A 72,089-nucleotide genomic window follows, 5' to 3' on the forward strand; every position below is an offset into this window, starting at 1 on the left:
GTGTCACATGATGTGATCAGAGGAGTTGCTAAAGGCAGTCTAATTAGAATAGACTGGAAGGGGCAGGAGGCTCCATGTCATAAGGTCATGGGAACCAGGCTTTCTTAGAATGCCAGAATGGCAGGCTACCAAGCCTTTGAACTGTGGGTGCTTATCTTGGTGGATTTCCTGCCAAACAATTACACATGCTATTGGGGAGTGCCAGACTGGAAGTCCAAATAAGGAGCTCCCTCTGTCAGTCATGGCTGGGCAGCTGACAGCCATGGGGCTTGCACATGATCCACTCCGATTGGCCAGCCCTTGGAAAGTGGGATAGTATATAGGTGATAGCAGCCCACTGCTCTATTGACATTCCACTTATGGACAATAAGATACTGGGCAGGATGGAGTGTGTAATTAATAACCCAGTTACAGCTACTGATAAGATCTAGAATAGGAGTCTCCCAGTAGTTAAATGGTGAAGTATAATATCTGCTGATCTGTTGATTATTAAATAACACTGTAGTGCCGAGTTGATCTGTTATTCTGCATTATTAAGCAACTAATAAACCATGTTAATTTGGCACAGCTGGTGTTAACTTCCATTGCCACCACAACAAAAAAGACTTGTGATACCAATACGGAATAATGTTATATTTGTTTAAATATAACAAATATTAAACCTTAGCAATTTTAGCCAATTAACTGGATTCAAACTGCTTTGGGCAGGTGAGGACAAACCTAACTGTGAGGGAATATTCCTTCCAATCTTCTGGACATGTCAGTCACCACAGACTGTAACTCACCACACAAGGATGTGGGATTACCCGTTCCTCCTTGCTGTAGAGCCAGGTGTGTGGTTCCAACCTCTGCAGCCTGGTCCCGCCGTACAGACGTTCACCATGATGAGCAAGTTGGTCCCACAAGGACACTCCCCAGATCCCCACCAGACATTCAGCACTGATGGTTCCTTAGTGAGTGCCCTTTACCAAAATGCCTCAGTCTCCTGTTTTTTACCCCATGCTTCCTCTCCTGTCTGAATTCCATGCCAGCCAAAGCAAGACAACCCCAACCCCAACCCCCGCAAAGGCCAATCGAATCAACCCAAGCAATATGGAGTAGGCAAAACGAAAGGGATTCTGAAATCAGAATGCCCCCCCCCAAATTCCTACTCAGCCCCAACTGGTGACTAGCAAATCCCATACTGAAAAGGAAGGGAGGATGGGTGCCACAAGGCAAAAAAGGCAAGTCTCAAGAGAGGAGCGTGCTTTTAAACCCTGCTCATCCCTTTATCCTATTGGTAGATAGACCCCACCTGACCCCACTCAAATCCTTCAGGAATATTCCCAAGTCTTCTAAAGAGTGGGGGGAGGTGACAAACATGCCCCCGCTCCAGGTGGGAATGCCATTGCCTATTTAAAATAAACAGTTACCAGCAAGATTTATGGCAAAACACAGACATTGCCACCACATCCAGAAAGAAGACAGATGAGACTGAACATTGGAATAATGTTATATTTATTAAATTTATTATAATTTTGAGAACCTGCAGACCAAATCAACCAAATGAACCAGGAAGGGAGGCTTTGGAACTCCCTTACTAGGGAAGCAAGAATGGCCCCCTCCTTGCAGTCCTTCCGTCGGCAAGCAAATACATTTTTATTTCAACAAGCCTTTGGAACTGAAAGCTGTTAAGGACAGGTGTTGAAGGGTGCTGCATTGCTGTTGCATAACTGTATTATTTTAAACTGAGTTTGAATCATTTTAACTGTATGTATGAATGGTTTTAATACTGTAAATTGTTTAATTTGATTTTAATCTAGACTTGTGTATGTTTTTAATTATATGTGTGCTTTTATCTGGAAGCCGCCGTGAGTTCCAGTTTTGAAAAAAGGGCGGGGTAAAAATAATGTTAATAAATAAATAATAGATAAACCATATTTAAACCATGCTAGGTGAGATTTAACTATCTCTGGTAGGAAAAGATCCCTCTATTCCTCTGGGTACATAATTCAGCCTAAGGTTGCAGCTCCCCAGCTAAAGATGGGGAAGCAAATCCTCCCTCCTTGCTAGGCAAGCCTTGGGTGAGCACCCAACCTGTATATCTGGGCCCTACTGTACTGGCTTTTACCCAAATGTATAAGTCAGGTCACAAGGGCACCCTCTAGTTCACCCCAGGCATGAAACACTGGCAGCTCCCCAAAGGGTGCCCTTAATCCAAGAATGCCTTAGTATACCTCTCGTTTACCTTCCTCACCTACCTGAACTCTACACCAGCAGGCAATCTAACCACACTGCTCCAAAAGCCAATTGAATCAAACTCACAGTAGTATGAAGTAGGCCAAACAGGAAGGATGCGAAAGAGAAAATTCAACCGAAAAATTCCTACTCCACCCCCAAACAGCAACAGACAAAGTGCATGCTACATAGGCATAAAAAAAAAAAACCAAAGGAGAAGAGTTGGGGGTGGAGCTGGCTTTTAAGTTATGCTCTCCCCCTTCTTGATCGGGCCTCCAACCCATGTTGAAATCCATATTTAAAACAAAAAACCCAGCAATAATTAAAAACTGCAGAGATAAAATACACTAATTTGGGAAGTCTTGGGAGAAAAGGAACATTTCAACAAATGTTGAAATGATGTTGGGGCTTGCTTCATTTCTAATGGAAGAGAAGCATGGGTTTGTATTGTTCATATGTTTATCTTCCTTGTAGTCTTTGAGTCAAAGGTGGGCTATAAATATCTTAATGATTTTTAAACAACAACACTGACAGAGTTTTCTATAATTAAAATGGGCAGATTAGGAGACCTAAGGTTAACAGTGCAGTGAGTCATGCAAAAAGATAAGAAAAACATCATTTGAAATTTCCTTCTTCTATGGCATTGGACTTCAGCTGGTGGGTATGGAGTGGACTGACTACAAGATTGCAGCCTGATCTAAGGCGGACTGCAGTAGCATCACTACCACTGTACCAACAAAAAAAAGTGGAAGACATGCCTCTCTGAAATGCATTTTTGAGTTAAAAGTGGATCCCAAATCTGAGAAGATTAAAGACTACTATTCTATGCCACTCTTAAAGGTACTACAGGCCTGTCTTTTTCTCTCTTTTTTGGCATCTCACTTTATCTTCTCTATAAAGAGTGGAAAACCTATAGATAAAAATGAATAGGAAGAGAACCATGTATACCACCTTTTAGCCCATTGGAGGAAAGGTGGGATATAATTGTATAAATAAACCTTTGCCCTCCAGATGTCGCTGAACTATAACTCTCCTCAGTTCTAGCAAGCATGGCCAATGCTCTGGGATGATGAGAGCTGTAGTCCTGCAACAACTTGAAGGCAAATGTTTTCCCACACCTGTTCTATTGTTTACATTGTAGTATTATTCAGGGAGAAGAGTATCCAAACTGTATTAAGAACTAAATTTCAATTACCATTACTTTTCCTGACAAATGGATAGGAGGAGGCAGTGGTGAAGGGGGTGGTCATAGTCATGGTCATATTCCCCAGATATCACACATTCAAGGGTGCCATAGCCATGTGACCAATTCAAATTCTGCAGTGTTTTTCATATTCCTGGATAGTGGGACTTGGGAGGTTATGTTGCACAGGTGATATCCTGAAGCATGAGCTGGTAATGTTAATCCCACTCTATCTATAAAGGTTAGCAAGTATTCACGTTAATTCATGTTTTATATTTAGGCCTATGAAAGACAGAGAATAGATTTGTTAAAAAACCAGTGAGTACAATTTAACAAATGTCAAGTGGAAGCAGTTTTCCAATCTTGATGATAGCAACTGTATTGGTAAACAGAACAGTTTACCTTTAGTCAAGGATCCATATTACAGAGAGATTTTTGTGAGGGAATATCCCCAGCTTCTGGAGGAGGTTTTATCTGTTTTTAAAAGGTGTGACTGGTCATAGTGGTTATATAAAGGTGTGAGTGGTTATATAACATGATCTCATTCTTGTAGGCTTTCCGCCATGGATTAAAGCCAAGTAAAAGACTGAAAACTCCTGCATATGTGCTTGGGAGTATGCTACTGGCACTTTCTGTCAAGGACACATGGACAGGCCCATTGATTGCAACAATAAGGAAATTGAAGCATAACCACTGATTTTTCAGTGGAACATAAAGATGCTTAGCATAGGCTGGATTCAGATCTTTATTGTATGAATTCTTTTTTTTTCTTCCTCAGTGTTGCTTTATTTTTGTGAGAATTATGTTTCTTTCCCATCAATAGGTCAACCGTTGACCAATTATTTATTAGTCTACTGTTCTGCAATAGCACAACTACACCCATCAATTTTTCCGCTTACATTTAACCATACATTTGTTTGTTTGTTTGTGGCAGAATACACTTTTTCAGGAAAGGAAATGGAAAACCAGACCACTGTGGTGCATTTCCTTCTCATGGGATTTTCATACATTCTTCCGGTCCAAATTTGCCTCTTCCTGGTGTTTCTATTCATTTATGCAATAACTCTTCAATTTTGTCTTAGATATACATTTTGAGACACAAATTCCCTTAAATAATGTGTTTATAATGTTATTAGCACCAATACATGCATTTTATGTACATTTTCCCATAGTACACACCTTTTTGTACACATTTTGCTGAAGGAAAATTCAAAGAATTAATTTCGAAAGATAGCTGCATTTTGGTTCAGGAAGTGTGAATTACAGTTGGTAAGTTTACATTATAATGTGAAGCAAATCACACTTCTCCCCCATCCCTGTTCACACATAATTTCTTTCACACGTCCTCACAACCATGAAGCTGTTTTTATGTACATATTTTAAGTAAATGCATATCACTCATACTTGCTAGCAGTAATAAATACTATTTGTTTTCTACTCACACAGATGTTAGCTTTGTTGAGTATCTCAGTATGGATGATCAAAATGTACTAACAGAGTTTATACTCTTGGGAGTCTCCAGTGAGCCTCAGCTACAGGTGGTTTTCTTTTTGGTGTTTCTCATAATTTATGACATGACATTATTAAGAAATTCTGCAATCATACTTGTAATCAGGACTGAGGCCAGCCTGCAAACACCCATGTTGTTCTTTCCCAGCCATCTAGCCTTTCTTGACATTTGCTATTCATCCGTCACTGCCCCCAAGATGTTGGAAAACTTCATTTCCTTAGCAGGATGGCTTGTACAGATCTTCTTCCTCCTACAGTAAGTTGTATTGAGTTGTTCTCAGCAATGTCTTACAACCCACATATATGTGAATATTTACATTCTACAACCAACATGAAGAAAGAACTCTGCAGACAAGTAATGGTGGAGCCTGGGGAATGAGTTTCATGTGCTGTGCTCTATACAATGCCTTTATTGAACTTGACCGTCTGTAGATGTAATACCATGAGCCACTAGAGCTGTGAACTTTCATCAGTTTTGAGCTTGTCTTGCAGTGAAAATTTCACCAGTTATATGTTTCTTCTTGCCTCTGTTTTGGTCTTTGGCTTATCCCCCTTCTTCCCTATTTTGATCTCCTACATTTATATCATTTCAAGCATCCTGAAGATTTGCTCAGCAAACGGCAGGAGCGAGGCCTTCTCTACATGCAACTCCCACCTGATTATGGTTTGGTTGTTTTATCTTTCAGCTGCTTTCCAGTACATGAAACCAAGCTCAACATTTCTTATGGTTCTGGACATTGTTGTTTCAATCCAGTACAGTATCATGATGCCCATGTGAAACCCCATCATACACATTTTAAAACAAATAATTGCAAATTGTTATTGGAAAAAGTTTGGAAAATCTAAATAAAAAATGGACATCTGTAAGTATCCAAACAGATAACAGATGCTACTGGAGGTCACTGATTCATAGGGTCGCCATACGTTGTAATCAACTTGAAGGCATATAATAATAATAATGTATCCAAAAAAAAGATACAAAGGGAAATCCACACAGAGAAATATGACCAGTCACTGCTGAAGATGTTTGAGCATGTTTCTGAATGTTGCTCAGTGTGTCATGCATGGTGTCGAAAAACTTAAAAGAAACAGTTGACAAATGTGTTTTCAGCTGAATTTAAGAAAACATTTGCTCCATTGTGCTTATTTCCAGAAACCTTATATTGCTGATTCAAAAGCTGACAATGTGAGCCTTGGTCTTCAATTAAAATGACAAAACCACCATTTTGAATATACCCACAGATGTTTGATATTCTTTTCCATCAGCAGTTCAGATAAATGTAAGACGGTTGCATCCACTGCTAGGCATGCTCAGAGCAGACACATTGAAGGGAATGAACTAATTTAGGTCCATTTATTTCAATGGGTCCATTTTGTGTAGAACTGAATTGAATGCAACCTATTGGGCTGTGTCAAAAACTCATACTCAGAGAAGATCTTTCTGAAATCAATAGTCATGTCTTATAATAGTCATGTCTGTTGATTTCAGTCTGTGTGCCGTGAGTGTGATTTAGTTGGATTCAGCCCTGAATTTTGAAAGTGTGGATATATCATTTTCAATTCTATATCTGAGCCTAAACAAGGTACTCCCTCTCCTATGTTTTATACTCAAGTTACAAGCTTCTTATATATTGTCAGGAAAGAGTTCAGTATATGCTATTAAAATAGAATCATTACTAATAGTTCAAGATTATTTTTTTTAAAAAATCATCAGTGAGAGGTGATAGCACAGGATGTTTTCTGAATGGAAATTCTGTCTGCATTGGCGGAGGGTTTGAGACCAATGCAAATTTGATGAGACAGAAGTCCATTTCCTATGTCATTCATAGAATTCTTAATACATACATTTCCAATGCTGATGGAATCCTGAACAATTAGGTTACCAGCTCTTACTGAAGTGCATAGATATCCACATACATAGGCTTCCACTCAGACATCTCTGCTAAAAGTGTAGACATAGATAGTGAGGCAGAGTGGAAGTGGTAAAACACTGTCATTTTCAACATGTGGACCCACTTCATGTGAGTAATACATAGAAGGTCAGAGAAGGTCAGAGCTGGTTATTAAGTTGGAGTTTGGGATATTATTTATTTATTTATTTATTTATTATTTATTATTTGATTTATGTCCGACCCTTCCTCCCAGTAGGAGCCCAGGGTGGCACATAATGCAGGATAAGAGATGGGCTATCTGCTTTAAGAGACGTCTTGCTTTCCATATCCTCTGTTTGTATATAAACACTTACCCCAAACACCATTATCTCTCCTGTATGTATGTGTATATATATATATATATATATATATATATATATATATATATATAAAAGAACAAGAATTGTAGTTCTGAAATTTACTGCTGCTTAAAGTAGTGGTGTGAGCTGTGTCCCATTTTAAAAGAATGTGTCCCCCATATTAAATAAATATCAAAGTTAGTCCACAATCTTGCACACACACACCTGCTTATTTCATGCCTAGGAACATACCTAAAATAATATAAATCCACAAAAAATGCTGATGCCATGTTAGCCACAGTAAAATGCCATGTTAGCCTCAGTGAAATTCTATTGGAAAAAGAAGATCCCTACTGAATCAGACCAATGGTCTGTCTACTCCAGTGTTCTGTTTTCACAGTGACCAACTGGATGCTGATAGGATGTCCACAAAATGGAAATGGACTGACTTCAAGCCGATTCCTACTTATGGCGACCCTATGAATAGGGTTTTCATGGTAAGCAGTATTCAGAAATGGTTTACAATTGCCTTTCTCTGAGGCTGAGAGGCAGTGACTGGCCCAAGGTCACCCAGTGAGCTTCATGGCTATGTGGGGATTTGAACCCTGGTCTCCCAGGTCATAGTCCAACACTGTAACCACTATGCCACACTGGATCTCATTCTTCCTCTGATAGTGGATATAATATATATAGCCATCATGGCTAGCAGCTACAGATAACTTTATCCTCTGCGATTTATTTCTGATTTCTGATTTCTAATTTCTAATCCTCTTTTATATTTGTCCAAGTGTGTAGTATATATCTAGTGGTAGTAAATTCCACAGTTTGACTCACAGAGAACACCCTTTTGTCTTTCCTGATCTCCCATCATTCAGTGAAAACATTATTCTTGTTTCCATCATTGCCACACAATAAGCTCAGTTATGAGCTCTTAGTTGTGTTTGGTCATATTCACATTGAACTTCACACCATTTGTATTCTAGTAATCTTTCTGCAGAGACTTTAGTTCATTGGCTGTAAAATGACGAATCCTCCAGTTAACAAATGAAGGTTAGTTTCCTATTAACGTCAGACAATACCCAAGGCTTTTCATTCAAGTAATATTAATGCAAACTTAAAATGTGATATGTTTGGTCACAAACGATTCCTCTTGAGAACTCAGATACGAGAAATTTCACAGGAGGAGTTGCAGCAGGAAATTAATTGTTATTGTAAATATAATTTGCTGCTTAAGATATTATTCAGTCTTCTAGTCAAGCTCTTCAGGGATCACTTTAGAAGAAATCCCAAGACATCTATATGACTTTAAGAAGGTGAGTGATGATTTAAAATGGTTCAGGAGTAGGAAAAGAAGACAACGAAATGTCTTGTATCATACATGGTTACTGTTATAGAGTTAATATCCAAAGCTATATAAATGCTTGTGCATGCCAGTGACTAATAAATCCAACTTCTGCTCTCATTTTGTTGAAATTGGCAAAGGGGCAGCCACATGAATGGAGCATCTGTTGAAAGTCTGATGACCTTGTTGTTGTTGTTTCAATCACCAAAATCCAGAGATGGCTACACAGTTGTGTGCATTTATTGCATATCACTAGCTTGATTCAGAAGCCGGTGCTGTACATTCGGAAATCCAGTTTTAAAATAAACGAGCTGTCTTCCTGTTCTTTGTCAGATGTTGGGATATGAAGTAGGGCTGGTTTCCACATTTATTTCCCTACTAAACTGGTAAGTAAGAGAATTTCAATTTTTTTACACTTTCTGTTTCTACGCAGCTCTGTGTGCAGTTCTGTCTAGTCCCCATTCACTCAGTTTTGTTTCTGTTTTCCCTAATTTGGGAAGAAGGGTGGGATTTAAATTTAATTAATAAATCTATAAATAAATAGATTGATTGGGTGTTCACTGTCCCCAAGGCTTGCCTTGCATTTGTATCTGTAGCTTTTAGAAAAAAAACCCAATATTTTTCTGAGTCTCTGTATTCACTTTGCTCTGTGATTTGGGATTCCATTTTGTATAAAATGAAGCTCTGTCTCCCCTATTCACTCTCATGGTGAATCTAAGAACAATTATATTGCTTTCTCCCTTTTTGGCAGATGGACATGAAATTTACATCAGAAGGGAGTAGAAAAAGAGGAAGGCCAACCAAGAGATGGGTTGATTCCATAAAGGAAGCCACAGACCTGAACTTACAAGATCTGAACAGGGTGGTTCATGACAGATGCTATTGGAGGTCGCTGATTCATAGGGTCACCGTAAGTCATAGTCGACTTGAAGGCACATAAAAACAACTACATAAACTTTGCTAGCACAGGAGCTAATCTAGGATGAATTATGTCTGCCAAACTGCAGGGGCTTTTGTTGGGGGAAAATATTCATATTAGACCAATACTTTTACTAGATCAATTAAAATAGAAAAATCCATGTTTATCTCAAATTTTGGGGTGTGGGTCTGTGTTTTCCCCTGTTCTGCTCTTTCTTAATTAAATATATATAAGACGTGGGTGAGTGTTATGGATTCTTGTTTTTAATTATTAAAAAGCTGCTTTACACTGACATACTTTGTTTTCTAGTGCTTGTTCTGTTTGATTTCTGGAGGCAGGGGATGTCCTTCAAGAGACATTACAATATCAAGCTGAGAATATTAATTCCTGTAGAACATTGGAGAGATCATGCAGCTCTTCAGTGCTCTGTAGGAAGCATTCTGGACAGATTCATTTTGCCATGATCCATGAACTGTGTAATGGACTCAGACAAGGAGATGGTCTATTCTGTTCTTAGAGGTGGATTGGAGCATGAATAGATTTGTGATTTGTTGTTATGTGCCTTCAAGTTGATTATGACTTATGGCGACCCTATGAATCAGTGACCTCCAAGAGCATCTGTCATGAACCACCCTGTTCAGATCTTGTACGTTTGGGTCTGTGGCTTCCTTTATGGCATCAATCCATCTCTTCTTTGGCCTTCCTCTTTTTCTACTCCCTTCTGTTTTTCCCAGCATTATTGTCTTTTCTAGTGAATAATGTATTCTCATTATGTATGTGCAAAGCTCCTCCAGCACCACATTTCAAATGAGTTGATTTTTCTCTTATCCGCTTTTTTCACTGTCCAACTTTCACATCCATACATAGAGATCGGGAATACCATGGTCTGAATGATCCTGACTTCAGTGTTCAGTGATACATCTTTGCATTTGAGGACCTTTTCCAGTTCTCTCATAGCTGTCCTCCCCAGTCCTAGCTTTCTTCTGATTTCTTGATTATTGTCTCCATTTTGGTTAATGACTGTGCCGAGGTATTGATAATCCTTAACAAGTTCAATTCCTCATTGTCAACTTTAAAGTTACATAAGTCTTCTGTTGTCATTACTTTAGTCTTTTTGAGGTTCAGCTGTAGTCCTGCTTTTGTGCTTTCCTCTTTAACTTTCATCAGCATTTGTTCCAGATCATTACTAGCTTCTGCCAGTAGCATGATATCGTCTGCATATCTTAAATTATTGATAATTCTCCCTCCAGTTTTTAAACCTCCTTCATCTTGGTCCAATCCCGCTTTCCGTATGATATGTTCTGCGTACAGATTTAACAAAGAGGGTGATAAAATACACCCCATCTCACACCCTTTCTTATTGGGAACCAATCGGTTTCTCCATAGTCTGTCCTTACAGTAGCCTCTTGTCCAGAGTATAGGGTACGTATCAGGATAATTAGATGCTGTGGCACCCCCATTTCTTTTAAAGCATTCCATAGTTTTTCATGATCTACACAGTCAAAGGCTTTGCTGTAATCTATAAAGCACAGGGTGATTTTCTTCTGAAATTCCTTCGTCCGTTCCATTATTCAACTTATGTTTGCAAAATGATCTCTGGTACCTCTTCCCTTTCTAAATCCAGCTTGGATGTCTGGCATTTCTCACTCCATATATGGTAAGAACCTTTGTTGTAGAATCTTGAGCATTACTTTACTTGCATGGGATATTAAGGCAATAGTTCCATAATTACTGCATTCCCTGGGATCCCCTTTCTTTGGAATTGGAATATATATTGAACACTTCCACTCTGTGGGCCATTGTTTAGTTTTCCATATTTGTTGACAATTCAGTGTCAGTAGCTTGTAGCAACTCTATTGGTATGCCATCTGTTCCTGGTGATTTGTTTCTTCCAAGTATTTTAAGAGCAGCTTTTACCTCACATCCTAAAATTTCTGGTTCTTCATCATATGGTTCCTCCGTGAATGAATCTGTCATTCTGGCATCTCTTTTATAGAGTTCTTCAGTGTATTGCTTCCATCTTCCTTTTATTTCATCTCGGTCAGTCAGTGTGTACCGCTGTTGATTATTCAACATCCCTACTCATGGTTTAAATTTCCCTTTCATTTCTCTAATCTTTTGGACTAGGGCTCTTGTTCTTCCTTTTTGTTGTCCTCCTCTTCTTCTATACAATAAATATTGTAATAGTTCACTTTGTCCCTACGTCCTAGTCGTTGTATAGTTGCATTTAGTGTTCTGACTGTGTTTCTATCTCCTCTTGCTTTTCTCTTGCTTCTCTCTTTCTCTGTTAAGTCATTTTAAGAGTTTTGTCAGTCATCCATTTATTTATTTATTTATTAAATTTATTAGTCGCCCATCTGGCTGGCTGTCCAGCCACTCTGGGCAACGTACAAAATAGGCATACATTACATAGACATTAAAAATCTAAAAACGATAAACATAAAATCTAGCCCACCCCAAAAGCCTGCCTGAAGAGCCAGGTCTTCAAGGCCCGGCGGAAACCCATCATAGAAGTCTTTCTCTCATTGAGGTCTTTCTTTTTAACTAGAGGTATTGTCTTTTTGCATTCTTCCCTGATAATGTCTCTGACTTCACTCTATAGTTCTTCTGGTTCTATGTCAACTAAGTTGAAAGCCTCAAATCTGATCCTTATTTCATCTTTATATGCTTCTGGGATGCTATTTAAATTGTATTTTGGCATTATGATTGCTTTGTTCTTCTTTAGCTTTACTCTGATTTTCGATACAACCAGTTCATGACCTGTACCGCAGTCTGCTCCTGGTCTTGTTTTTGCAGAAAGTATGGAACTTCTCCATCATCTGCTACCAATTATATAATCAATTTGATTCCTATATTGACCATTTGGTGACATCCATGTATACAGTTGTCTTTTCGGTTGCTCAAAAAATGTGTTGGCAAGAAACAAATTATTGGCTTCACAGAATTCAATAAGTCTTTCTCATCTTTCGTTTCTGTCTCCTAAGCCCCATTTTCCCATAATTCCTAGTTCTTCTCTGTTCCCTACTTTTGCATTCCAGTCCCCCATGATTATTAGCACATCTTGTTTTGGTGTGTGATCATTTTCCTCCTGTACTTCTGCATAAAATCTCTCCAATTCTTCTTCTTCTGTGTTTGCCATTGAAGCATAGACTTGGATGATGGTTATGTTAATAGGTTTTCCATTTAATCTCATTGATATCACTCACTCAGACCTTGCGTTGTAGCTCCTAATTGCTTTTGCTACATCACTTCTCACTATTAAAGCAACCCCATTTCTTCTTGATTTCTCATTTCCTGCATAAAATATTTTGTAGTTGCCTGATTGAAAATGTCCCATTCACACCAACTGTTGTAATGTTGATACGTTCCATTTCTCGCTTGACAGTTTCTAACTTTCCCTGGTTCATGCTTCTCACACGCCATGTTCCTGTTGTGTTTGTCATGCAACTCTGGATTCTCCTTTCGTATCTGTGTGCATCATCTTCTGGGCTTCCTTTGACCCAGCTGCATCATTAGTCACAGCACTACTCGTACTTGTCCTTTGTTCTTCTACAGTAGCTCAGTGAGTGCCTTCTGAGCTGGGGGTCTCATCTTCCAGCACTATCTTTAGATTTCTTTAAAAAGAAAAAAATACTACCAAAATCCAGAGATGGCTGTACAATTGTGTTCATTTATTACATATCACTTGCTTGATTCAGCAGCCAGTACTGTAAATCCAGGTTTAAAATAAACAAACTGTTTTCCTGATCTTTATCAGGGACTGGGATACCAAGTATGGCCGGTTCCACATGTCTTTCCCTGCCAAACTGCCCTTCCCTAGAGAAAACCTGTCAGAACTTTGCCACAGCTACATCTGCTTCCAGGGAGAAGCATATTTATTTGGAGGCTGTGATGATCTTAGAGGTGACAGGTGGCAGTAATAAAGCTAATGCCGCCTGGAAGGTGAATGCCATCTTTCAGCCTCGACAGCCCTTCTTTACTGCACCTGCTCCTGCACCTGGAGAACTGTAGCTTGTTGAGGAGCTAGAAGGTTGAGCCAGACAGCCCCATGCTGGAGAGCAACTTTCAAAACTTTGCCACCACTTTTGCTGCTTCCAGGGGACAGCTTGTTTCATTAGCTCTTGTTTGTGTATGGTAGCTGTGATTATGGCAGAGCTTGGAAAAGTTACTTTTTTGAACTACATCTCCCATCAGCCCAATCCAGTGGCCATGCTGGCTGGGGCTGATGGGAGTTGTAGTTCAAAAAAGTAACTTTTCCAAGCTTTGGTTTATGGTGAGAGGACAAATGCAATTCATGAAAATGGAAGTGTACCACTTTAGCTAGACAGTTTTGTATACAGTTCTTGATATTCCCCCTTCATTTTTTAAATTATTTTTCTTGTTTTTTTGCTGCCCTGGGCTCCTTTAGTAGGAAGGACTGGATATAAATTAAATAAATAAATATAAGGCCTGCAGTGTATTTGTGCCTGTGCTTTTTCAAAAAAAGAAAATAAATGATCTATTTCTTAGTCTCTCTGTGCTCTTTGCTTTGATCTGTGATTTGGGATTCCAATCCGTTTTCATAAAATGAGGCTCTGTGTTTCCCATTCACTCTCATGAGGACTCAAGAACAGCTATAACTGTTTTTCCTACCCTTCAGCAGAAGCTCAAGAAATTTGCTGGCACAGGAGCTTATCCAAAGTAGATTACGGCTGCTCAGTGACAAATAAATCCAGTTTGTATTCATTTTCTTGTAATTTGGTCCCAGGCTATTGTCTGAAGGCACATGTGGCCAGCTCCCTGCTGAAGCTAAGTAGGGTCAGGTCTGGTCAGTGCCTGGATGGGAGACTGCCTGGGAACCATATGTAAACTGCCTTGCGTTTCAATCATGAAAAAGAAAGGCGGGGTAGAAATGTAATAAATAAATAAAATTGCAAAGGGGCCAATACATGACTGGAACGTTTTTGCAGACTTCTAGTCTATAAAACATAATCCAAGAATTTTGCTCTGGAAGACTGAAGTGGTGGCAGCCAAGAATTAAGGAAGACTGATTTTGTGTGAAGTGAGGCTGAGGAACCAGGAGAATCCTTGACAGAGACTGTGCAGAATGATACCTGTGGAGTGCAGAAGAGGAACACAGAAACATAAGAAGCTACCGTAAACTGAGTAAGACCATTGGTCCATCTAGCTCAATATTGTCTACACTGACTGGCAGTGGCTTTCCAAGGTTAGTCTCAGCCCTACCCAGAGATGCCTGGGATTAAACCTGGGATCTTCTGCTTGCAAGGCAGATGCTCTAACACTGAGCTACTGCCCTTCCCCAAGAACTCTGGAGTGATTTTTTTCAAGCAGAGCAGCAGACATTTTTAAACGTAATGATTTTTTTAAAATCCCCACTGATCTCTTTTAAGAAACAAACAAACAAAAACTATCCTGAGCTCCATAGGCACTACTGTCCAACTAGGGATGGTCAAGAATTTTGATTCAGTTCGCATTTCAAGCTGAAACCATCAAATTCACACTTTCCGAAACAATATGAGAACCAAAACACAGCCATCCTTTAAAATTGGCACTTATTCAACATGAGTGAAAATGCCATGACAAGAAATGGCTTGCAAAAATGTAAACATTAATTAAAACTGCCCACAAAAGTGTATTCATTAGAGGAAATTCACACTAAAATGCTGGAGAATTTTGATGAGGATTTTTTATGCAAAAATATTAATACTGATATTTTTAAAACACATTTTTCATAGTTTTTCTTTAAAAATTGTCATTTTCCTCAAAATATCAATACTGATATTAATATTTGGGGGAAAATATCAATATTAATATAAATATTTTGATGAAAATATTGATATTAATATTGATATTTTTCAGGGATGTTTTTTAGAAAAACTGCTTCACCCATGGAAAACTGCTAGAAAAAAATCCAATCAGCGAAGATGAAAAAAGTGAATAAATAGGGAATTTTGTATCAAATTCAAATGTTGCAATATTCAAGCACATCCCTAACACACACACACACATACAGATGCTAGGCACCTATGCCTTACACACATGCATGCACACACACACAATTGCTCGGCACTTGAAGAGGTGTACATTAATTAAAACTGCCCACAAAATGTGTTTATTAGAAGAAATTCACACTAAAATGCTGGAGAATTTACATGAGGATTTTTTACATAAAATATTGATATTAATATTGATATTTTTTTAAAAATACTTTTTTCATAGGTTTTTTAAAAAAATTGATATGTTCCTTGAAATATCAATATTGATATGGATATTTTGGGGGAAATTTCAATATTAATATGAATATTTTGAGGAAAATATTGATATTAATATTGATATTTTTCAGGTGAATTTACAAACAAAATCTGGTTCAGTCATGCAAAAGTGCTAGAAAAAAATCCAATCCACAAGGACAAAAAATGTGAATAAATAGGAAATCTGGTGTCAAATTCAAACGTTGCAAAATTCAAACATATCCCTAACACATACATGCTAGGCACCTATGACTTCCCCGCTTTGCACCCGGGACTTACCAGTTGCGGGGCGTGTTTGCGGCCTGGGTGAAGCCTGAGCCTCCATGCCTGGAGAGGGCAAGCGCGCCGGCTGGGGTGACGCAGTAACAGCGCGCTTCTAGAGGGGGCGGGGCATATGAGCTTATTTAGGCTCATGCCATCCGCCCCCTCTCCCTCTTCATAATTGTGGCAGCGGAGTACCTGCGCTACTGGAGTGGCCTGCGGCGACATTTTGAAGTGCGGGAGTCAGGAGACGACACCATTTTGAAGAGCGTTTGATGTGATCGGCTGCCGCGACTTGGCGGCTTGACAGCTCGCCCCCCCCTTTTCACTTGTTGTCTCGGAGGCGGCTGGGGAGGTGTTGGCAGCTTGGCGGTTTGACAGCTCGCCCAGCTGATTGGCGTCTTGCCGCGGCTTGGCGGTTTGGCAGATCGCCCCCCCTCTTCACTTACTGTCTTGGAGGCGGCTGGGGAGGCATTGGCGGCTTGGCGGTTTGGCAGCTCGCCCGGCTGATTGGTGGCTTGCCGCAGCTTGGCGGTTGTATGGATCGCCCCCCCTCACTTACTGTAGCGGCTTGGAGGCTTGACAGCTTTCCCAGCTGATCGGCGGCTTGTCGCGGCTTGGCGACTTGACGGCTCGTCCCCCCCTTTTTTCTTAAGAATTTGAGTGGCGGCGGGAGACGTTTTTGAGCGGCTGCGTGCAGCGGCTTGGCGGCTTCTGCAGCTTGACGGTTTGACAGCTTGCCCCCCCTTCTGTACAGTTTGAGCGGCTGCAGGAGGTTTTTGAACGGCTGTGATAGCAGCTGCTTGACGGCCTCCCGCAACTTGGTGGTTTAACAGTTCGCGGCCCCCCTCCCCTCTCTATCGGAGCTTCAGGGAGGAAAAGGGTGGGTACAACCCCCCCTCACCCATCCTGGGGCTTTGGTTTTCAAGGAGAGGGCACACAGTAAGGAGCCTTTGGTTACACATACACACATATATATAGTCTCTAAATAATAATAATAATAAAATAACAAAATAGTTATTTTGGTGGGAATTTCAGGTCTTTCACCTTCCCCTGGCCATGGCACCCAAAAAGGGGCAAGGTGGGCCTAAAGGAAAAGGGAGGGCCCCTAGAACGAATATGGGGCCTCCCCCCCAGGGGGTCGCTAAGGCGGGAGTTGACGAGCCACCATGGGCGGCTATCCTGACCCATCTTGCGGCTCTGGAGGGAGCCTCCTCTCACCAATCTCTACCTAGCCAACAGACTGCCCCTGCGGCAAGTACCCCCCAGGCAAAACGCACCAGGAGGCAGCCTACTAGGTCATTCTGTGCAGCTCCAACATTATCTGGGGTTAGTCAGTCCAACGTGGCTGGGGGATTGCTTTCACCTGTTTCTAACCAGCCGACATTGGAATTAATTCTAGCTCATCTGGATGCCCTTGAGGCGGGTCCCAGTGTGTCCATAAGAGAAGCTCCCATACAAGACCGGGGCGCTACTACTGCCGAACAGCCAGCTATGGAGGCGGTGTCGGCTGGAAAATCGGGTGAGTATGCTGTGGCAGGCTCCCCAGGAATGGCCCCTACGTGGGGCTGGCCCCCATGGGGATACCAATATTGGGGGCCTGGCCAGGTTTGGCCTTTCTCTCTTCCACATAACACGGAGACTGACACCCAGGCTTCTCTTCTGGCTGCCCAGACGGGTGACACACAGTCACTACCCCCCTCTTCATTAGAGGCTTGTGAACAGGTCTGGGCATCTTCTCGGGCCAGCGCTGGGGTTGAAACAACCATCTCCCCCCAACCCACAGTCTCTTCAGATGTGTCCGTGGTCCCTCAAGGCATTGGCGACCCACTTGGGCATATTAAAGAGGGTGCCATCCCTTTCAGCGAGACTTCTGCCCCTCTGGGTTTTCATTTGCTCCCAGCAACAAAGGATAAAATCTGGAACGGGGAGTACATTGATCTGTTTTCCCTATTATACAGAGAGCCAATCAAGAGAGACAGGGAAAAAGGTGAAGAGAAGGAGGTAGAGCGGCCCAAGAGGCGCCGGATTGAGCGCACTTGGGCTAACTGGCTCCCTGCCTACCTTACATATATAGGGGTGATCCTACAAAAACAGCCAAAGCGCAGTTTGGTCCTGATTAAATACCTGGACATTATATATAGGGCATATACAGAGTTCATGGGGTTTGCATGGCTCTCTTACGATGAGGCTTTTCGTATGAGAGTGGCATATGATGCCTCCTTGCCATGGGATAAGAAGGAGGCGGAGCTGTGGCTACAGTTCATGTCTCATTCAAAGTTGGTGGCTGGAGACAGGACCGATAGTGGCCACCTCATGGCTAGGCAGTTGACACAAGTTCCTTCCCGCGGGCCAGCGGGGCAGGGGGTTCAACCACGCCTGCTCTGCTGGGAGTTTAGCTCCCGTGGCTTCTGTAGTAGGAACCCTTGCCGATATAGGCATGAGTGTACACTCTGCAGGGGCCAACACATACCCGCTGCCTGCCCTAGGAACCGACCTTACCGAGGTGGCAATAGAGACTTCCAGGGGCAGTGGAGGCAAGGACCCCCTGGTGCAACTCAGGGAAAAGGGCCCCAGCCCAATTAAATTACCTGTTTTACAACACTTATTGAGTAGTTACCCTTTAGCTCAAGAAGCTCGTTGCCTCTTAGAGGGTTTTTCAAATGGTTTTCGGATCCCTTATTTAGGGCCCCGGACTGCCTTCCGGTTTAGGAACCTGAGGTCGGTCTTAGGCATGGAACAGGTTGTTCTGGACAAGATTAACAAAGAAAGGGAAGCGGGCAGAGTTTTGGGCCCCTTCACGTCCCCTCCTGTTCCGTCTCTTAGGGTTTCTCCACTGGGTATTGTACCCAAAAAGACGCCTGGTGAGTTCCGCCTCATCCATCACCTCTCCTATCTGCATGGGCATTCGGTTAATGACTTTATTCCACCTCACTTATGTTCGGTACGTTACACCTCTTTCGACTGTGCAGTGAGCATGGTGAGGAGGTGTGGTGTGGGTGCCTTCATGGGGAAGTGTGATATAAAGTCTGCATTCCGCCTCCTTCCCGTCCATCCAGGTGACTTTGATCTATCGGGTTTTGCTTTTGCTGATCATTATTATGTGGATCATGAATTGCCCATGGGCTGTTCGATCTCGTGCACAGTATTCGAGCTTTTTAGCTCTTTCCTGGAGTGGGCGGCAAGGAGGCGGTCTGGATCATGTTCTGTTGTCCACTATTTAGATAATTTTTTATTTGCTGGACGTGCACACACGGGGGAGTGCAAAGACCTTATGGATCAATTTATGGAGCTGTCTAGGGATCTTGGAGTCCCACTGGCAGGGGAAAAAATGGATTATCCGGCCCAGATTATCACATTCCTGGGGATCGAGATAGATACATTGGCCCAGGCCTGTAGGCTCCCACCGGCTAAATTACAGCTGCTACGTGAAAAGTTATCACATGTTTGGACTTCCAGGAGCGTAACACTGCGCACCCTCCAGGAGCCTGCGGGTTCATTGAACTTCGCCTGCAGGGTAGTGGCACCAGGGCGGGCTTTCCTCAGACGAATATATGACGCCATGTCAGGTTTGTCATGCCCTCATCATCACATTAGGCTCTCAGGAGCGCTAAAAGACGATCTGTTAGTCTGGGCTAAGTTCTTACAGGACTTCAATGGGATTTCTTTTTGGAGGCGGGACCGCCTCCTGGAGGCTGAACTTCAGGTGCACTCCGACGCCTCGGGGGCATTTGGTTTCGGTGTCATCCTTAATGACTCTTGGAGCCATGGCAGCTGGCCACAGACCTGGGTTCAGGAGGGCTGGACTAGAGACTTAACTCTCCTGGAATTCTTTCCCATCGTGGCGGCAGCGCATCTTTGGCTGGACAGGCTACGTGATTCCACAGTCCACTTCTGGTGTGACAACCTGTCCACGGTGCACGTTATTAACTCCTTGTCATCAAAGAACCCTAGAGTTATGCACCTAGTGCACGCCTTTGTTTTACAATGTCTCCACTTCAACATTCTGTTCCTGGCACGCCACGTACCGGGTATTGATAATAGTATTGCTGATGCTCTGTCACGGAACCAGATGGAGAGGTTTCGCCACCTGGCACCGTGGGCCAAGGCTCAGCCGGATGTGGTCCCGCCAGATCTATGGGAGATTGGCAGCTTGAGTCGGAGAGAGCGATAAGCCTGTCCATTGCACCCAGTACTATGGCCAGCTACCAGAGAGCAGGTAGGGAGCTATTTGCTTTCAGGGTAGAAAGGGGTTACGTACAGCAGTGGCCCATCCCAGTGGAACACCTCATAGAATTTTGTGTGGAAGGCAGGAGGAAGGGACTTGCCGTTAAGACTATTCGAGGTAAGATCTCGGGCCTATCCTTTTTGGCCAAGTCTCGAGGTTTGCGGGACTTTTCTGATGACTTCCGACTTCGTAAGATGTTGGAAGGCTGGGCAAGGGATCACTGCACCACTTCTGATCCTCGCTCCCCTATTCACCCAGAACTTTTGCTAGGGCTTTTGCCCCAATTTGAACGTTTATGTTCATCGCCTTTTGAGGCCCTGCTTTTTCATGCGGCCGCACTTACGCTGTTCTTCGGAGCTTTTCGGATCAGTGAGGTGCTGGTGGGGTCCAGGACTGACCTATCCTCCTGTGCCCTTTTGCTTTCTGACTTTAGTTGGAGGGAGGGACAGGCTACCCTCCAGCTGCGCTGGTCAAAGACTGATCAACGCAAGAGGGGATGTATGGTGGTTCTTTCCCCCTCACAGCGGCACGAAATTTGCCCTGTAACAGCATTGGCTAAGTTCTTAATAGTCCGTGGCCAACAGCCAGGATATTTATTTGTGCACAAGGATGGCCTCCCCCTTTCTAGATTTCAGTTTTGGGCAGTTACTAGGTTAGCCCTTGGGCATATGGGACTAGATCCCAACACGTTTGGGACACATTCTTTCCGTATTGGCGCAGCGTCCACGGCTGCCTGCTTGGGTTTTTCCCAAGGCCAGTTACAGTCCCTGGGCACATGGCGTTCCACAGCCTATAGGTCTTATGTTCGGCCTTTTCAAGGGGTTCCAAAAACCAGTTTGTGACTTGTTTCTGTCACTGTTATGAGTTTCCATTGTTTGTTTTGACAGGCCGCTGGAAGGGAGATGAAAGAGTGCGCATCCTCCTCTGCGGCCATAGTATGGTTTTTTGGGCAGGCCGCAGGGCGGCAAAGTCGCGTTTTGGCACACAGCTTGGACTTAGCCAGTGGGCTAACGTGCAATGGTTGGGCCGCCGTGGGATGCGTTGGGACGGGCTCCTGCCAGCTCTTTTCCAATCGGCAGTGGTCCAGGACGAGCCACAATTTTTGGTCATTCACCTGGGGGGGAATGACCTTGGTATGTTGAAGGGCAGAGCCCTTATTGAGCAGGCGTGTGCTGACTTCCGGGCCATCAAGCAGAGGTGGCCGGGGGTGCACTTGATTTGGTCCGATATTTTACCCCGTAGGCACTGGAATTATATGGGTGACCCTAGTGGGATAAATAGGACCTGCAAAAAAGTAAATAGGCAGCTCCGTCTTGCTCTATTGGACTCTGGTGGTTTTGTCATTCACCATCCAGAGATAAGGCGCAGTAAGGTTGAGCTATATCGGTCAGATGGCGTTCATATGACCGATGTAGGTAATGAGATCCTTTTAGAAGACCTGCAGAGGGGCTTGAAGGACATCTTGTCTGAATGTGGGGTAAAGGGTGACTAAACAGAGGTTTGTCCCCTTTCTGTGGCGAGGAAGTGCGGGAAAGGTTGAAGGTGAAGGGCAGCTAGGTGACACCTTTAGGCACCTTTGGAGGTGATAGGCGGTTCCGGAGGCCTGCAGCTCCGGGTTTTACGGCCCGAGGGCAGGATACGGGTCGCCTTTGGGGCCAACAGGTCTCATCCACCCGGAGTTTCAGGGCACCGGGGGGCGGTGACGCAGGTTGGCCTCCCTACACACAATTGGAGTGTGGTCAGGGCAAGGCGTTGACAAATTGCACCCCTTTGCCCGACAGGGGTTTGGGTCGCCCGAATAGCTGCAAGCAGGCTTTGCCTGACTCACCAGTTGAATCCCGCACTTATGTTTCCCTTTGCAGGTTCATTGTAATAATATGAATTTGGTTTAATAAAGTGGCCCGTTATTTAACCCATCATATTGTGTCTGCGTCTTATTTCACCCCTGGGTCTCAAACACACACACACACACACATGCTAGGCACTTGATGAGGTGCATCTCTTGCCCTCCTAATTGACTTTCAGGAGTTTTTTTTTAAAAAAATGGTTGAAAGATCCTGTTCATTGCAATTGGCTGAAAGAATGTGATTATTTTTAACAATTTTTATAATGTTCTTAACATTTTTAGAATGGTTTCAGTAATATTGTTGATGTTTTTGCCCCCCTGGGCTCTTTCTGGAGGAAGGGCAGGATAAAAATAACAGTGCTAGGCACTACACAAAAATTAAAAATGCAGACCCTACATTTATGTTTGTGTGTGCATGTGAGCACAAGCATGTATGTATAGAGAGGGGGAGGGAAACAAAAAAAATGGATTGTATCTTTACAGTACTGTTTTGTAGCCATATTGTGAAGAACAGAAAAAAATAATGGTGGAATACACAGACGCACAGACACATACTTTACAGGAGAGGAAAAGAGGCAAGAGGAGAGGAAAATGTGAGTGCAAAACATTAATAAATTACTCATCCATTTATGTTAATATTTTAAAATGTTACACAATGTTTTAAAATATTTATCAAGTAGGAAAGGAAAATAATAATTGATGGTATCACTACAGTAAAATTTTCATAGTTATACTGGAAATTAATATAAAAATGATTTACTCATATTTCATCTATATCAATATTTTAAGATTTTTCATTCTCATATTTGTTTCCTCCACTCACAGATCTTACAGGTGTTCAACATCTCACCATGGAAAATCAGACCATAATAACAGAATTTATACTCTTGGGACTTTCAAGTGATCCGCAAGTACAGATTTTTCTCTTTTTTTTGTTTCTGATAATATATGCTACCACATTGTTAGGAAACTCTGTCATCATATTTTTAATCAAGACTGAGCCTGGCCTTCATACTCCCATGTTCTTCTTTCTCAGCCATCTAGCCTTCGTTGACATTTGCTACTCATCTGTCACTGTCCCAAAGATGCTGGAAAACTTTGTAGCAAAACAGAAAACCATTTCTGTGGTGGGATGCTTTGCACAGATCTTTTTCTTTCTCCAGTTTGCTTGTGCTGAATTTTACCTGCTTTCAGCAATGGCATATGATCGATACGTTGCCATATGTGACCCACTGCATTATTCAACCATTATGAAGAAACGGATATGTAGACAACTGGTGGGGGGAACCTGGGTAATAGGACTCTTTGATGCAGTTCTCAACACATTGCCTTTAAAGAATTTGACCTTCTGTAGATTCAATACAATCCCCTTTTACACCTGTGAACTTCCTCCAGTTTTGAGCTTGTCTTGTAGTGAAAGTTTCACCAATTATATGCTGACTCTTGCCTCTGTTTTTCTCTTTGGTATAATCCCCTTCCTCCTCACCCTTATCTCTTATATTTATATCATTTCAAGTATCCTGAAGATTCATTCAGCTAAAGGCAAGAGCAAAGCCTTCTCTACTTGCAGCTCCCACCTCATTGTTGTGTGTTTATGTTATTTTTCTGTTTTTTCCCGATACATGAAGCCAAATTCTAAATCTTTCAAACACCTGGACAGTGTGCTCTCTATCCAATATAATATTATAACTCCTATGTTAAACCCCATCATATACAGTTTAAAAAACAAGGAAATAAAAAACATTTTTCAGAAAAGATTTAGAAATAGTAGGTAAAGCTACACAGCTATTTATGTGTATATATATTTATGTGTATATAGAATATATGGGTGTGCAAAGAATACAATATTTGTTTAGACCAAGGATAGCCCTGAATCTGATATTACAATTATCAAGCCCTCCTAGAAAGAAAATTTTAGAGCAAAATGTGCAAAATGTTTTTATTGGATTTTGGTGTTTTAAAAGTGGGAAGGGAAAGATTTATAGCTATATTTTGTTTATCCATATTAGTGAGTAAAGCTCGGAGCTTGGAAAAGTTACTTTTTTGAACTACAACTCCCATCAGCCCAATCCACTGGCCATGCTATATATAGCTATAAATCTTTCCCTTCCCACTTTTAAAACACCAAAATCCAATAAAAACATTTTGCACATTTTGCTCTAAATTAGCTAAAGGCTAATGAATGTTCAGGTTTTCTGAATTGTTGCCCAGATTCAGTCCTGAACTAGGCAGCCTCCAAATTAGCCTAAAACAGAAGCTACCAATTTTTGGACTAGAGGGCATGTTTCACCTTTTGAAAGAGGTGTACTAGTTTTAAAAAAATGGCTACTATGGGGGCTTGGCATAACACAAAATGGATCTCATGGGGGTATGTCATTACACAAAATTAGAGAGTAGTCATGGTGAAGCTTTTCCCATAATTGTGTTTCCATACAAGAAAAGGCTTGAGCTGTTAAAATTCTACTTGGCATAAGTTGCTAAAGGCACATAAAATCTCTTTTTCCCCAATGCCACCCTAAACCGAAGTCTAGGCTACCATCCTGCACCCATTAAGCCCCATTAAATACAAAGAGAATTACTTTGAAGTAGACATGTATACCATTGTACTATAAGTTAACTATACAGTGAATTCTTAATGAGTACCTGGTCTTCAGAGAGCCAGTGTGGTGTAGTGGTTAAGGTGTTGGACTACAACGTGGGAGACCAGGGTTCGAATCCCCACACAGCCATGAAGCTCCCTGGGTGACCTTGGGCCAATCACTGCCTCTCAGCCTCAGAGGAAGGCAATGGAAAAACCCCTCTGAATACCAGGAAACCCTATTCATAGGGTTGGCAAAAGTCAAAATCGATTTGAAGGCAGTCCATTTCATTTTTTTAACCTGGTCTTTAGATCTTGTAAACCCTTTTGCAATGTGTTTTTCACATTTGTCTTTGTTGGGGAGGGGAATTCTTTAAAATTTACACACACTTACTGTGTAGTAGTATTTGCAGAAAATAATTTCTAGTCACTACCTGATCTCAGGCAAACCCAGAACAGGAAAGATGCTGACTTTTCTTTTGCCTATCCTGTATTGTTCTTCTAATTTGGCTGATTGGTTTATCTGCATTCAGCTAATTTGTTCAGTTTGGATCTGGCTGATTTGTTGCCCAGCCAGGAAGTTTAATACTGTAAATAGGTTGAATTGGTCACGTTTGGCAGATATGTGCGGAAATTTCAAAGGTATGGTTTGGTGAGCACCCTTAGGCAACCTTTAAGATGAAAGGTAAGATCTGAGACTTGCCTTCCGGGTTGTGAGGCCTGTTGGCAGGATAAGGTTCACCTTTGGGGCTAACCTGTAACACCCACTCAGAGTTGTGTGGCCCTGGGGGGGGCAGGAAGGCCTCCCTAACCACCCCATGGTGATGGGGCCCGGAGAAGAGGATTGGGCTTGGACCAGCTCCTTTTCCATGGCAGGGTGCCCTCACCTGACTGGGTAAGAGTTTGGTTCTGCACTTTTCTCTGCCTATCATTTGTTATACAATTAATCATTGTATTGGCTTTATTTAAATAAATGTGGCCCTTGATTTACCCACACTTCATCTTGTCTCTCCTCTTCATTTTCTGTCTATGTCTGTAAAGATGCTGGAAAACTTCATAGCAAAGCAGAAAACCAAAGCAGAAAAGCTGGATGCTTTGTATAGATCTTTTTCTTTTTCCATTTTGCTTGTGCAGAATTTTTTTCTGCTTTCAGCAATGGCATATGATCAATGTGACCAACTACATTATTCACCCATTATGAAAAAAAACAATTGTGCAGGCAGCTGGTGGGGGAAACCTGGGTAACAGGTTTATTCGGTGCTGTGATTGGCTTTAAAGGATCTGACCTTCTGTAGATCCAATATGATAAGTCACTACACCTGTGAACTCCCTTCAGTTTTAAGACTACCTTGCAGTGGGTCTTTCACAAATTACATACTGATACTTGCCTCTAGTTTTCTCTTTGGTTTTACCTCCTTCCTCCTTACCCTTGTCTCTAACATTTATATCAATTCAACCATCTTGAAGATTCACTCAGCAGAAGGCAGGAGTAAAGCTTGTTTTATTTTCCAGCTTTTGTATGATATATGAAGTGAACTTCAAAATCTTTCAAATATCTGAACACTTTGGTCTCTATTCAGTACAGATAACTCCCACGCTAAACCCCATCATATACAGTTTAAAAAACAAAGACATAAAAACTACTCTTTGGAAAAGGTTTCAAAAATCTAAAGAGAACTAGATATCAATAGGCATACAAAGAGAGATGCAACAAAACACACACACAAACACACAGCCAGTCATTACTGAAGATGTCTGAGCATGTTTCTGAATTTGGCTCATTGTAATGTGCATGGTGTTGAAAGACCAAAAAGAAATATTGAACCAAAGAATTTTTCAACACCTTCAGCTAAGTTTAATAAAATGTCTGTTTCAGTATGTTTGCTTTCTACATTGTTGATTCGGCACTTGAGAATGTGTTCCTTAGTCTTCAATTAAAACTGGAAAAATGACTGTTTTGAATATTCTCATAGCCAATTGATAGTCATTTCCATGTTTTCCATCAGCAGTTCAGATTGATTTTATAGTGTTATATCTAGTAAGTCATACTCAGAGTGCAACACTGTCCCGTTCAATATGTGAACTTCCCCCTACATAACTAATACCAGAAAGGTGAGAGAGATTGTTTTGCTTGATTGCACAATTGATTAAGATGGGTTTAGGAATCTAATGCAGGATTGGGGATATGCTATCTGCTTTAAGAGTATTCTTACTTTCAATATTCTCTGCCTGTATGTTTGTAATAAATGCTTATTTCAAACATGACTAACTCTCCAGTGTTCTCTTATTTTGTGTGTGTATTAAGGTTCTCTTTCAAAAGGGTTTACTCCATTTCTTGAAGTGGCAGTAGTCCTGAAATCAGGGCCGGCCCCAGACATGCTGGGGCCCTTGGGCACAGGCCTGCCACAGGCCCCGACACTTCCTTTCCGTGCTTCATGGCAGGATTGTTGCTGTGGATCACACACCCCATCATTCCCTTGCTTAACCTTCAGCTCACAGCCTTTCTGCAGTGCCCGCCCGGCCTTGTCTCCCGTAGAGAGGGCGAAAAAAAAACCCCTAAAGTAACATGATGAAGAAATCCTCCTTCCGAACCACTTCTTCAGGCCCCGTCCGCACCTTCAGCAGCCGCTCCTATACGGCGGGCCCCATCACCGCCTCTCGAGTCAGCACCTCTTACACCTCCTCTGGCTATGGAGGCAGCAGGTTTGGAGGCGGCGGCAGCGCCAGCAGCTTCCGAGGGTCCTCCGTCGGCGGCGGCATGGGGGGCATCATGGCCGTCAGTGTGAACAAGAGCCTGCTGGCGCTGCTCAACTTGGAAATCGACCCCACCATCCAGCAAGTGAGGACCAAAGAAAAAGAGGAGATCAAGACTCTCAACAACAAGTTCGCCAACTTGATTGACAAGGTTCGCTTCCTAGAGCAGCAGAATAAAATGCTGGATACCAAATGGAGTCTCCTGCAGAATCAGAAAACCACCCAAAGCAACATGGACAGTATGTTTGAGGCCTACATCAACAACCTGCGCCGGCAGCTGGACGGCTTGGGGCAGGACAGAGCAAGGCTGGATGCTGAGTTGGCCAACATGCAAGGCCTTGTAGAAGAATTCAAGACTAAGTATAAAGATGAAATCAACCATCGTACTGAGAAGGAGAATGATTTTGTCCTTTTGAAGAAGGATGTGGATGAGGCCTACATGAACAAGATTGAGCTGGAGTCCCGTCTGGAATGCCTGACTGACGAGATCAACTTCCTGAGGCAGCTGTATGATGAGGAGCTGCGTGTAATGCAGTCTTAGATCAATGACACTTCTGTGGTCTTGTCCATGGATAACAACCGCAGCCTGGACTTGGATGGCATCATTGCCGAGGTCAAAGCACAGTATGAAGACATTGCTGCCAAGAGCTGGGCTGAAGCAGAGAGCATGTACTAGATCAAGGTGAGCCACCACCCCCTGCACACATGCACCTGGTTTACTACTGGGTGATGAGGGCTGGGCTGGGTTGGTGAGAGTCGCCACTCATTCTTCGTTTTACATTTAAATAGTACATTTTAATGTGTACTATTAATATTTATTGATGTATTTTGCTGCTATTTTGATTATTTTTGTTTGATTCCATTGTATTATTGTATTTATATATTCTCTGATTGTTTTATTATTATGTACACCGCCCAGAGAGCCCTTGGGCTTAGGGCGGTATATAAATTAAATAAATAAATAAATAAATAAATAAATAAACCTACCTTTCTCAGCTGTTCTGCAGTTGCACACACAGTACTGCCCTTAACAAAGATGGCAATTGAGGTTTCCTTAAGGGGCTGCAAATCGTGGAAAGGGAGCAGGGGGGGCCCTCAGGGGCCCCTGTAGCCCCAGGGACCCTCAGCCAGTGCCCCACCTGGCCGCCCTTTGGAACCGGTCCTACCTGAAATGAACATGTTAATGCTAGTTCTCCTACTACAATTCATCACACACATAGCTGCATATTTTATACCTGGGAATGTGATAGATGTGGCTGCACATCTGGGACTGCCTTTCAGTACATCAGAGTTACTACTGAATCATATAATACTAACATTGGTCCAAGAAAAAATGATCCTGTTGGAATATTAATGAGTAAACTTCTGACTTTCTCATGAATCTGCTTTCAAATCAATCCTTTCTCTTTCTGTAGGTAAAGATAAATCACACATTCCTGGATTAATTTTAGGTCCATTGATAAACAAGGATGCAAGAGAAGATAGATAGAAACAACTGTCATAAGGCATAAGACTATAATGTAGACCAATTAAAGATCTGGTAATTGATAAGGGATTGTTAGATCATACAGCTTGGATTCATCATCAGATGTATGATCTTCAGTTAGAAGATCACAGACATATTACAGGTTGTCTGTTTATCTAATTTGCATCATGCCAGCACATGGAGGCTGCTATCAAAAACAATTGATCAAGTCCTACCTTATTATCATCTTTGTACAGTAGGTCCCCGCTTTTTGGCGTCCCGTTTTTCAGCATTCTGTTAATATGGCGCCAGCAGGGTGATCAGCTTGGAGGGGGACTGGAGCTCCCCACACTCCAGCTGATCACGCCCGAAGAGGGGAAAATCAGCTGCAGCTCGCTACAGCCAATCTTCTCCTCTTCTGGCACAATCAGACTCCTGCTTGAGCTGATAGCGCCTGAGGAGGGGAAGATCAGCTGTAGCTTGCTACAGCTGATCTCCTCTTCTGGTACGGGGCAGTCAGACTCATGCACTCCAGCTGATCGCGCCCGAGAAGGGAAAGATCAGCTGCAGCTTGCTACAGCCGATCTTCTCCTCTTCCGGCATGGAGTGGTCATACTTGTACACTCCAGCTGATAGCACCCAAGGAGGGAAAGATCAGCTACAGCTTGCTACAGCCGATCTTCTCCTCTTCTGGCACGATCAGACTCCTGCTGGAGCTGATCGCACCCGAGGAGGGGAAGATCTGATCTTCTTCTCCTCTGGTGCGATCAGCGAGTTAGGTCCCAGACCACCGCACTACTGCTGATCTGCTTTTCGGCAGTTTTCACTTTCTGGCGGGGGTGTGGAACCTAACCTGCCGTATGAGTGGGGCCCTACTGTATCTGGTTTGCACAGGATATCTGGTATGTTCTGGTAAGGTTTTTCATATTTTATTATAATTCACTAATAGGCAAAAACCCTTATGTTTTAAGAATGTACCTATAGCCCACATATATTTCTATCAAACTTTAAAAAGCAGGGAAATTGGGCAGCTATAGTGAATGCACCAGGGGAGCAGGAGACCTGAACTCCTCTCTAAGATATTGGACTGCCCTACAAATTTGTCAAAATGCAAACACAATTTGGGCTGGTCTTTCACAGTCCAATCCACTTGCTGTGTAGCTTGGAAGAATTTGGTAATATGTGCCTCTGAGCATATGGTGAGTGGTGGCAAAACCTACCATCCCCAAAGATGGATAATTATATTTTGTATGTTTGTTAGTGTTCTTCTTACTTTGTTTCTTTCCTGTATTACTAATGTTTCCACAGAGAATCTAATCTAGAAAATTTTATTTCCGTTATTATTCATCCTAGAAATCTGTGGCAAATTTATTTTTTTATTAATTTCGAAGCCTTTCTATTGGTCAATGTCATATGATGGTGAAGACAGCCTTTTGTGTTTCAAATTGAAGATTATGTTCTATTTCTATTTTGGGTGCAGTAACAGTTGAATCTGAAACTGCAGTCTGATGTAAAATCAGACAGATTACAATATGTTGCTACTTCAGCAATGACTCAAGCTGTTCGGAAAAAAGAGTATGCATGTTTTCAGGCTGCTATGTTTAAATCACTTTGTATAAGGCAAGGTGGGCATGGTCAATTAAAAACAGAGAGCACACCTAAAATTTTGCTAGAATATCTTTCACCTCCCACTGTTTTATCTTGTGCAAACTGAGACACTCCTTATGTCCACTGGAGACTATTCTGCAGAATATTCAGTGCCATTATACCACAATTATTTTTGGAGTATTTGTAGTGTAAATGTTGCTGTACTTCACATATTCACAGAAATAGAAACAAAAGAAAATGATTTCCTATAGGGAATTTCACTAAAATTGCAAAGTAAATCAGACATATTTAAAGTGACCATCTGAACTATATCTACTGTCTTAAAAATGTTGCTTCCTCCCTGCTAAAACAAGATCAGCACAGCACATGTCTTCTTTCTATTATTTGGGCTGATTTCAGGTGTTGCCACCACTCACCATATGCTCGGAGGCACATGATACCAGTGAATAATATGCTATTTTGCAAGTTATTTAACAAGTCTTGCATGTATAATCATAACTGAAATTGTTTACAGTAAACAATTGCCTACAAAGATCCTGCTATGATTTTTGTTTTGTTCTAATCTCTTGACAGGCAGAGATAAATGGACTTTTGCTACTGCTGAAAGCTATAAACAGGAAGAAACAACCGTTTCCTGGCTTTGCAATGGGTTCTGGCTATTGCCTGGAGGTCAACAACTGCCTTGGTAGTCACAACCCTGACTTCAATTATTGACTACGAACCTGAAAGGGTGGGGTTAGAGCAGCCAGCTATGAGCTCATTTAACAGAAGTTGGGCGGCGGTGATATATTGGTGTTTATTTCTTGAATCAGACCACCTAGAAACTTTTTTTAAAAAAAATGAAAGCTGATAGTCTGAGATTGGGGTGACTCACCTGGTGACCCAGAGAGTGGAGAGCATGCAGGAATGCTAAGCAGTGAAAATATGCAGACATGTTTTTGTGTGTGTGTTCCTGTAACTGAAAATGGGAAAAGTTGTCATACTGTAGTTTGCTACAGGTGGCACTGTGAACTACAGTATGATGAGAAGCAATGATGAGAAGTAATGATGAGCAGTGAGGTGTGGAGTGAGTGACTGAGTTTGGTCTTTGTGTGGCAAGTGAATCAGTGAGTGAGGTATGTGGGTGAGGGAGATGGGCTGGTAAGCCAGGCAGACATGAAGCAAGTGAGCATGGTGTGCAGGCAAAGAGGCAGCTGACCAAGCAAGGATGATGAGCGACCTGTCTGGCTCTCACACAGTTGAGCAAGGCTTGATTATTTTTTTTGGGGGGGGGATGAAGTGAAGGAGATGCTTCACAAGCTGTGCAGGGTGGGTGGAGAAGAAAAGGAGCCTTGGCCACCTGTGGGGGAGGGGAGGGTAAGCAAGTGAGGAAAGCAATTAGGCGCACCATCCCCTAATGCACGCAAACACACATGCATGCACACACACAAACAATGGGCAAAGTATCAGCATCCTCAAGCTGAATATCAGGGGAAATTCACAAAACTGTATTGTGATTATCATCTTCCTAAAGATATCTCAGTGGTCTTTTTCCCAGTGGTACAATCACATACTAAAAAGGAGGCTTTCAAAGCTGGTCATTGACTTTGCTCAGAAAGGGAACGTGTCTACAAGGGGATCCAACTATTTACTGCCAGCCATCAAACAGATGGAAGCAATTGGCTCTAGTGCTTTCCAGTTGCCACATGCTGAAACAAAAAATAATTCTGAGGGTGGGAGAGTTTAGCAAGATTAACAACATAGTACAATGAATGTAAGTATTTAATTGCATCATTTTCCTAGCCTGGCTCTGAATTTAAAGATGTTTGTTAATAAACAATACTGAAGGTAGCCGTTTGATCTGAAACAGTGCTAAACGTAAGATTTAAGTAGTGAATGTTCTTTAAAATGTAGTACATTTTGTGGTTGTCAGCACTCACCATATGCTCAGAGGCACATGGTATGAAATTCTGCCAAGAGTCCTTTAAAAATAATAATTGTGTTTTGACAATCCCCTTTTAAAGGTGTTGTAATATGTGGCTTTATATGGTATTATATTTTGATATGATTTTCATGTACAGTGCCATCCAGCATGCAGCTAGAAAAAAAATATCTCACAACTGCTTTGACCAGATACCATAGTAACATGAGGATGGCTTTCACAGTGATTTTGACTCATTCAGTTAAACTCTGAAATCTAACAGGCTCATGTTCTGACAAAATGTATCAGCTCATCTTCAGATGTTCACGTACATCCATATTTAAGGATGATTTAAACCAGTCCAACTGGATCTGGATGAGATTTTTTATTTAAAGAAAAAGAAAAAAAGTGGCTATTTCTGACTGGCTTTGGATGACTCCCTGTACACGTTTCTTTTTTGGCTTGGGATGACTACCTGTAAACTTTCTTTGTACAGTGCACAGAGAAAGAGATTTGAACTTGAAGCCAGTGATATTTGCTGATTAACCAGCTCCTAGAGTAAAATTTGGATTATGGACAACTTCCAAAAACTGGAGGAAATATATAAGCAGACTAACCTAGCTAATGGCTATCTTTTAGCTAATAAATAATAAATAATACTGATATTCACCAACTAATGATGAATATAAAGATAAAATTGGTTTCTTTAAGGCTTGGTGGTTTTTGAGATGCAGTGATAAATGGCAAGAGTATTTAGGACATGAAGTCCAACTGACATGTTTAACAGCTCTGTACTTAAAGGGTGGAAAAAAATTAGAATGATCAAAAGGAAATGGTTAGCCATGACATTCAAAACATATTTTATGTTACTCACAGGGGAGAACTATATCCTTGTAAATTCCTGGCTGCTGAAGTAAGCAGTTGACACATTGCTGGTGGGTGGGTGGGAGGGAGGGGATATTAAGGGAGAGACAAAGTAAGGATCTGTCATCATAATTAACACAGTGTACCCGTCTAGGTCACCAGCATCAGATATATTGAAATGAAGAACCAGTCTGCTACTATGGAGTTTATACTGGTTGGTCTAACCAGCTCCCCACAACTGCAGACACTTCTCTTTTGGGTATTCACATTCATCTGTGCTATTGCTTTAGCTGGTAACACCATCCTCATCTATACCATATGCATTTGCAGGAAACTCCACACTCCCATGTACTTCCTGCTCATCAATCTGTCCTTAGCAAACATGTTCTCTATCTCAGTTACAATGCCTAAATTGCTACAGATTCTTTGGACCCATAGAAAATCCATCTCGTTTTACGGCTGCATCACACAGTTGTATCTCTTCATATGGGCTTTGGGAACAGAGATTTTTCTTCTTTCATTTATGGCTTTTGACCGCTATGCTGCTATTTGTCATCCTTTGCAGTATATGGTCATCATGAGGAAGGAAGTGTGTATTGGCATAGCCATTGGAGTGTGGCTTGCTGGGATGGGTAATTCTGCCATTCACGCTGGACTTGTGCTGCATCTGTCTTTCTGCAACTCAAACATCATCAATCATTTCTTCTGTGATCTCCCCCCAGTATTAAAGCTCTCATGCTCTGACACTAGCCTGAATGAAACTATGACTTTTATGGCAGATGTGTTCTTTGGGATAGGTAGCTGTGGGTTGACGCTAACATCATACTGTTTTATCCTGAGAGCTATCTTCCGAATCCGTTCCACTGAAGGGAAGAAGAAAGCTTTCTCCACATGTTCCTCCCATCTCATTGTTGTCAGCTTTTACTTCTCCTCAATCATCTACACATATATCAGGCCCACCTCAAATTACTCTATAGATAGAGACAAATATGTTTCTCTCCTTTATACAGTGGTACCCCCAGTTGTTAATCCAGTCGTATATACTCTGAGAAACAAAGAGGTAAAAGAGGCACTCAAGACAATTACTGGAAGTGGCAGGCTGCTCCCGAGACCTCAAGACTAAGCTGTAAATCCTTCTAGAGCAGCATTCTGAAAAAACATGTGAATACTAGCTAAAAAAAGTGTTGGTTCTTTTTAGTTATGCAAAGCAAAATGCTTCATATAATACCTCTTTGTAGTTGGGGTGAAGCTTCAGTACCTACTTACCTAGGAATTAGCTCCACTAAACTCATTGGTACTACAGTTGAAAAGACATACAGTAGGGCCCCGCTTTACAGCTCTTCATGTTACTGTGCTTCGCAATGCAGCGGTCTCAGTTAGACGCAATTAGACTAAAGCCCCACTCATATGGCACTTGTTCTGCTTTTACAGCGGTTTTTGGGCATTGTGCGCCATTCTATTCAATAAGTTCCACTTTACACCGGTTTTTGCTTTACAGAGGAGGTCTGGAATGTAACCCACCATATGAATTGGGCCCTACTGTATATAGGATTGCAATATCCTAGTGTAAGTAATAGCTTCATATTAATTAAAATGCAGACAGGGAATCCTGATAGAAATTATATATGTACAATGTATGCACAGTTGGGGATTCTGCCATTTGCACAGACATATGCAGAACAGCACAGAGGTCTGGGATAATGTTAGCAGACATAATCCCACTCTCTTTATCATGGAATTGTTTTCTTGGAATGTGTGAAACAGCTTAATATTTAATATGCTACCTGACTTCATGGCTTGGAACAGTGCTTAATACTTATGTGAATTTCAATATATACAGAATATGCTGCTAGATCTCTTTAAATTCTTCAGTTAGAAATACAGAAAAAGATTGATTACTGAGTTTGTAAATTGTAAGCCTTTAAAGGACACACACTGATGCAATGACAAAACAATTAAGTGATGCAATAAATGTGTATGGATTTAGGACTGGGGAGACAAGAACCACTGTATTTTTTTTTTAAAACCAATAAAATTATTATTATTATAATTAGTAGTAGTAGTAGTAGTATCAGCAATGAATTGAAAGTTTATCCTAATTTATATTTGTCTCATGAACCCAGGATGAATATCTAAGTGACGTGAGAGGAGATGGTTCAGACTCTTGTCCCCACTATCCTTATTCCCAAATATGGACAACTCCACATTGGCACTGAGCTCCAAACCAATCACCAATTCTATTCTTGCTCCTTTCATACATTAAAACTGTATCAGTTGATGTCTGGTGAAGTTATGAGCCTCACCTTCTCAAAGCCCATATATTTGGATAGGTGTCATATGTAGATTCTTAAGGAGTAAAATTTCTGTTAATTCCAATACTGATCTTTACCTCCTGAACTACTATGCAGATTGTGACATCAATATTCTTCAGACATTTTGATATGTACATTGAGATGAAATGCATATATAAATGTATACTGAAATATGAATCTTTCTGTTGTTGTTTTTAAACTGCTGATTAGTACAGAAATGGAATGGAATAAGTTTATGATGGAACACATTTTAAGTTAGAAGACTCCCCCCAGACCCCTGGGCATGTTGTCCAGCTCATAGCTGTGACCCCCCCCCCAGCCAAGGTTGTGGAATAATTCCCTCTTTGCTAGGTGAGCCTTGAATATGGATCCCCCATGTTGACTCTGGCCCTGCTGTACTTGTGTTCACCCAGATGTGCATGATAGTCCACAAAGGGGGTACCCTCAGTTCACCCCAGACCAAACGCCTGGTGGATCTCTGAAGGGTGCCCCTTACCCAATAATGTTTCAGTATACCTAATTGCAACTCCCAATTTCCTCACCTGCCCAAACTCAATGCCATGACAGGCAATCAGCCACGCCTCTCCCAAAGGCCAAACACATTAGACCCAACAGTATGAATTAGGAAAAACCTGAAGGACAACAAAGTGGTCCCATCTAAAAAAATCCTACTTGGTGCCAAACAGATGACCGGCATAGACCATACTGCATAGAGGGTGGGAAGGAGGGTTGGTCCAAAAAAAAATGCAAGAAGGACGTTTGGAGTGGCAGTGTAGGTTTTTAAGCCCTGCTGCATCCCTCCCCATAGGCAAGAAGACATCACGTGTCCCCTCTAACTCTCTTCTCCCCTAAGAAGAAACCAACCCTCTCTTCTTCCCAGGGAGAGGGCAAATCCACCCCCACATTACTGTGGGAACATCATTACTTGTAAGTCCCACTGAATTCTTTGGGGATTGCTCCCTGATATGTATGTGAAAGATTGCAGCTTAAAGCAGTTAGTCTAAATAATAATAATAATAAATAATAATAAAATTTTATTTTTAGGCCGCCTGTCTGGCCGAATGAACGGCCACTCTAGGTGGCGTACATAGATTAAAATGTTAAAATACAACATATAAATACAGTTATTACATCAACTTAGATCAATCAGCCCACCCACATCTATACGCTATAGAACTAAGCTTACCCAGGAGTCTTATATGCCCGCTGGAAGAGCCAAGTTTTTAGTCCTTGGTGAAAACTTATCAGGGAGGGGGCATGGCGAAGATCGTATGGCAGAGAGTTCCAGAGGGTGGGGGCCTCTGGATGCCAAACAGGACAATTAACCAGGGCCACCATAAATTTCCATACATAAAGAAAAATATTTTTTCCCTTTCCCAGCGTATTCACTTCTAAGTCTTGTTTCCAGAATGTGGAATCAGGTGGAGGGATATTAAGTGGACTAAGACATATGAGACGAGGTTTAAAATCAGCTCTTGGTAATCAGGGAGGGTTGGAGTGCAACTCATCTGAACAACAGGCCATCCCCATTTTACAAACTCAAAAATGAATTTTGTTTTCTATCAACAGAAAACATTCTTAAATCAGGGGTTTATAATAACAGTTCAAACTAGGGATGGGAAGATCTGACAGGATGGTTCTCTCAGTTTCTCATTTTTCCAATCTTCAATTCAATTCTCCACATTTTCTTAGCAATTTGTGTTTGTTTGTGTTTTAAAAAATCCTCATGAAAATTCTCCAGCATTTTATTGCAAATTTCTCTTAATAAATACATTTTTGTAGGCAGTTTTGACTAAGGCTGCTTTCACACTGCACTTTATTCCGTTATTCTGATGATTTCTTACCTGGTAATTTGTGCATTATACTTGATCTTTCACACAACGCACAAGCTAGCTCCAGAAATCTAGTGGAATATAGTGGAAGTTTAGAGCTAATTTCCGTGATAAATGATACCAGAAATAAACCGTTAGCAAGGCTGGGAACCTGGAAGATTGAAGGAGTTTTTCGCTAGCTGCAGCTGCTCATGTGACAGGCATCCCAGCATGCAGTGCATTCCCACCCTTTAGTCACATGGTTTTGTTTTGTTTTTTGCCTGATGAATGTTGTACCAATATTCCAGCATTGGTGCAGATAGCAGCAGCTTTTCCACACATATCCCTGTCTTGATACAACAAAAACAATGTAAAATGTCAGATCCTAAAGGGAGAGGGCTTTCATGGTGACGGGATGAGATCTTAGACCTCCTACACAGTGAGGAACAGTGTGCATGGGTGAGGGACAAAACAAGCCGTGTGAAAGATAGTTGCGCAAAATGCCAGTATACCAGCTGAAAACGCTGCTGTTCCTTAATGCAACAGGTACTGTAGTGTGAAAGGGATTTTAGAAATTGGGACAGAAGTGCTACCTTTTTAATCTGTTAAACTAACACAATCAGCCCCATGTGTGAAAGCAGCCTAAAGGTACACATTTTTGCAAGCAATTTCTTGTCACATAATGAATTTTTTTGTTATTTTCACCCAACAGATTCGTTTTTATGCAAATTTCCCCCTATGCATTTTTGAAGACATTTTGGTTGATGAACTGCATTGCGACATTCAAATAAATGTGAATTTCGAAGGATGACTGTGTTTTAATTATCATATTGTTTCAGAAAGTGTGAATTTGATAGATTCAGCTTGAAATGTGAACTGAATCAAATTTCTCACTGATTCCTAGTTTAAACCAAGTAATGGTTGTCTTGTCCCATGAATGCAGTTACTCCTCCCTCCTCCTGTCTTCCTTCTCTTCTTATTGGATGTAAGAGTGCTTCAAGGTGATTGGCTAATGGGGACCTCAGGTTTGGGAACCAAATACATTCCTCCAGGCTTTTCCATCTGGCTCTAAAGACCATTTCCTAAGATACACCCCTCACTAGCACTGTTCCACACCCTCCTTAGATGCTTTTGGAATGTTTCTTTGACTGTTGATAATAGCTCTTGCTTACTTGGATGAAGGATGGAGGGGTGAGTGTGTATATGGAATCTTTTACCTTCTGCATGGCTGGAATATAATCTACTGTAAAAAGATGAGACCCATCTCTTATGTTTGCCTCTAGGACTGCCCATCACTGACATGTGGCCCTGGAAGATTAGCTGTGAAGGAATGAAGAAGCTGGGGAGGGGAATCCCCAAACTTTTCCTTTGAGCTGGAAAGGTTTCTACAAACCTATTTGTTGATAATCTATTTTTCACACTATGGAACAGTGAAGTGTGTCGGGCTCTTGACATGGTTGTTCCCAAGCACCCTCTCCAGCATTGTGGAGCCCGGTTTGTACCTTGGTACATCAGTGAGCTAAGGGCAATGAAACAGGCTGGACAATGGCTAGAGCGCAAGTGGCAAAAGATGTGCTGTGAGGCTGATCGGGCATGAGTAAAACATCATAACCGTATCTACTGTGTGGCGGTGAGGGCAGCAAAGAAGGCCCACTGCTTTACCTACATCTCTTCCTCAAGTAGCTGCCCAGTGGAGCTTTTCCATATTGTCAGGGGTCTGGAGTTTTAGACCCTTCGGAGGCCCACTGTGAATTGTTTGCAAGACACTTTGAGGGTAAAATTGCTCACCTTCATAGCAGTCTTGATGCCCCACCCACATCTACTGTAGTCCCCAATGAGATTTCCAGTGCAATGTCTGCTGCAACTTCTTGGGAACGGTTTCAGTTGATGCTGCCTGCTGATGTAGACAAGGTGCTTACAATGATGCGAATGGAGCAAAAGTGGTTGACATCCAAAATAGTAGGAAGAAGGGTGAGGAAAACCAGGATGTCAGGAGGCGAATGCGGGTGAATCAAAGCAATGGAAGCAATACAATCAAAACCTCTGGATGCAAAGCTAGTCCCACAGATAGCTCTTATTTTCTAATTAAAGTATGTGGCATGTGTAGCCTTACAGAAAAACCCTAACTATGTACTCAGAAGTAAGTCCTACTGAATTAAGGGGGCTTATTCCCAAATACGTGGGTTTGGAGTGCAGCCATAGGGAGCAATCCAAACCCCAGATCTGCCAGAATGAGCGAGTGAACATCTGGTGGCCCAGCCTGCTGGTTCCAAGCTCAGCTGGGCTATGTCAGTATAACTCACTCATCCCAGCTCAGCAGAAGATACACTGGTTCAATTTGCTCATCCCAGCTCAGCCATGACTCAGGTGGCTGAACCAAGACTGACATAGCATATGCTGGAGTAAGCCCCACAAAATGTGCATGTTGGGAGCATGATAGGGGTTGGACTGGGCAGGAGGGACTTATGCTGGTCCTAACTCTGTTCTGCTTAGTAAGGTGACCTGGCAACCCAGCAGAATGTACACATGCTAAAAGTGTGGTGTAAGTCAAACTCTGTTTGAAAGATTTGTTTTTATCTCTGCCAGGTTGGGGCTGGCTCAGCCCGCAGTAACCCCATTCTAAACAAAATTTAGATTTAGTGTAATTTATGCCACCTTAACTTTAAACTGGTGTAAATTATGCTGGTTTCCCATAGTTAAGATTGTTTCCATAGTCTATGCATGTTTACTCAAATGAAAGTCCTGCAGAGTTCAGAGGGTTTTTTTCCCTAACAACCTTACACAGAATCACATTCTTAATGTTTGAAATTTTGTTTTGCACTGTTTCTGAACAATTACTTCATGGGACAAAATTGTGATTGTGAAGGTTTGAACCTTCAACTTTTTTTCTGGCCATATACTACACAGAAATCCAACAGATGAAGCTTTCCTAGCAGGGAGATGCCGCAATTGGAGAACTTCATTTGCTGAATGTTTGCCTGCCATCTTCCTGTTAAAAGCACAAGGGGCCAGCCAGGAAAATTTGGGAATTCTACATGCACCACATCATGTTCCCTTCCCATTCCATTCACTTTTTAATTTTAAGAGTATTTTAAAGGTAATCCTTTGCATGTTTACTCAGAAGTAAGTTTGACTGTGTTCAAAGGAGCTTTCTTCCAAGTAAATGTGCATAGCATCATAGCAAGCTGACAGGGATTCAGAAGGTCACAATCATTCCTTGCCATTGCCACCTCATCCATGTTCGGGGGGGATGGGGAATATGTAGATTTTATTTAGCTTTTCTCTATTATTACAGTTCACAGAATTTAAATATAAGATAAGTAACTAGATTTTTTAAAAAAAGTAATCAAGTTTCAGTAAGGCTATTAATTATATTAATTATATAATATTCACAGCTTCGAAAAAGAAATCCAGTGTCAACAACTGCTGCTTACATTTCTGTGAAGTAAATCGGATCCTGACAATGAGTAAATATGTGAACAGCGGCAATTTTTGTGCCTGTTTCTGTTTCCATTGGAATTATCCAACATCCCTAAATGTCCTATCAAGTAGCAGGCTAGTCACACATTAAAATAGTTTTGAATTGTCAAGAGAGATGAGAACTGCTCAGGAAGGTCAGCCTTGCTGTCTTACATATCTAACATTGCCATTGGTTGGCCTCAGTGAGAGATGATTGGAGCTGTAGTACAACAGCATCTGGAGGACAACATGGTTTTTCAATGGAAGATTTGCATTATATCAGGAGCTTATAAAAGCAGTTAAAATCCCAGCCAAATAATAGCCGTGTTGTCCCATGACTGCAATTATCCCTCCTTCCTCCTGGTCCCCATACTCCTTTTTGAATATAAGAGTGTTTGGGGGCAATGGAGAACCTCAGGCCTAAAAACCAAAAGTGGCCCTCCAGGCCTTTCTATCTAGCCCTAAAGGCTCTCTCCTTTTATTTCCCAGGCCACACCCTTCACGAGCAGTGATCTATGCCCTCCCTGAATGCTTTTGCCTGGATGGAATGTGTCTTTGAATCATGATAATGCCTCTAGCATGCCTGGATAAAGGATGAAGAGGGTGTGTGTGTATGTATGTGTGTGTGTAAACTTCTGACTTTTGCATGGCAGAATATATCGCCTACAATAAAAACATGAAAGTCATATCTGTTGCAGTACCCACTTTTGCCTCTGGCCACTGCCACTTTGACTCCAGGCCTAACCATCACTGGCATGCCACCCCTGGAAAGTTGCCTACGAGAGAATGAAAACACTAGAACAGAACAAAAAAAAAAAAATCCAAAACTTTTTCTTTGAGCTGAAAAGATTTTCCCACCCTGTGTCCCCAACTCTGTTTGTTCAGAATTAATCTATTTTTTAAAAATAATGATGATGAGACAGACAGTGTAAATAGGATTATGAACTAGCCAATATTAAGAACTTTAAAGTATCATTGACTTCAGCGGGGGAGTAAAGCATCTGTCAAAAACTTTCCCAAAGAAACTAATGGGACTAAACATGACCAGATAGTTCCCTGAAAACTGAATGTTAGGTTGAGCACTTGAAAATGTGCCAAATGATGCAAAAAGAAAAAAAAATGTTTCAGCAATAGAATGAATACCCATCATCTTCCTGGTGATGCCTCAAAGGTGTTTTTCCCAGTAGTCCCATCACTTTATTAAAAGAAAGGTTTCAAAAACGTCATGGTTTTGTTAAGAATGTGAATGTACCAGTCACCGCTCTTCAGATCAATGGCAGGGAATTGGATTTGTTGATTTCCAGACACTCATACGGCAAATAATTCTAGACTATAAGAAAGAAGAAAACAACCTGGAAAGAATAAACAACAGCAAATAGGGTGAAGGTGAGTTTATAATTTCATCTTCTCTGTGTCAGCTCATGCAACAGGGGACCTAGTTTTGTGATAATGAACTAAAATTGAGTTTAAATCCTGAATTTGAATCATTCTTTAATTTAAACAAAAAGGGGTATCAAAACATGAGGTTTCAAAGAAGTGTTTCCCAATTTTTACTGACATTTACACTTTCTATGTCAATTATCTCCTCTTTTTATTAAGACTGTCTGTGCTCATTATTCTAACCAGTCATCTTTTGTAATTTTTCAATTTTGTACCTAATTATTCAATAATTTTCCACTCTCCATCCCTATGAACCACAATAAGATGTTAACAGATGATTGATTTATTCCCAGGACTTTCATTTCTCCTTTTCCCCATCTGTACTATTTTGATACAATTTATCTTTTAAGCCTTGAAGTAGCAAATGGCAAAATCTTCCGTGCATGGTTTTTAAACTATAAAACTATTCCTACCCATAATCTTCTTGAACAATTAATTAGTCATAATGAGGAATTTTAAAGGTGTGTCACAGCAAGAGTTTCTAGAGTGGAATAAATACAGGTAACATTACTTTGGAGCCTCATATGATCTGCATACCCTCTGTTGATCATCCCTAATACAGGTATTGAAAGTAAGATGATATACACACAAAACTATAGGCCTTGTCTGTTGTTCACTGTTATCATGACCATTATATGAACAGATAGGCTTGGGCCCAAGGTAAGTTAAATAATTCATGGATAATTCTTCCTACAGCCACTGGTGTAGTTTATATCCCCTTCCTCCTACAACCAATTGTGTACCCCCAAAAGCCTCACCAAAGGGTCAGGTATGCGGTACATTGGAGGAGTGGATAGGAAATGTCTCTTCCATGAGCTTAAGATAACATCTTGAAATCCAAGCTTGAGTTTCTCCCTCTGCCAGCAGTCTAGTACACCCCATCTCATATTATCTCCTGAACATCCAGGGGATGCAAGTGGATGTAGGGGTTAAAAGAGGACAAGCAGCTTCCCTACCATGAACATCCTTGGGTTAGCCTCTCTTAGGATCCAAACCAAACCATGTGGTGTAAGTATGGTAGTTAGTAGTTAGAGGAGATGTTGATAGTAGATGGGTACACACATCATTCTTCTTTCTACTTCAGCTCAGTCATTTTCTCATCAGCCATCAAAAGTGTTTCTTTTAGATCACATACACAACACTACATTTTCAGTCAGATATAGTAAATTAAGAAGCTCCTACAGAAGCAGTCTGACCACAGAGACCTTCCAAAATAGGAGGGAATAATCAGTATGTCATAACAAAAAATGGCATTTACCTATAAATGATGAAAACCTGGGTAAAGCTGAATAAATTAAATTATTTACTGAAACTACTTGGATGTTCTCATGATCCCCAAGTAATTATTGGATTGTGGTTGTGAAGAATGATTGGATCATGGGTTCTTGTCTTCTGTGTCCATGCTTAACTGGGGGGCTCAGTGAGCCTCTCATGAAGGTGCTGAGAAGGAAGTGGACCTGATTGATGTCTGATGTCAAGGGGACATGTTTCTAGGAAATGGGATTATATCTCCATTTCAACTTTTTCTGTGATTTCAGATAATTTCCCATAATCTGACAAATGATTGCTGAAATCAGACAGGTACAGATTTTCATCATTTAGTCCAAAAAGAGAGGGGGGAAGAAAAGGAAAAAGAGAGCAACTGATAAAGGGTTGAAGTATGTATGAATCTTATTCATTCATTCAATATAAAATAATGTATCTGTTTTGGACACTTAACATTTTTAAAATATTATTATTATGTTTATGTCAATGATTAACAAATTCAGCTTGTATTCATTTTCTTTTAATTTGCAAAGGGGCATACACATGGCTGGAGCATGCGTAGAAAGTGTGCAGAACTCTAGTTTTGGGGGCTTTTTTATAAACACCACAAAATCCATAACTAACTAAACAATACTGTTCAGTTAGTGGTTTTACATGTCACCAATCTGACTCAGCAATGCTGCGAATGTGTAAAACTAATTGTTTCCCAATGGGATGGAAGTACAACTAGTTTCAATTTATTCTTCTGTACCAAACTGGTAAATGGAAGTATTCCAACTTGACTTACACCTTCTTTTTCTAGCCTTTGTTGGTAACTCAATGTACAGCTCTGGCAGTGCCCATTCACTCATTTTAACAGCGTCTATATTAGAGATGTACACCACCCCTAAGAGAGCTAGTGTAGTGTAGTGGTTAAGGTGTTGGACTACAACCTGGGAGACCAGGGTTCAAATCCCCACATAGCCATGAAGCGTACTGGGTGATCTTGGGCCAGTCACTGCCTCTCAGCCTCATGAAAACCTTATTCATAGGGTCACTATAAGTCGGAATTGACTTGAAGGCAGTACACACACACACCACCCCTAAAGTTCTCCTTGTATTTGTACGTGTGCATTAAAAAATACTCTATTCTTTTTCTGAACTTCTCTGTACTCTGCTTTGATCTCTGATTTTGGGATTCTGATCTACTCTGTAAAATGAAGGTACATGTTTCCCATTCACTTTCATGGGGAATCTAAAAACAGCCGTAACTGCCCACTTTCAGCAGAAGTGGATGAAATGTGCTGATACAAGAACCCATCCAGAGTAGAGTTAGCCTGCCGAAATGCAGGCCAAACTTGTGGGGGAAATAGCAATATTAGAGTGAACCTTTCATTAGGCCAACTATTTTTTTTAAAATGATTTCAGTTTCTTATTTTCAAGGGAGGAGTTGGGTTCCCCCCCCCTTGCTCTTTCTAACAGTATAATAAAGTCATAGGTGTGGGTTTTCCTCCCTTGCTTTTACATTAAAGAAAAAAAATTAGCAGATTCACACAGAAAGCCTAGCCTTCTTGTGCTTGCTTTTGTTTAGAGGCAGGGGATGTCCTCCAATAGACATTACAATATAGGAATGAGCAGAATAATGTCTGCCGAGTGCTGAAGACCTCTGAATTCTTGCTTTCTCAGTTAGAAGACTTACAAAAGAGTTAAATGAAGCTCTTGATTTTTAAAAGGATCATCCACTGCTCTACATTTTGGAAATCATAATAATCATTTTTTTAAAAAAAATCATCCAGAACTCATCAGGAGTCTACAGGAATCATTCTCAACAACCTCACTTTGAAATACAGTCCAGCCAACAAATATAAGGTGTAAGCTGAAGCTAGGTCCTTGCAGAGACAAGAGCATGCACATCTACTCCAGGAGCTCTCTAATGCCCAGCTGGAGTTCTGAATGCCTTGCAATCCTGCCTTAGCCTCTTGTAGGGATACTGCTAAACTTTCTCTGTGAGCGATGAGCTCTCACAGAACAGGACACATATCACGGGTCATAGTTGTACAGCGTAAAAAAATGTGGGGAGAACAGGAATTGTAAAGAAAGCTCCATGGACACAGGGTGATTTGTAGGAGTAAATTCACCAAAATGAACCAAATTTGCCTTGTTATTTGATCCCAGGACAGAGATATTGCACACCCCTAGGATCTACAATATATACCCAAGACACATGGCTAAATCCAGCCCAGTCATGACACAGATGCTCAGAATACTTAAATTATTAAAATCAGAGCTTGGAAAAGTTACTTTTTTGAACTACAACTCCCATCAGCCCCAGCCAGCATGTGCTGGCTGGGGCTGATAGGGGTTGTAGTTCAAAAAAGTAACTTTTCCAAGCTCTAAAATTATATAATATATATATCTGTTCCATGACTACTAGCCATTGGTAATTCTCTTCTTTGTGATACATGTCAAAAATGTAATCCTCCCAGAGAGCTTCGGCTATGGGGCGGTATATAAATGTAATAAATAAATAAATAAATAAAATCAGTTTCAGAAGTTGTTTTTTCCCCTTGTCAATGTCCCAAATATTAAAGTCACAGCAACTTCATTTCTATACCAGCCCCCCAAAAACTTCCCAATCCATTCCATGCATGTCTGGTTCAAATTAGTTTACTACTGTGCTGTTTTCATTTCTTAAGGTGGCATATTGCAAGAACAGTGGCAATAACCAGTGGAAAGTGAACGTCTGACCTAGAAACAGTACACACTATGGAAAAACCTGAAATATATTAGTTTTACATGGGCAATGATGATTGCAAGATATTGTTCTGATTGTCATTTACACACACACGCATGCTAGACCCTGGACTAAAATTAAAAGTGGTGATTCAGATTTTTTTAAAAAAAAATTATAGGGAGGAAATGAAAAATAAAGAAAAACCAGTACCATTACAGTACTGTTTTTGTTGTTATATGTTCGGTCAAAAAGTAATGTTATGTGTGTATTTGTGTAGGAGGGGGGGACTGGGAGAGGAAATATGAGTACTACTTACAAAATGTTAATTATTCATATTTCATGTATATTAATTTTTAAAATGCTAATAGCATTTTTCATGCTTCTTTCCCCACTTATACAGATATTTCAGGCACTCAGCATTTCACCATGCAAAATCAGACCATAATAAGAGAATTTATACTCCTGGGACTTTCAAGTGATCCACAAGTACAGATTTTTCTCTTCTTTGTATTTCTCATAATATATGCCACCACATTATTAGGAAACTCTGTGATCATATTGCTAATCAGAACTGAGCCTGGCCTTCAAACTCCCATGTTCTTCTTTCTCAGCCATCTAGCCTTCGCTGACATTTGCTACTCATCTGTCACTGTCCCAAAGATGCTGGAAAACTTTGTAGCAAAACAGAAAACCATTTCTGTGGTGGGATGCTTTGCACAGATCTTTTTCTTTCTCCATTTTGGTTCTGCTGAAGTATTTCTACTTTCAGTAATGGCGTATGATCGATATGTCGCTATATTTAACCCACTACATTATTCAACTGTTATGAAAAAACAAATGTGCAGACACATGGTGGGTGCAGCCTGGGTAATGAGTGTCTTGGATGCAGTGGTCAATGCAGTGCCTTTAAAAGATTTGACCTTTTGCAGATCCAATACCATCGGCCATTACACCTGTGACATCCCTTCAGTTATGAGACTGTCTTGCAATGAACATTTCACAAATTACATCTTGATTCTTGCCTCTAGTATTCTCTTTGGTTTAGCAACTTTCCTCCTTACCCTTGTCTCTTACATTTATATCATTTCAACCATCCTGAAGATTCACTCAGCTGAAGGGAGGAGCAAAGCCTTCTCTACTTGCAGCTCCCACCTCATTGTGGTGTGCTTGTTTTATCTTTCAGCTTTTATCCGATACATGAAGCCAAATTCTAAATCTTTTAAACATCTGGACAGTGTGGTATCAATCCAGTACAGTGTTATAACCCCCATGTTAAACCCCATCATATACAGTTTAAAAAACAAGGAAATAAAAAATATTATTTGGAAAAAGTTTCAAAAATCTGAATAAAACTTGTTATCTGTATCCATACAAAAGGGAAAAAACTACACACACACACACACACACACACACACACACACACACACACACACACACACACACACACACACACACACACACACACACACACACACACACACACACACACACACACACACACACACACAGTCTTTATGGAAGATATTGAAGTCTGTGTCTGAATTTTGCTCATTGTTTTACACATGGTGTAGAAAGATTGAAAAGGAATAGCTGACTAAAGTGTTTTCAACACCTTCAGCTGACTTTAATTCAATGTTTGTTGTGATTTGCTTGTTTTCAGAAATCTATGTTGTCACAATTTTTAGCATGGGTTCATTACACAATAACTGTACATTACTCAGAAATAAGCCCCTCTGAATTCAACTGAGATTACTCCCTGATAAGTACATACAGGATTGCAGGCTGGATTGGTTAGTCTTCAAAGTGCCACACAGGACTGTTAACAAGGGACCCCATAAATTGCCAAGCCTATGGAAAAATATTATCCCCTCACCCAGCTTATTAACTCCTATATCTATTTTCCAGAATGTGGTGGAGAGATATTAAGTGGGCCTGGGAGCCCAGGGTTAAAGTCAACACTCAGCCATTAAACACTTTGTGCAACCTTGGTACAGTTAGTCTCCCTCGGCTTAACCTACCTCACAGGGTTGTTGTGAGGATAACATGGAGAAAAGGAGACTGAATGAATGCACCTTGAGCTCTTTTGGGGAAAGGTGAAATGGACATGTGAAGGAACTAGGGTTGCCAGTTTCATGGCCTGAGACTGATCCTGTATCTTTAGGAGAAGAGAAAGTCAGCCAAGTGCAGGTGTTCTTGCAGCACTGTAATGGGAAAAACCACAAGGTGGAATTCTCCCTTCCCCCTGCACAACTTTTAAAGATACAGAAGACCTCTTGGTTGCCAGGCCCGGTCTCCAAGAGGTCTTCTGTATCTTTAAAAGTTGTGCAGGGGGAAGGGAGAATTCCACCTTGTGGTTTTTCCTATTACACTGTTGCAAGAACACCTGGACTTGGTTGACTTTCCCTTCTCCTAAAGATACAGGATCATTCTCAGGCCATGAACCTGGCAACCCTAGAAAGAACAGAACTGTTTTTATATTAAAAATATTATATACAGTTTTGTTCGGGAATTATGGAGTTAATTTGCTTCAAAGACCCAACTATGGCTGGCTGGCAAACTTTAGGAGATTTCACAAAAATCATGAGGCAAAGTATGGATTGCAGGTAGTCTGGTCTGCAGAAGGCATTAAGATAAAATTGTACGTCTTTGATTGGGATATACAGTAACAAAAAGGGTGGCCTAGGGATAATGATAGAGAACTATTTCTGGAGACAAAAGATTGAGGATTTTAGAAGAACTGAAGATCACAAGCTGGTGTTGGAGAATGGAGAGCAATCAAGCTGATAACTGATGTAAGATCTCAAGAATTCTAACTTGAAAAAAATATTTAACATAATTTTAGCAATTCTGTATAGATATGCTAGTATAGATAAGAATAGCTGGACATACTTATTCTGACTTATTTTGATCACACTTTTGCTTTTTGGGGATTGCTTTGTGTGCATGCAACTATTGAAATATTAAAACCTTTTTCATAATATTTTTTCTCTTTTAGCACACATTTAAGCTTGTTTCATAAAGCCTTGTGTTCTCTTTGTCTGTGATTTTACCCACCACATGCTTAAGAGCCAAAGCCCATACTATCTAAAGGTGTTCTTGAGGAGACCACTCCAGGACTGGCAAACTGTGAAAACAGTTTTTAAATAATAAAAAAAAACTGATTTGCGTATGTGTAGCTGGCTGGTGGATCAGGCAGGGAAAATGTTATTTATGCACACTATTCATCATCTGGCTGCAAGAATGAAGGTGGAAGTCTCACAAACCTGGGTTTGTATGCTGTTTACATACCTGAATCTATATGGTGTGTGGATAAGTGCTCTGACTTGTTTGTATAGGATTGTGGGATTAGATGTTTGATTGCTTTGAGTTCCCTCCAAGCCTGTAATCCTACATTTGGAAGTTGGAATCTGCGGAGAAAGAATACTGATCTACTGGTAAAGCCAATTTCTGTAGGTTAATGGGTCTGTCAAGTACCCCATTAACATACGTAAGGATGTGGTCCAAAGAAGGTCTGTTGCTATAGGAACTCTTTCAGGAGAGAGGCCCTCCCCCCTGGTTTCCCTACATTTATCTACTTTTTAGGCCCCATCACTAGGCAGAGAGAGGTAGTTGCCTTAGTCAGCAGATGCTTGAAGATGAGGAGAGGATTGAGTCATGTGTGTAACATGGCCTGGCCAATTTCCTTGATTTAGTTTGCTATCGTCAAGTGTGATGAAAAAAGCTGTTCCATTACCAATATAAGATTCAACTGTCTATCTGATCAGCTTTCATACATAGAATTGGAGGGGACTCCATCTTTTATTGCATCAGACAGCAAAATGTTTTACACCAGCCCTGCCACTTGTTTTTCTCTGACAAACAGCTGAGTGGTAAAATTCCAGTTTCTTTTGCCAGGCTTTGTATGTGCTCATTTGGAGCATCATCTAGATTTCTGAGACACATAAGTCATGATACAGCTGCTTATAAAATTTTATAATAATTTACAGGGGACATCAAGAATTCCCAACCCCAACACTTATTTTTCTCAGTTGTTAATGCCCCAAATCTTTCTCTACAGGTTTCTTTCTTTCTTTTTTTGCACTCCACCCCTAGCTTCTCACTTAACTCCATCCTTGTCTACTTCTAATTTAATTAATTATATTTAAGATCTAAATCAGAGATGGGGAACTTCTGACCTCAGATTCCCCATCCCTGATCTAAATTAACTGCTGAGAGAGGTTTCAAAAGATTTGGAATGTAGCACCAATACTATGTAGATGCAACTCTGTACCATCTCTTCATCAGATCTCAGAGGCTGTTGAACTCCTGAACCAGTGCCTCTGGCTGGTAATGGTCTGGATGAGGGTAGACAGATTGAACTTTAATCTCTAGACAAGGCAGAGGCACTGCTGATCATTCAAAAGCTGGCACACAAATAGGAAGTCAACCTTTTTAGGATGGAGGGGGACTTCCTTAGTAACTCAGGGTTGAAGCCTGGGATCATATCTGAACCCAGCTTTCAGCTGAGATTTTCAGGTGATAGGACTACCAGTCTCTCCTAAATACAGTTGGTGTGCAATTTGTATCTGTTTCTAGAAAGACATATCTGGTCATGATGACAAGTGCCTTAATTATACAGTATCTCATCTGAACTACTGCAATGCACTCATATGGAGTTGCCTTTGAAGACAGTTCAGAAGCTGTAATTGGCTCCAAATATACCAAAAATGGGTATTAGGAACATATGACTCCCCACTAGAAAAAATAATGCATTGGCTTCTGATTGGTTTCCCTGCTTAACTGAAAGTACTAAGTACTATAACTATAGGAATATGCGCAGACCCACAAAAAGATTAAGATTGGAACCTGCTTCAGATAGGCATGATGCTTTGATTCAGAAAAGGACAGCATGGCACTAGCCTGGGACTAAGTCTCATTGCAGCGCATAGCCAGGAAATGAAGAGGCAAGACAAGATGAGGTGTGGGTAAATCAAGGGCCACGTTTATTGGAATAAAGCCAATTACATGTTTGACTGCATAATTGAATGATCTGCAGAGACAAGTGCGGAATCTATCTCCTACCCAATCGGGCAAGGCACCTTGCTACGGGAAAAGGGGGTGGGCCAAGCCCAAGCCCCTCTTCTGGGCCCCATCCCCACAGGATGGTTAGGGAAGCCTTCCTGCTCCACCCCCACTTAGGGCAGCACAACCTCTGAGTGGGTGTTACAGGTTTGCCCGAAAGGTGAGCCTTATCCTGCCAACCAGCCACACAACCTGGCAGGCAGGCCTCAGCACCCACCGATCACCTTAAAGGGTGCCTAAGGGTGGTCACTGAACCCTACCTTGTGAAATTCCACACATATCCACCACAGAAGAGGACAAGCCTCAGCTTAGTCCCTCTTCCCCCACCTCGACAAATTATTTCACAAAGGGCACTCTGCAGATCAGAAAGAAACAGGTGGTTACCCAGATCAGACATATGCACACCGTCTGGCTGGTAAAGATCAGCCCTCTCACACCTCACCTCCGGGTGATGTATTACCTCGCTCTGCTGATCAGCAAGGGCAAATCGGACTTCCCTATTTACCTTTTGACTAGCCTTATTCAGGCCCCTGGGATCATTCCTACCCCTCCAAATCCTCCTCTGGAGGATATCGGACAAAACAATCATGGTCCCAAACCACTGTCTACGTATGGCCTCAAAGTCCAGGCAAACCTGAATGATAAGGCTTTCCCCTGTTGAGGCTAAATTTACACCAACCAAAGCGGTGGATTGCTCACCTCAGTACCTCGGGTGGGAGTGCGAGCTGAGGGGATTCCAATCACCTGCTTGGATTTCAGCCAGATACCAAGTAAAGACACACACTACTTCTTGATCAAAAAGGGCCTCAATCTCACGCGGGCACTAGAGCCTTTCAAGAATGAGAGCCTCGTTTATTTTTTGCTGTGCCAATATATAGGTTTTATAAACTAAACATCAATAAACAAAATGTAATATCAGAGAGAAGTAACAGACATAAGCTACATATCACTTGCTACATATCAAAGTCAGGATGTTCTTTCTTTGAAAATCAGAACCATGAGCAATTCATTCTGAGATAAGGGCAGGGATGTGGGGATGGATTGGCACTTTTGGGGATCATAAACATGAGAACATATACACAAGAAAATACATATGGACCTGGGAAGATCACTTATCAGTGACACTACAAAAATTCTATTACTAAACTTCTAAGGGAGTATTCAGAGAGTATTGCAGGCATTCATTTATTTGCAAGAAAAGATACATGGGTGCGAAAGAAACACAAAGTACTAGAGGAATAAAACAGTCAAGGACGGCTGAGTTATTATCTTCTTAAAACATTGTTGCAGTCTTGCAGGCACCTCTGAGACAGAGTTCTCATGAGAAATGAAATGAAACTTAGAGCAATTGAGTCCCCCAACCCACCTGGGTCCCATCGTGCTTTGCAACTTTGGTTCACTGTTACCCTGTATGTTTCCTGGCACCTGGTTCAGGCCCAGAATACAGTTATTTCTCAACACCCCCTTCAACATTCCCAGGTCATTGCCTCCCTAATGGATAACCAACACTTGTGGAGGGTGCTGCACCAATGAAGCATCAAACAGTATTGGCAGGAGGGGTTCCCACAGCATGCCACATCTACCCAGCCACTGGACCGAAGCACAATGGCTGAGCCCCAACTGGGTTCCATGCCTGATCTGTGATGCCCTCCTCTTGGCCCAAAACTCCATCTGTCGCCACACCTGAGTATCTTGACTCTCTCCAGCACCCTCCAACCTGTTAAAACAGAAACAACAATTAGCAGTACGCTCTTTAGTGCAACGGTCCATGTGGGCCCTCGACTGGCCTGTCACATGCCCGGGAAGCAACCAGTTGCCAGCGCTCCAATGCCTACCTGGCTGTGCTCCCAAACCCAACACAGTTGCTGTAGAAGCCACACCAATCTTGAAAGAGTGTGTACCGAATTGGTTGGGATCCAACTCCAAACATGACAGTAATTAAAATCTGTGAAAAGCCTCTCAAAGGCAGATAGTGGTCACTGCACTTCATTGTAATGTGCATAGTGGTTTCCATAATGTCCCATACTGGGTAATATGATACTCTATTATCAGGGCATCTTATACTGGCTCACTATAACATTAAAGCAGTTGGGATTAGATATGGTATATTCCGAATGTAGAGTAAAAGCCTGTCTTTCTTACCTTAAGAAACCCAAGGCAGCCTACATATGGTTCCCAGGCAGTCCCCATCCCAGCACTGATCAGACCCAGACCTGCTTAACATCAGCAACATGATGGCCCCCTGTGTCTGCATGACTAAACCTTTCTTAAAATGATGAAATGAGCACCAAGAAAGCATGGCCACCACAGCCTTGGACACCATGCACCATGTGTGAAGTTCACCCGTCATACTTCTCATAGGTGTTTGCTACTCCTAATACCAGTCTGAAGGATACCCATCCCTGCCAACTTCCTAGTGATGCCAGGTTCTGCCCATGCCACATGCCATGCCTCAGCACCCATCTATCCCAGAAAACTACCCCAAAGCCTAAAGCCCCAGAGGTATCTGAGTACAGTATAGTGATGCCTAGCTATTCTTAATATTGTTGCATTAATCTTTCAAGACTGTCTGGTGAGAGCTTCAGTCCCGCTTATACAGAAAAGAAAAGTCCTCCAATATGGTTCTCATTGAAATGCTGCAATACATGATGTAGGTGTATTATGCAGACTAAGGTGCTAGTCTACTCCTTCCAATCTCCTTATCATAGTGCACCCTATTTGTTTACATTGAATACTCCGTCAATGGACACATCCATAGAGATATGTTGCTACATGTTCACTGAATATCCCACCTCTTTTTCACCTGTACCATTGAAAGGAAACAAGTCTGTAAAGATTAATCAGCGAGAAAGTTATTATTTTCTTTACTAGGAATTTCAGACCTTTTAGTTGTGTTTTGGTGACAACCCTGAAAATAATAAATATGTCAATGGATATTTACATTCTTCACCGACCACCCCCTCTGGCAAGAAAGGTGATGAATGAGCCTAAACTGTCCAGGATCATTTTTAGAAACGATGCCAAAGTGGTAAACCCTCAGCATGGACATGGGTGGGTGATCAAACAGGCCCAAGACCCGTCTCTCACCCAATTTCTTATTAATTTTCTCCTGCACCACTAACTCCATACCCACTACAGAACTAAGATTCCCTGACTTACGGCCTATACTCCCCAACAACCGGAATTCTAAAACCACAATGAAAACCTTCCCTATAATGTGTTTGAACTGTTTTTAATACTGAATTTTAAATTGTTGAAATCCTGCCCTGGGCCTGCTTGTGAAGTGTGGGTAGTAGTACCATGATGGTGATGATGAATGATGATGATGAAGAAGAAGAAGAAGAAGAGCATGTGGGTGTGGGTATGCATGTGTTAGACAGTATAAATACTAGTGTCATCATCCAGTCAGCATTAAGCACTTTTTTGTTTCTTAGATTTCAACTAGGGAGTTAAACGTGTCTAAAGCTGGGGTGCTTACACAAGAACAGAGAGTTTTCTGAAAATGGAAAGTTAAATTGGCTATTTGAAAATGCACCAAATGAAATAAGCAGTAGAATGAATACTTATCACCTTCCTTGAGATGCCGCAAAGATCTTTCTCCCAATAGTCCCATTATTTTATTAAAAGAGAGATTCCCAAAATGCCATGGCTTTATTAAGAGAGTAAACATATCCACAACAGGATAGGAACTAGTTGTCAGAATTGTTCAGTTTAATGATAGGCAATTGTCTTTGGAGGTTTCCAGAAGCTGAAACAGAAAATAATTCAAGGCTATACAAAGAAAGAAAACAGCCAAGAAAAAATAAATAGCAGCAGAGAGGAATGAAGGTACATTTTTAATTTCATCTTAATTGACCCAAAAAGGAAATGGACTGCCTTCAAGCCAATTCTGACTTATGGCGACCCTATGAATAGGGTTTCCATGGTAAATAGTATTCAGAGGTGGTTTACCATTGCCTTCCTCTGAGGCTGAGAGGCAGTGACTGGCCCAAGGTCACCCATTGAGCTTCATGGCTGCGTGGAGATTCAAACCCTGGCCTCTCAGGTCAAACACCTTAACCACTACACCACAATGGCTTTCTGACTGACCCAGCTCCAGCAAATTTCTTACACCTGCAAGACAAGGCAACTAGTGTTGTGTTAATGAATGAAAATTGAATTGAAATACTGAATTTGAATTAAACTTTATTTTAAATTGGGGTAGTGGTGGTGAAAACATGAAGTTCTAAACTCTGTCTCCAAAAAGGTTAAATACAAATTAACATTGAAACTTTTTATAGGCTTGTCATTAATGCTAACTGGAAATCAAAATTGCTAGACATATTTTAGTGATATAATTGAGTTTGGGAAGTATTTTTTAAAAAAGAAACCTAAAATTTCCTGTTATGCTAGAAATGACAAGGGGTAAGTAGCACCTAGGAAGTTTATTAGAAGGTGGAATATTTTCATAACTCAAACAGCATACCAGATGCACTTTCAAGATTTCAGCACCATTTCTTTTTTCTTATATGACTGTATTTTCACCTATACAATTTCCCCAGCCAATATATAAAACTTACTAAGACTGTATAAATGAAATTTCACTTAGCTATTCTTGTTATTGTTACTATCTTTTTCCTTGTTCTTACTTTCTTTCTGTTAGTTTTTTTTTCATTTTCTTCCTTTAAATCTATTGTTTGTCTTAGGATCATTGCAAGTAAAATATGTCAATTGTAACATCTCTGTGAAAATGTGGATATCGGCTTATGTATTTTTGGTGAACAATGATATGTTTTTTTTTATCATAGTTATGCAGTAGTTTATTTTTCAATCACTCCTGCTCCCTCTTATTAACATGATGGGCAAAGTTCTTACCATATTTTCATTAACATTTGGTAGAGGTTTTCAGCACTGGGATAGATATGTGTAATATTGGATTTGAGCCTCAGATGGCCTGCATATTATCTGCTGACCATTCCTATTGTATATTAGGGTTGCCAGTTCTCCAGTTTTTGCCCAGAGGCTCTGGATTTTGGAGGTGCTCTCCAGGTGTCCAGGTGAGTCACCCCAATCTCCAGATTCTTAGCTTTCATTTTTTAAAAAAAGTTTCTAGGTGATCTGGTTCAAGAGATATACACCAAAATGCAACCCTCCTACAGGTTCTGTTACTACCAGCTGCTCTAATCCCCACCGTTTCAGGTTTTTAGACAGTAAGTGAAGTCAGGGTTGTGATTGAGAAGGGATTTGTTGACCTCCAGACAATAGCTGAAACCCATTGCAGGTTCTGAAAATAGTTTCCTTTTCTTGCTTGTCTGCACATCAGGAATTCAGTGAATTTATAGCTTTCAGCAAAATTAAGAGTACTTTCTCTGTGCAGGAGATCTGAATACATTGGATTTGCTTCTGAGTAAACATGCATAAGATTGCACTAGAACAGAAGATCACAGCAGTATCTTGGTAGGCATGCAGTCAATTTTCTGGGAGTCAATCTGCAATGCTAATCCCATTTACCTGGGAGTAAACCACATTAAATTCAATAGGGCTTATGTCTGAGTAGACATGGTTAGGAGTGTGCTGAAGATCAATGGGACTTTTGAGTGAACATAAGAAAGGATTGTGTTGCAAATCTTTCCCTGAACCACCAATCCTTTTTAAAAAATCAAGTAGGCAGAATTTACTTAGGTGTCATTGCTTTTATTTGGAAGGAAACTAATACTGATTTTTTTAAAAAAAATGTTCTGCAATAACCAACTGGTTTTGACAATACACTATTATAAGGGGTTTATGTATTTTTACATCTCCATTGTGTGCGTTTATGGAATCTTTCGAACAACTCTGTGAGGTAGAGTCCGAAACCAAGGCACCTCACAACAAAAAATAAAATGCAATAACCATAAAACAAGTATGAAACAATTTCAAAACAGCTTTAAGTGGTATGATTCTGAATTTTGGGTTGGGTGACTGGTTCCTTTTCATTTTTGTTTGCAGTCCTGTGCATGCTTCCCTGTTTGAATTAGCTCCACTGAATAGATTGGACTTGCTTCTGAGTAAACATGCATAGGGTTGCACTATAAAAATCTTTACAGGTTGTGTAAATAATAAACATCTTTGACATGCATGCTTATATAAACATTTATTCATACTATGCCTTGATATGTATCTGATTTCACACTATGGTTGTACATAATTATTTTCCCTTTATTTTAAGTGTGTCCTTCCTTAGAGTGGTCAGTTGTTTTCACTTTAAGGGACAGGTTAGGCTGAGAGATAATGAGTAGCTCACAGTCACCAAGTAAACTTTGTAGCTAATTCCATTAAAAAATAATTAAATGATCTATATGCAGGCAAAGTTTATTAAGTAAAGCAGATCAACATAATACATTTAAAGCACATCCAACCTGCATTTAAAGGGCATTACTTCCCCCAAACAATCCTGGGAATTGTAGCTTCCCCACCAGTTATAGTTCCCACCACCTGTAATAAACCACATTTCCTGTGATTCCATGGTGGGATTCATGTGCTTCAAATGAATATTGAATGTGTTTTAAATGCATGCTGTTGATCTGCACTAGGTAAGCTGTGCATTTATTAGTAAATGGGGGGGGGAAACAATTTTAAAAGATACTTTTTTAAACAAGGGAAGCTCTGTAGCTCAGTGGTAGGGAACATGCTTTACATTGCAAAAGTCCAAAATTCAATCTCTGGAAAAGATTATTGCCTGGAATTTTGGATAGCCAATGCTAGTCCATATCATCAGTAGTGAGCTCGGTGGTACCAAATGGCCTGAATTTGTATAAAGCAGATCCCTTTGTTCCTAAAAGAGGAAAAAGACCCAAAGGCCACAGTGATTCTGACATTTATTTATGTATTTTACTTACAACATTTATATGCTGATTTATTATTAAAAGAACTTTAAAGCAGTTTACAGAAGGAATTAAAACAAATTATTGTGAAAAAGAGTTAAAACCAAGTATTTAAAACATTCAAAATAATAAAACTGAGTTAAAAATAGATGTAAAGCATAATAGCTTTTACATGCCTGGGTAGGTTTGCCTAATCAAAAATGTTTTTAGCAGGTGTCAATAAGAGTATAGTGAAGGTGCCTGCCTAATCTCAATAGGCAGGAAGTTCTAAAGTGTAGGTGCTGCTATACTAAAGGTTAATTTCTTACAAGAACAGAATAAGTACTATGTGGCACATGTAACAGGGAATGCATACCTTGAACTTGGCCTGGTAGCAAATCAGCAACCAGTACAAATTTCACAGCAGAGGTATTATGTGCTGCCAGGGTCTCACTCATGTATCAGGGAGGGGGAGAAAGTAGAACCTGTTTGACTGATTTTACTAAAATAGTCTCAATGTTATGGTAGATACTATAAAACTTTTTAAAGAAGCAAAGTCCTTGGGCTGGATGCAAACTTAAGATAGTTGCATTTACTTCCTATTGAAATCAGTGGGACAAATTAGGGATGATTAATATTTCACGCTGATTGCAGTGAGACCAACCCTTTCCTACTAGCTTATAATATATAAATTATCGTTGCAGCTGCAGTTGTAATGGTTGAAATGACTAGACTATTGTTGAAGCATCTCCTGGTAAGTTGGGGCATTTACCAGCATACAGATTGAAATGCTGCTTACAAAACTAAATACTGGGTCAAGTAGTCCAAAGAAAGACTGTGCTGGCCATGGATCTGTTGTATCCTGAGGTAGTCTCAGAGCCAGCGTGTAATACCGTCAACCCCGATCAAGGCCTGATGGTTCTGTCCCCGCTTCTACCATGGATGTCAACAATGGCCAGGCTGCAAAGGTGGTGGTGTCTCTGCCACATTGTATAGTCCTGCCAACAGGGGGTGTGGGACTGGATTGTACTCTTGAACTTTTTTAAAAAATAAATAAATATTAACCAGTATTAATAACTTTATTTTTTGATTCAAAATTTCCTAGAATCATGTTCTCAGCTACACTGAAAAACAGAACAAAAACAACCCTGGTGGCTTGATAGTGTTCAGTATTAACCATTATTATCCAGCAGGTTGTTGGCTGCACTGACCCAGTGGAATCAAACTGCCCATTCAGCTTTAGAGCAAATGAAAGTCCCAAGACCAGATGTTGTTGGGCCTTTGCCATTGACCATTCTAGCTGGAGATCATGGAACAAAATCTAAAGGGCCATGGTTTCCTTGTCCTTGCTCTGAATGAATGAATATGGATATTAGAAGTAAAGCAGTTAGGGATGTGATAATGCAAAAACTGGGCCAATATTTATCCATTACTAGTCCCTGGAATCTCTTTGTTAATTTCTGTTTTCTTTGAATTATTTTCAGCAAGCTGGAATATACTATGACTGTAATATGTGGAAGAAAAAGGTGTAGAAAGAACATGTTATGTTATGCTACCTTATTTATTTATTTAAATGATAAAATAGTTGAATATACATTTGGCTCAATGAAGTAATCAAGTTTCTATTATATATATAGATTTATTTAGCAAAACTAATTTACTACTTGAATGTCAAGACTTCTAAGCAACAGTATACAACTGTTCAATTAAATTATCAAGAAATAATGACATATACATATCCTTATTTAGAGGGGGAAATGATAAAATGAACAACTGTCATTCCGAAAAGATTACATTTTCACAATGATCTATTTTATCAGAGATTCAAGAATGGAGACAGCAACTAAGGTAAGTTAGTGAAAAGTTTTTATAAGAGCATGGCTGGTAAACCAATGGAAGGCCATATGCCATAAAGGCCAGGTTTTTTAATGGATGTTTCTGCAAAAGAATAGTTTTACATGATTCTGTAGTTAAGGCTCTTTATATCTTTCTTTATCCAATGCATTTTGTTAGATATATCAGCGAAACTAGGATTTTGAACTTATTTGGTAATGTACTGTTTTGAGCTACGTTGAGTTCTATAAAAGAAAATATTACTGGTTACAAATTACCAATGGATTCAATAGTTCTCTTATGACAGGGGTGAAGAACCCCAGGGGCCAATTGTACCCCTCCAATCTTCTCTATCACGATCTTTGGACTCTTCCCAATCTATTCCTCTTTAGGCCAAACCCTCTGTCTTTAGGCCACATCCTTCACTGGCCTTGATTGCCAATGTCTTCAAATTCTTTTCCATAACTGGAATGTGTCCTTGATCTGTGATAAGGCCTCTTGCTTGCCTAGATAAAGGATGGGAAATTGTGAGTATGGAGGGCTGGAGAAACCTTTGTATGGGTGGAATGTAGCCTACTGTACAAAGGTAAAATTAAATATTATGCACTATCTAGTCTTTTGTCTCTTGTCCCTACCTACCACTGGAATGTGGTTCCCCAAAGATTGTCCACTGGAAAATGCAACCCTTGGGTTGAAAATGTTCTCCATCCCTGTCTTACAGTGAGGTTGGATGGACTGTAATCACCTAAGAGTACAAAGATGATAATGAATTAGTCCTTGCTTAGATATCAAAAACAGTAAGATAGAGATATGCCATCTTTAAGAGAATGGAAAAGCAATATATCGCACAGTCAGTTATCAATATTAATATTAAAAATGTTAATGTTAATGTTAATATTATTGACATTATTGCTATTGTCAATATTTTACTATTACTAGCATTATTGCTAGTAGCATTATTATTGCTCAACTTTGTTTCCTGCCTATCCTCCAAAAAGGAAAAGGTAGAAACTCTTTATAAAAGCCTTGGAGGGACATGTTACCAACAACAACAAAAAGTTTCATTGGAAGAGCAGAATAAGTTTAAATTGTACTGAGATCAGAAAAGTCAATATCGGAATGCTAGAAATAAGTTATTAGAAGTTATAGAAGAAATTTTAATTTAAAAAAGAATTGGGTTATATTAATTAAAATTAGATGATACAGTATAACTACATTGTGTTTCTGTACCTTTGTTTAAATTACTATTACATTATGTAAATGTAACTATCATTTTTTCAACCTCTGTATTTGATGTGAGGATATTGTTGTTCTTGTTATTATCTATTTCATTAATAAAACTTTTTAAAAAACAGGTTTAACCAGAAATCATGGTGAAATGAACCTGCTTACAGAGAAATTGAGTTCAGTGGGATTTACACCCATGGAATCATGTTTAGTAAAACTGACCGGGAGAGGGAGGGAGGGCTGGAGTGGGCAGGGGAGGAGGAAGAAGGAAGAGGGGAGGGGAGGAGGAAGGGAGAGGAGAGGGGGAAGAAGGGGAAAAGGAGGTCTGATCATTTGCATGCTTATTGAGTTGAATGGGATTTACAATCATGGTTAGAATAGGAAAAACTGACCATGGGGGAGGGAGAGGGGGAAAGGGAAGGAACATATTGGAAGGGGCAAAGGAAGAGGGAGGGGGACAGGTTTGTTTATTTGTATGCTTATAGAGTTCAATGGTATTTACTTCCGTGCATCACACCAGGCCTTTATTTCACTTTGGAGTCATGGCTTCTCTCAAAGAATCCTGGGAATGTGGTTAGTGAAGGGTGCTGAGAGTTGCTAGGAGACGTCCTGTTCCCCTCACAGTCCTTCAATCAGAGTGGCTGACTGTTAAACCAGTCTGGCCACTGGAGCTCTGTCAGTGGAATAGAAGTCTCCTCTTAGCACCATTCACAAACTACACTTCCCAGGATTATTTGAGGGAAGCCATGACTGTCTCAAGTGAAATCAAAGTCTGGTGTGGGTGTGGCCTCCTGATTAGGGAAGCCCAGCAGCTGTGAGGCTTTTAGAACACTGACAGTTGGTTCTTACTGAGCATGCCCAACATTATAATTGGGTTCAAGCCAAAACAAATTAAATTAATTAAAAATCAGCCAGGCTTTTTTTTAACTTTTAAACTGCAGAAGATGATGGTCAGTGTATGGGGTAAGGTCATTAACAGGATTACAGGTACTCTGTGAACATGGCTGATTTTTAATGAATTTCAACAGATTTTTAGAACTCTGAGAGAAAAAAGTCCAGAAGGGCTCTGGGGTTTTTTCCTCTCTTTTTAGACTTTGAACCCTCTATTCTGTGGCTGACTGTTAAGGTTTTGTTTTGAAATGAGCTTATGGGAAGCTTCAGAATGGCATGGGGGTATTTTCAATTTCACATTGCGGAATGTGAAAAATCCATGCTGGCTATAGTATACAGCCACTCTTGTGGCTGTATAATACACATTCAGAGGTTCCTTCACCTGATCAGGTTTCCCTGAGTAGATTGATACAGTTGCCTGTACAAAGCCTGTTCTGTTTGTTTTAAATCACACACATATGGTTGCATTTCATTTTCAGTCAGATATAGTGAATTAACCAGCTCATAAAGAAGCACTATGAAACCTTTCCAAACTGAGAAAAACTATCAGTATGTCTTAACAAATGCTCACATTTTCGTACAAATGATTTAAACTAGGTTAAACATTAGTTCATTCCCTAAAACTCATCCTCATCAAGGAATGGAAAATATAGGAAAAGATTGACCATGGTACTCTTTTGGCCGGTGCTGGGTCCCTGCTTAAATGGAAATCCCATGTGTCTTTTCTTGGGGAGGAATAGTCCTGACTGTCTTGGGCATGTTTCATGTAAATGGGACTTAATTCTAACTGTGCATGGAATTGTATCTGACTGTCAACATTTTCTGAGATTTCAAACTGGTTTCCCATAATCTTGTAAATGACTGGGGAAGTCAAACAGATGCCAATTTCCACCATTTAGCACAGAAAGAAAGGGTGAGAAGGAAAGAGAGTGAGTGAAAGAGAAAGGTATGAACTATATATGAAATATGATAATTCAACTTATAATACAATTTATCTGTTTAGGACACTGGCATCAGAGATATTGAAATAAAGAACCAGTCTGCTACTATGGAGTTTACCCTGGCAGGTCTAACTAATTCTGCAGAAATACAGACACTTCTCTTTGGGATATTCACACTCATCTATGCTGCTGCTTTAGTTGGTAACTTCCTCCTCATCTTTACCATATGTACTTGTAAGAAACTCCATACTCCCATGTACTTCCTGCTCATTAACTTGTCCTTAGTGAATGTGTTTTCCATCTCAGTTACAACTCCAAAATTGCTCCAGACTCTTTGGACCCACAGAAAGACCATTTCTTTTTATGACTGCATTACACAGATGTTTCTATTCATATGGTGTTTGGGAACAGAGCTTTTACACCTCTCCTTTATGGCTTTTGACCGTTATGCTGCTATCTGTCATCCTTTGCAGTACACAGTCATCATGAGAAAGGAAGTGTGTGTTGGCATAGCCATCGGAGTTTGGGTTGCTGGGATGATAAATTCTGCTGTTCATACTGGACTTATGCTGAAGCTTTCTTTCTGCAACTCTAACATAATCAACCATTTCTTCTGTGATATACCCCCAATTTTAAGCCTTTCATGCTCTGACACCAGCCTGAATGAAACTATGACTATTGTGGCAGTTGTGATCATTGGGGTTAGTAGTTTTGGGTTGACACTAACATCTTACTGCTTTATCCTGAGAGCTATCTTTAGAATCCGTTCCACGGAAGGGAAGAAGAAAGCTTTCTCCACATGTTCCTCACATCTCACTGTAGTCTGTTTTTTCTTCTCTGCAGTCACTTACACATATATCAGGCCCAGCTCAGACTACTCTCTAGACAAAGACAAATTTGTTTCTCTACTTTATTCAGTGATAACCCCAGTTATTAATCCACTCATATATTCTCTGAGAAACAGAGAAGTTAAAGAGGCACTCAAGACAATTACTGGAAGAGGCAGGCTGCTCCGGAGACTTCAAGACTGATCTGCAAATATCTTCTACAGCAAACTGTGACTACTGCTGTTATTGTTAGGGGAGGAACTGAACAGGAGAAAAGTTGGCAGAAGTAAACTGTTGGATTGTTCATGTGCACAAAAATATGTTGCATATGATTTGGAATTAGTTGTCGAATATAAAATTCAGGCTTTCTTAAATCTGTATGCATAATAGCTTTTTATGTAAAATACATACAAGTTGATCCTAAAATCTTCCTCTTTATTACTGGCTGGTATTTTGAAGTGGAAACCATGTGACTCAATGGACACAGGAGTGATGGGGAATTTTAGGGGTTCACTGTACCAGAGGTCCTGAAGAAATGGAGGCTTGAAGCAAAAAGCTGCACAGGCTTGTAGCAAAAAGGTGGGCCTTTATTCAATAAGGAAACATGCACGGTCAGACTCCCATGATGTTGGTGCTCTGCAACGTGGTGCTGCATGCCTGGAGTTTTATACATTTCAGAACAAAGAAATTAGCATTAACCAATCATGAGTCTCCAACCAAGCATTACCTAAGCATTAAAGCCAATCAAAACGTTCACAGTAACTTTCATCCCAGCACAGTTCTATATTCCTGCCTTAATTCCTTGAATAGTAAAGGGACTGTTCTGTTCCAGTCCTCTTCCTACTTATCTTTTTCTTGAGCTAGTAAGTATGGTTACCATGGATACTCCTCATACCAGTTCAGGACAGTACCAAGGCTGAAGTTAGCTGGCCTGCTACTTCTCTATTTTATTGAGACCCTATACGTTGATACTATATTTTTGTTTATATATATATAACACAAAGGTTTGCAGACGAACGCAGCATACTGGGTCAGGACAGGGTTGTTTCTCATCAGGAACAGAGTAGCTCACTTGGCAGCTTCCCCTTCTAAGAGACTTATTGTGGCCCTGTTCACACATTACAGTCAACGAGTGTACAGATTAGGGGTATTCACACGTTACTCTGTACCCAGGTAGAAGCCCCCTGTACCTGGGTACAGCTGCTCGTGAGAAAGAGTGTACACATGGTGACTTCAAAAATCACCAAGTGTACAGGCATCCTGAAAAAAGCTGTCTTCTGCTCATGTGGTGATTCTCCCTGCATGCTGTCCCCGTGGAGCTGATCGTGAGCAATCCGTTTTTCTCCCCGGGGACAGCCTGAGCCTTGTACCACCACCACCACCAGCAGCAACAGCCAATCAGAAATGGGCTGAAGAAAAATGGCAGTTGCTGGAGCCAGGGAGCGGGAAAGAAGAATAAAGCTAAAATGGAGGCAAGTGCAAGGCAGAGGAAAGGGAGACCAGCCTGAAGCAACGAAAGAGCTTGAGGGAAGGAAAGAGGCAAAAAACGGGGGGGAGGCAAAAAATGGGGGGAAGAGGCAAAAAACGGGGGAGAGAGGCAAAAAACGGGGGGAGGGGGGAAAGAGGCAAAAAACGGGGGGAGAGACCTTTGAAGGACTCACTACAATTTTTAAAAAGTCTACTCAGAAGTAAGTCCCATTGAGTGCAATGCTTCTGTGTGCTGGCAGTGATTGAATTTGAGGAAAGGAAGGAGAAAAAAATGGGGGAGAGGGAAAGCTTTGGAGAATTCACATTTGAATTTTAAAAAGGTCTACTCAGAAGTAAATCCCACTGAGTTCAGTGGGGCTTACTCCCAGATAAATGGAATGACTAAAAATGTGAGAGACTTGTCAGGAAGCTAGAGCTAGGTTTTTTTAAAAAATTTTTTACAAACTTAAATGGAGTTTAAGCCTCTTGTGGGCTCAGGTGAGTGAAAACTGCTGTCTTGAGAGAAGGGCAGAAGGAAGCAGTAATCAGAAAACTAGTGAAGAGATAGAAGGGCAGAGATTCTGAGGGCTCACAATATAATTCCAAAAACATTACTCAAAAGTAAGTTTCACTTAGTTCAATGGGGCTTACTCACAGGTAAGTGGAATTAGGATTGCCTAAAAAAAGCAAGTGTTCTGTCAGAGAAGCTAGAGCTAGGCAAGGACTTACATTGTTAATTTTTACAAAGTTAAGTTTGATTACATTCCTAGTACAATCCTAACCCCATGTTTACTCTAAAGTAAATCCCATTCAGTTTGGTGGGACTTACTCCCAGGTAAGAACCATTAGGATTCCAGCCTCTTAAAAGAAACAGTTGGGGGGGGGCAGAGAATGGAAGGGGAGTTTGTCTCTGTGTCTGTTCACAGTCCAGTCCAGTCCTAGCCATGTTTACCCAGAGGTGAGTCCCACTGAGTTTAATGGGGCTTACTCCTGAAGTGAATGTGAATATAGAATTACAGCCTTTAACTTCTAAATTCAATCCTTTCCTTTAAATACTAGGTGATTTATCAATAAATATTATAAAATTTATAATGTCTGTTAAATGTGTCATCATGTGACTCTTATTGTTGCTTGTTACGAGTAGTACACCTACAATTCAGGATAGTGCCACAAATAGATTCCAAAACTTGCTCCAACCTCCCTGTGCAGGTAATGAATAATAGCTGCTATCACAACTGCAATAATAAAATAATTTAATAGCTAGGTAACACATTGCTCAGAAATTATATATATAATTTCTCAAGTAATTGTGCAAAGGATTGTAGCCTTAATCTTATTTAATGCCTTATTTCCTTTACATCTCAACTTTCTTGCGAAGAGCTCAGTGTGGCATACATACACACAGCACCTCAGAATAGCCCTATGAGGTAGTTTAGGTTGAGAAGGTGACTAGCCCAAAAATCACCCAGTAAGTTTCATGGCTGAATGAGGGTTTGAATCCAGGTCTCTCAGGCCCTAGCCCAGTACTCTTATCGCTACACCACACTGGCCTTTGCAGAACTTGTACGCTACAGTACCTCTATAAATCCAATATAAATTATCCACTATACTTCTCTTCCTTGGTCTTCTAAAACCTATTGAAATCAATGGTAAGGTAAGTTCTGTTGTGTGCTTTCTATTTTCTCCTAAAGGTCAAGAAAGAGAAATATGGCCAAGACTCTTCCAATAATTTGGTGACATAGGTCAGTAGTGATACGGGGGGGGAGAGAATACCAGTGGCACAGAGATGGCAAAGTTGGGGGTACTTTGGTGGAATGCAGCACAAGCTTGCAGGTGTGTGCCCACCTGCTGTAGGATGGTGGTGTCACCAGCTCTGAACTTGCAGGCACCTTGCCCCATTCAGTGAGTGACAATGCTGCCATTACTGAGAGAGCACTGCTATTGCAGAGTCTGGGATCCACCCTGTGTTTTGCTAAAACCTCAAGAACCACCAAGTGCAGGCAGCTGCAAAAGACATATGACTTGTATGAAAGAACATGGTGTCTCTGAGAAGCTGCTGAGTACAGGGTTATCAGAACTGAGATGAGCTCACAGTCTTTCCACACATACATCTATTCCTACTTTACACAAGTATTCTTAATTTCAGTTGTCAAATTTCCAAACAGATGTGTGCCCTTTTGTTGCTATTGTTAAACACCTGGAAGCCAGAAGTGCTTGCCAATTGACTACAAATCTCCCAGGGATCTACCAATAGATTACAGTCTATCTTCTGGCCATCCCTGCACTAATTCATTTGTATGGGCACAGACCTACCTTGCAGGGTTGTTGTAGCATGGTTCAAAAGAGTGCTTGCAAGAATGAAACTACAGTAGCAGAGGTAAGACTCTTCAAAACATTGCCAAAGAAGGCATTTTCAAAAAGGCAATGTCACCTTTCTACTGTGTATCCAGAAATTGAGAAGAGAAAAATGGTGGATTTGCTCATCTCTGTGCAGCTCTTACCTTCTATGTCAAGTGTCATGCATCAAAATTAGACACACCTGATGGTCAAACACATGATAATGGCTGCCTCCATTAGAAACTGCTGTCAGAAGTAGTTGCATCACATGGTTTTATGGTAACACAAACCTGCCTTGTAGGTTTGTAATGTTTTGTTTGTTTATTTATTATTTGATTTATATCCTGCCCTTCCTCCCAGCAGGAGCCCAGGGTGGCAAATACTCTATGGTTAGGATGGTTAGACTTCATGGTTAGACTAGATCAGGATCTAATACTCTAGATCAGGATGGTTAGACTTCAGGTTTTTTGTATTGATTTTATTATTATTATTATTACAAAAACCCAAGATCCACCAACCAGAGCAAGCCACAAAATATATGCTCTTAGAGTTAAATAATTCTTAGCTCAGGAATTTGTTTGGAGTTCCAAAATTGAACTGAGCTCACAGTATTTCCACACAAAAATCCACTCTGATTACCCCCCACTTTCTTCATTTTAGCAGTATAATGGCGGGGTGGTCATTTTCTTGTTTTCATTGTGAAACAGGAGTCTGAAATCCTCACTGATCTTCTGTGAGTCATCCTGAGATACACCAATACATTTTGATCTACTTTCTGCCCACCCTGCATTTAAAGTGCTATCTAAAAGCTAAATATTATGACATAGATCAGCGGTTCTCAACCTGGGGGCTGCAAAGTAATCCAGAGGGGGCTGCAAACAGTAAAGAAATTAATTATTATTTTTTTTAAAAAAGTCTTTACTCCCTGGACACTGTCTGCTCCCCACTGCCACTGTAAATGACACCTCCTTGCTCCAAATGAGAGGGGAAGACTTTTGCTGAAGTGTTAGAGCATCTTTCAGGTGCACCAAAGGTATAAAATACATGGCAGACACCAAAGGAGACTGAGGGTGAAGCTACCAGAAAGAAGAGGGAATTACTACCACTGACCACCGTCTCCTCACACTAATGATGCCCCGCTCGCTGCGCAGCTGATGAGTGGGGCATGGTTGCAGATGGGGGCGAAGCTGCCGCCTCCATCTTTGTTTGTGGCAACATCGCGCGTTGCACGTATTGTGTGCGTGTGATGTGCAGTGTGGAGGGGCGGGGCTTTGGGGCTTATTTAAGTCCAGCCGCCCCTCCTACCTTACACGGAGTGCTTCAGATTCTTCTGGGAGGGAGCAATCAGGAGACATGTGGGCCCAGAAGTAGTGGGGCACTATCTGTGTGATTGGCTGTTCAGGGGTATGGCAGATTTTGGGATGCATGTTAGCACCTGAGGTCACAGCTTATAGTATGGCTATGTACCTGGGGATTCCCTTGACAGCTGGGAGTAGGGATGATCTACCCCAGTCGGAGATGGCCATAAGCCTATCCATTGCCCTAGTGTGATCACCAGCTCTCGGAATGCTGAAAGGGCTGTAGGAGCTGTGCAAACATGGCCTATTCTTGTGAACTGTGTGCTGGACTTCCAGTAGATTTCATTGCCCCCAGCATGCTCGCCAGCTACCACAGAGCAGGTAGGGCAATTCAGGAATTCTGGTCCGGCAAGGGCTATGTGCCAGAATGGCCTTTTCCGTTGTGTCACCCACTGAAATTCCCAGTGGATGGCAGGAATAGGGGCCTGTTAGTCCAAGCACTTCAAGGTATGCTGGTGGGACTTTCCGTCATAGCTAGGCTGGTGATTTTTTCCCTATCCCCGTCACCCTTTCTCACTGGACATTTTATTGGGTATGGTGAGCCAGTGGGAATATAGTATGCTTCTCCGGCTATGAAGCCAGACTTTCCAGGCAGTAGCCCTTATGCTGGGCTTTTTTGGAGCTTTTAGGATAGGTAAGGTGATGGCTGGATCCAAGTGAGACCTGTCTTGACGTGCCCTCCAGCTATCAGATGTCTCCGTGGATGGGGGGGTTGTGCCCATATACAATTGTGAAGGTCTCAGACGGACCAGAGATGTATGGGGCAGACCGTACATTGGCCAGGGGGATCTGGAGAAGGATATTTATTCCCCAATGCAAGCGAGGACCCCCTCACAAAATACCAGTTTTGGGTGCTCACAAAGCGGGCTTTTACAGCTGCTTCTACGGCAGCAGGTCTTGGGTTTTCCCAGGCAAAGGTGCAGGCTGTTGGATGCTTGTCCTCAGGTTTATAAGGTATATTCACCCCTTTTAGAGGGCCTGGGAATTCGGAAGCCTAACAAGTTATAATTATTTTGACAGGCTGCTGGACGGGGATGGACCAGACACACATCCTAATAGGCGGCCTCAGCATAGTCTTCTGGGCAGCCAGGAGGGCCTTGAGACCACGCATGGGCTCACAGTTGGGCCTCAGTCGATGGGCTGCAATACAGTGGCGTGGCCAGAGAGGAATGCGTTTGGATAGGCTCCTACCCACTTTATTCCAGCATAATTCAGTACAGACGGTTTCACAAGTGGTGGTCCTTCCCCCGGGTGGCAATGACCTCAGTTGCTTGACGCAAGACCCACAGATCGCTGGTAGGTGATGACATGCAGTTTGAGACGCTATGACAGCCTCTGTTATTTAAGGGCAAGACCCTCAGTTGGCAGGCATGGGACAACATGCAGCTTGAGAGGCTACGACAGCCTCGGTTACATAAGGGCAAGGCCCTCAGTTGCCTGGCATGTGTGACATGCAGCGGAGAGGCTGCGACAGCCTCAGTTACTTAAAGGCAAGTCCCTCAGTTGGCAAGCATGTGTGACATGCAACGGAGAGGCTACGATGGCCTCAGTTACTTAAAGCCAAGTCCCTCAGTTGGCAAGCATGTGTGACATGCAGCAGAGAGGCTGCGACGGCCTCAGTTACTTAAAGCCAAGTCCCTCAGTTGGCAAGCATGTGTGACATGCAATGGAGAGGCTACAACGGCCTCAGTTACTTAAAGCCCAGTCCCTCAGTTGGCAAGCATGTGTGACATGCAACGGAGAGGCTACGACAGCCTCAGTTACTTAAAGCCAAGTCCCTCAGTTGGCAAGCATGTGTGACATGCAACAGAGAGGCTACGACAGCCTCAATTACTTAAAGCCAAGTCCCTCAGTTGGCAAGCATGTATGACATGCAGCGGAGAGGCTACGATGGCCTCAGTTACTCAGGGCAAGGCCCTCAGTTGGTGAGCATGTGTGACATGCAGCGGAGAAACTACGACTGCCTCAGTTGCTCAGGGCAAGGCCCTCAGTTGGTGAGCATGTGTGACATGCAGCGGAGAGTCTACAATGGCCTCAGTTACTTATGGGCATGCTCCCACGCAGGATTTGGAGAACGAAGGCTAACCGGCAGATTCGGTTGGCTCTTCTTGGGCATGGGGGGTTAGCCATTCCGCATCCCTATTCAGCATTAGAAGGCATTCACCTGTCAGATGCAGGTAACGACATATTTGGGAGACCTGCAGAGGTGTCTGCGAGAGCTGCTTCTCAGCAGTGGGGTAAAGGGGGACTAAATAGAGATTTGTCCCCCTTTTGTGGCAGGAAGGTGCGGGAAGGGAAATAGGTAAGGACAGCTAGGTGGCCCCCTTAGGCACCTTTGGAGCTGATTGGCGGTTCCGGAGGCCTGTCTGTCAGGGCTTTACGGCTCGAGGGCAGGATATGGGCTGCTTCTGGGGCCAACTTATCCTCATCTACCCAGGGGTTATACGGCCCCGGGTGGGGATGTCGTGGGAAGGCCCCCCTACTCACCTACAAGGTGTGGCCGGGGTAAAGGGTAAGCAGATGAGCTTGCCCTTGCCCCAGCAGGGGCTGGTCGCCCAAGAGCTGTGTGGCAAGCTACTTGCTTATAGACAGTTCCCGGACCTAGGTTTCCCTCTGCAGGTCACTTTAAATTGGGTTTTGTTTGCTGTAATTTAATAAAGTGGCCCTTGTTCAACCCAAGCTGATGTCTCTGTGTCTTATTTCGACCCTCGACTGCAACCACTGCTGCTGATGCCCTTACTCAGAACTAGAGGGCTTTTAGTGAAGCAAAAAGAAGCAAGGCTGCAAGCAAAGGCTGCTTTCCCCCTTCCTTCCTGGCAGCCAAGCTGCCTTCCTGGAGGGAGGTCACAACATTTTTTGAGCTTATAAAGGGGGTCCCGTACTCATAAAGTTTGGGAACCACTGACATAGATCATAAAAAGAGATACGGATGATCACTTTGATACTGAGCTACAAACATTTCTACTGAAAAACCATAAAAACCACAGCCCAGAGCTTTCGTGTTTCCCAAATACCAGGAAAGGTTTTCAAGGGGACAGAGTATGTTACAGTGGGAGCAGTAGGCTGGAAAGCCCAATTGATAAAGAATTTTCCCCACATTTATATTTTGAGTGTAGTTTTGTGTGTTAAAACGCATGATATCCTCAAGAAAGAATCAGGTGTACCATTTT

The 72,089-nt window shown here is 41.4% G+C and overlaps 5 protein-coding genes and 1 pseudogene across 5 annotated transcripts; all 6 read left to right on the top strand.

The window, feature by feature from the left end:
• Positions 1–4,872: 4,872 nt before the first annotated feature.
• Positions 4,873–5,759, top strand: LOC133367883 (olfactory receptor 1361-like; annotated as a pseudogene).
• Positions 5,760–22,837: 17,078 nt separating this feature from the next.
• On the top strand, positions 22,838–23,761 carry LOC133367884 (olfactory receptor 1E16-like). The gene has a single exon (XM_061591970.1). The coding sequence runs from the start codon at positions 22,838–22,840 to the stop codon at positions 23,759–23,761; it is 924 nt and encodes a 307-aa protein (XP_061447954.1).
• Positions 23,762–27,125: 3,364 nt separating this feature from the next.
• On the top strand, positions 27,126–27,994 carry LOC133366294 (keratin, type II cytoskeletal 8-like). Its single transcript, XM_061589249.1, is given in 1 exon segment — positions 27,126–27,994. A coding segment is annotated over 1 exon segment (864 nt). The 5' UTR covers positions 27,126–27,130.
• A 5,336-nt stretch (positions 27,995–33,330) lies between these two features.
• On the top strand, positions 33,331–34,278 carry LOC133367885 (olfactory receptor 13G1-like). Its single transcript, XM_061591971.1, has one exon. It carries the CDS (start codon positions 33,334–33,336, stop codon positions 34,276–34,278), a length of 945 nt encoding a protein of 314 aa, XP_061447955.1. The 5' UTR covers positions 33,331–33,333.
• Positions 34,279–46,582: 12,304 nt separating this feature from the next.
• On the top strand, positions 46,583–47,506 carry LOC133367886 (olfactory receptor 8S1-like). Its single transcript, XM_061591972.1, has one exon. The coding sequence runs from the start codon at positions 46,583–46,585 to the stop codon at positions 47,504–47,506; it is 924 nt and encodes a 307-aa protein (XP_061447956.1).
• Positions 47,507–63,361: 15,855 nt separating this feature from the next.
• Positions 63,362–64,004, top strand: LOC133366568 (olfactory receptor 13A1-like). Its single transcript, XM_061589801.1, has one exon. It carries the CDS (start codon positions 63,362–63,364, stop codon positions 63,959–63,961), a length of 600 nt encoding a protein of 199 aa, XP_061445785.1. The 3' UTR covers positions 63,962–64,004.
• Positions 64,005–72,089: the final 8,085 nt, after the last annotated feature.

The sequence above is a fragment of the Rhineura floridana genome, chromosome 11 (assembly GCF_030035675.1).
Source record: "Rhineura floridana isolate rRhiFlo1 chromosome 11, rRhiFlo1.hap2, whole genome shotgun sequence".
Classification (NCBI taxonomy): Eukaryota; Metazoa; Chordata; class Lepidosauria; order Squamata; family Rhineuridae; genus Rhineura; species Rhineura floridana.

Coding starts and splice junctions, on each gene's coding strand:
- LOC133367884 (XM_061591970.1), top strand. CDS start 22,838: ATGGAAAATCAGACCATAATAACAGAATTTATACTCTTGGGACTTTCA.
- LOC133367885 (XM_061591971.1), top strand. CDS start 33,334: ATGAAGAACCAGTCTGCTACTATGGAGTTTATACTGGTTGGTCTAACC.
- LOC133367886 (XM_061591972.1), top strand. CDS start 46,583: ATGCAAAATCAGACCATAATAAGAGAATTTATACTCCTGGGACTTTCA.
- LOC133366568 (XM_061589801.1), top strand. CDS start 63,362: ATGGCTTTTGACCGTTATGCTGCTATCTGTCATCCTTTGCAGTACACA.